Genomic DNA, 72,089 nt, shown 5'->3' on the forward strand with positions numbered 1-72,089 from the left:
AACGCCCCTTGTGTGTGACCCACAAGTAATGGGTTTGCTGAGTAATAAATCTCAAGTGAGTGGGGTATCGTATCCACAGGGAGTAGGGAGTAAAAATACTTAAATTGCTACTTAACCACATAAAAGTGAACAATGACAGTGTCGATAAAATATAACATAAACAAAGATAAAAGAAGCAAGAATGAGAGGCACAAGTAAGTGAGAGATAAGGCAATCGATAGAAATGGGGTACTCAGACAATGCTCCCCCTAGGATTAAAGTTGCATGGAGTTTTAGGGAATCCATGTGATAAACCCTATTCCTATGTATAGAGCTAATCTATTGGTCCAAGCAAAAGGGCCCTAGGCACATTTAAGTCCCAGACACTAGAGTCACTTCAACGCTTCACTTTGTTGCTCGCGCAACTAAGCCCCAGCGGAGTTCATCCTCTAAAACTTCACTCTATTGTGCCTATAAAGAACTCAAGGAAATGGAGGTAGGATAAATCACACTAGTGGCGAAAGGGAACGCTCCGCTACCTCTTGACTCACCCTCTCAACCCTCTCTAATCAAACAATGTTTAACCCTCGTAGTGTGTCACTCATCTACAATGGTTACCAAGATAGACTCTTAACCCTAGTATCACTCTAAGGGAGAAATCATTCAACAATCATTCAATATTGGAACTCAATTGAAACATCAATTAAAGAAATCATAATAATAGTTCAATGAAATAATAACATCCTAGGGTTTACAAAATCCAAGTACCCATTAGCGAATTTAGCTCTCTGACACGTCCAAATATGCGTGTAAACCACAAGTGCACGGGTGTCGAAGTAATAATTACCCCGGTGAGTGGGTAGTCGAATACACAGGGAACATGGCTACTAGTACTAACTTCTTCTCTGCTTTCTAGCCTAATGATAAATGGAAAGGTGTGGTGATCTAATGTGCGAAGAAATGAATACCGGAGACGAATATACAAGGGTGAAATGGATGGAGATCTCAATCAATAAAAATGGGGTATTCGGGCAATGCTCCCCCTAGGATTCAGGTATTAGGTACCGGATAAGCAAAGTGTTTCTATGAAGAGTAAGTTAAGTCATGGAAATCCAAATATAATCAGATCTGGCCTCCCGATCACCGATACTAGTCGCCTACGAGGTCCCGTTGGAGAAATCTCTCAATCTCATGCCTCACACCAAATATGGTTGCATAGAGCTTAGGGAAAGGAGATAGAATACACCAATTGGAGGGGAAAGGGGATGCTCACTATCTCATGACTCGCCCTCTCAACCCTCTTCAATCTTGAGGTTCTAACCCTAATGGAGACCTCTCTCTCACCAAGGTAACAAATCATGCAAACCAAATAACCAAAAGATCAATAAGGCAAGCAAGCATTAGACAATCAAGATTAAAACTTAATCAAACGCGGATTAAATGGAAACACTAAGAAAATCCACAAAAGATGAGAATCCCAGGGTTCACAAGCCCAAATACCCTTTAGGGTTTTGGCTCTCCATGGAGCAACATACAAAACACACCATCAATGAATGAAAGTACATTAAAACCAAAGAAATAAACACCCTTATATATGAACTGATGGCCTTGATGGAGATCTTCGACGTCTTAAAGGACCCACTCTGAAGCTAGGTTCACCGGTGGGTTCCTTGATGCTATGACGGAGGAGGAATCGATCAAAGTTGGTGATGAAGTGCCTCCAAAGCCGCAAAGACCTCCTCTCCAAACCCTAGCCGTCTCACCCCTCAAGAGCAGCACAAAAGATGAGAAAGAAAAGGGCAAAATGGCTATTTATAGGCCTTAGACCGCGTCTGTCACGTGTCCCCACGAGCTCGTGTGGATTTTCCACGTGGCCGCATGGGCTGCAGAAATTTTCACACGGGCCCGTGGAATATCCACGCGGGGGTGTGAATAGTAAATTACTACAGTAAAATTGCTGCAGTACTTTTCACAAAACGCGGTCCAAACACTCTTCTCTTAATGCCACATGTCCGGGCACACGTCAATGTGGTAGGCTATAAAACCTTTTTTAATCGACGTATCTTTGAGAGGTCTTGCAATCTTCACAAATAGAAGGAACATGAAGATGTGGCTGCCTTTGTCCCCTTCCAACTCGTATATTGACTTGAATCTTCTTGGAAGTTGGCACACATCTCCACGTTTATGAACTCCTCTCGTGTCTTGGTCCTTGAATTGAATAAGAACTCCCAACATTGTGTCTTTATAGCCCATCTTTGCTTCCTATTTACTCTTCAAGGCATTCACAACCTATATGCATAAAAGAACACCAAATACACAATATGAGACATAAACCATGGTAAAAATGATGCTCAATGCATGTAAAACATATATAAAAATATGTCTACTCAAGTACTTATCACTCTCCATGGAATCAAAAGTAAAAACAAGTGTTCCATAAGAAAACCCCCTTGGTAGTTGTGTCGATGGTCTTGCTGAGTAGCAAAGTCTTCTCCAAAAGTCCCCTTGTCCGGCCTAGGCCACATCTCGCCTCATCGGTGCCAATGAAAGCTCCCCCAATAACCTTCTTCCAAGTGAAGCGTGGTGTTGAATCCTTAGAACTACTCCAAAGGCATGCCAAAAGCCCCTCTTAACACTAGCCGAAGGCCTCCCGAAAGATGGATGAAAGTTGGAGAAAAGTGGAAAAGAAGATCCCAAAAATCGAGCTGAATCATGGCTTTAATAGGGCTGGAATCGGGAATCCACACACCCCTGTGGATTTTTCCCACGGGCTTGTGGAATTTCCTCTAGGGCGTGGGGAATTTCCACACACCCGTGTGGATTCTCTAGAAATCCTATTTTTGGCCGGTTGTGAACAGTAACTGCTACATTATTTGCTATAGTGTTTGCTACATTAACTTGCTACAATTCTCGACTAAAACACTCCCAATTCCACGCTTTTAATTGAGGCAATATAAACACATACACATTTATGCCGTAGATCGCACGTCTTCTTCAATCAAAAGCTTCATTTTCGAAGGTCTTGTTATCAATTCACAAGTTGGGATACGCAAATGTGATTGCCTTTGTGCCCCTCCAACTCATTGTAGTGACTTGAATTCATGAAGGTTGGCACACATTCACGTATCTTGGAGTCCCACTAGTGTCTTCGAGTTTGTTCCTTCCAAGATTCCACCGAATAATGCATTTATGATCTACTTTTTACTTCTTTTCTCAATACTTAGCTTCATAATACTGCATGCGTAAAAGAGCACAAATACACATGTATTAGATCTTAAACATGCTAAAAGTAATGCCCAAAATAAGGAAAGAATAATTCGCATTCTTATCACACAAGCACTTATCAAACTCCCCACACTTAAGCTTTTGCTTGTCCTCAAGAATCAATAACACATTGAAGCATAATTGATGTAAATATTGAAAGAGCTCAGCCTTAGGTTCACCAAAGCATGCAAGGATAGCATTCTACAAGTAAGGGAAATTTCAACACTAAATATGAAAAATCAATGCCCTAGCTAAAAAACTCGAATCAAAAAGGACAACAAACCCAAAATCGTGTAAGTGTGTGTAAACTCACTCAATTCAACCCAAAGTATACTCCTCAAAGTTCTAAGTATAAGGGACTAATTTTTCTACAAAACATAACAATAAAAAAGATAGTAGCAGCTTCACACATCCTCTAAGGTAGCCCTTTCTCAAGCGGCCGCTAAGGTGGCTTTCACACTTTCGAGTTGGTAGCTCTTTCTACCGGGGCGGTAGCCTTCACTCATCCCTTGAGATAGCTCTTTCTCTCATTAGGGCATAACTAGTATCCGACTTATGAGAGTAGCTTCATACTTCATAGGTGGTAGCTCTTTCCACCCAAAATGCATAACCAAACAATAAATTTATTTTATTTTATTTTATTTTATTTTTCTTTTTTCCATTTTTTTATGAAAATAACACAAGAAACAAAACTAATTAGTCCCTCAAACAACGAACTTGAGTGTCCAAAATTGTTTAAAGAGTGAGTATTGCAAAAAGTATCAATCGGGCAAAAATTCCTAAAAATTCAAGAACAAACTAGAGCATGAAAAGATTCAATGTTAAAATTCTACTAAACTCAAGAATACAATCATTGTAACTAAGGTGAACCACCATTGGCTATGTGAACATGTATGTTAATCAAAATTTATATAAAGGACATGTGCAATGTGAACTCCCCCACATACTTAAGATGTACATTGCCCTCAATGTACACATGGAAGCACAATAGAAAGTAAATCAATCAAGTATATATGTGGGAGTGGCAATTGAAACAAGACTCCCTTGACTCCTAGTGTTGCGTTTGATGGAGCTAAATCATTGAGGGTAAAGTTCCAATGGGTTGTGAAGCTCACACGGCCCACATTGGCTCTGTCCATGATTAGTCCTCATTTCCCGTACTAATAAGACCATCTATACGCATACACAAGGGGTTTCAGTGAAGTTCAATAAAAAAAACAACTCAAGTATATAAAAGATAAGGCAATGAATTACAACTTGAAACAAAATAAAAGATAAACTCAGAAGGAAGATCATTTCTGAGTGTACAAGTACAAAATAGAATGCAGAAAGTAAAGAAGAAAAATAAAAGCACAAAGTAAAGTAAAGTAAAGACGCATCAAGCTTCAGTGTCATCGGAGGTTGGCTCTATTACTTGTGCCGGTGGTGGAATAGGTGGATCGATTGGTGCATGAATTGGTGATGATGGTGTTAGAGGAGCTGGAGGGGTCCGGGGTCTCATCACAAACTGTGATGCCTCATTTCGCTCTAATAACAGCTGTACAATATCGTGACGGGACATCACCTCTGCATGGTTCGCCACATGTAGCGCATGAACCTAGGCCAGATCACTCTAGAGCACCCTCACGGCACTCTCATGCATATCAAATCAATCATGGGCTCGAGGTGGAGAGAAAATGAGCACCAAAGGTGGCTCCTATGCTGGGGGAGTTGCCTTTGTATCCATCTGCACAGGCTGAGGCTCGGGGATCGGCAGAGGACCCTCTCTATCATCATCTCCTCCCTCTGCTACCTCTAGAATGGGTGTAACTAGTATATACATCCCTGTACTATATCTGTGCACCAATCCCATCAATCGCAATGTGTCCAGACCTAACGGTGAAGGCATAGTCATCTTCTCAGCCCTTCATATGGCCTCTAACAAACCCATGCCCATAACGAGTCTGGTGATGTATGGGCCTGAGAATATGACACCAAATCTGAAGTACTGGCCTTGGTGGCACCGATACTCAGCTAGTATGTGGGCCAAATGGATCAGCTATTTCGGAACCATAGAGTAAACGTACAAAAGTTCCTGTCGGCTTAAGACACTAGTACTGTCACCATGGCCATTCGCCGATTTACTTAGAATGGTGTGAAGATAGTGGTACGCACGTCAGGAAAGGCTGTGGCCTTGGACACGCCTGGCTCATACTTTCAGTGGCCGCCTAGACTGCTATATGCTCATTGAGGAGTCAAAGAACCATGATAATAAGTCAAAAGTCGGTCATACTCCTCAGTGGCTGTAAAGGTCTAATCATAGAGGCCCAACAGGATCAAAAACTGTGAGACGCTCATAATATGGTACTGCCAAAGTTCTCTAAACTGTATAGCATTGACACTGTCAAATATGGCATAGGACCTGTCGAACTCGAACAAGGATAAAACCTCAAGTGTAAGCATACGGATGACAGCCTCTCTAAATGTCAGTAATTGTCTCCAACCTCCCACTGAGATGAGATCCTCTACCTTATCTGCCAACTCATCTTCTTGTTGTATATCTCACAATACACTCATATCTAAGAAGTGAGTATGTCCGAACCTAAGTCTCAATAATCTCTCAAAATTAACTTGGTGCTTAAGAACATCAAATCCCATATTCTCTAGCTCAGGGGATGACTCACGCGGATGCTTTTCAGCTTGCTTCTTCGATCAAGGTGCCATATCTCCAAAATAAAAACATAGGTTCGATCAAAAACATTCAAAAATAGATTCTGAAGATTTCCACACGGTCATGTGGAATTTCCACAAACCAATGTGGGTCCACAGGGCATGAAAACCGCACGGCCATGCCTCAAAAAACCAAAAATACACCTTAATGTTGTTTCTAACTTCTTTCTAAGCATGTGTAAACCTTATAAACATAGAAACAAAGCAACATTCATCATTTAAATTGACTAAAATAAGGTTATGGTAAAGAAAAGAGGAATTGGGGGTTTACCAAAAGCTGAAAATAAAAACTATCAAATTCGGTCCAAAATTCAAGTAAAACACCTCTAAATCAACGATGCTAGATCGGGAGAGTATAGGAAAGTGTTTTTTGAATGCCTGGCAGTGTGAAGATAAAGAAACTAGAAAAGATTCTAAAGAAAACCCACGATTCTAGACTTTCAATACACCCACACGGGCGTGTGGAAATTACCCACGCCGGTGTGACTCTACAGGGGAGACCCACAGGGACCGACACATGCCCTTGTGTGCTCTCAGGCTAACACTCAATGCTTCTAACCCAACCACATGGGCATGCGGAAATTACCCATGCCCATGCGCCCGGTCCATAAGGGTAGACTCATGCCCCTGTGGCTTCTCTGTCCAACCCGAGAAACTCTAAATGTTTCACACGCCCGTGTGAAAGTTCCTTACAAGCGTGGATTTTTACAGGGCCAGCTCAAAGGGGCACTTGCATGCCCCTATTTCTTCTCGGTATGATAGAGAGCTCCTCTATAGAGATCCACACGGGCGTGCGAAAATTACCCAAACCAGTGTGTTTATCACAGGGTTATCCACAGGGGCGAGTCTACATGAAGACACGCCCTTGTGGAAATTACCCACGGGCATGTGAATCTCACAAGGTCGTTCACAAAGGTAAATCCACACCCCTATACCTTCTCTGGATGAGCTCGATGTAGAGACCTGCAGGCGTGTGGAAATTCCACACGCCTGTGTGGTTTCTCTAAATGCCTTAGGAGAACTGCAGGCTCTGCAAAAAATACCTGAACATATTAAAACACTCAGATCCTGCATTCATCAAGAAAATATACAAGAGAAAAACACACAACATGCTTAACCGACCAAAAACTTCACCATACTCATTTAAACACGCTTGTGCACCAAAGATCCATGAGAAAATCACAGCAATAGCATCTCAAAATCAGGACACCAACACTAAAAATCTTATTCATGGAGACACTAAACTAAAAACTAGAAAAATAGTAAAAACTTGGGTTGCATCCCAAGAAGTGCTTATTTAACGTCACTAAGCTTGACGTACCTCGTCTTAACTCACGGGGTTCATAGATGAAGGTTTTCCTCTTACCCATGACTTGGAAGCATGATGAACATAACCTCTTGAAGGTAGAAGGGGAGTTGTTGAGTTGTTTCCAGTTGAGGGCTTGTCACCCTTATTCCTTTCATGCACATCCCCAACAGCCTTGGGGCGTTTCTTGTGGCATCTTCTCGCTCGCTTCATCTTCCGGAGCATATTTTTCACGATCCCCAGAGTAAGTGGTACTTTCTCCTCATGAACAAGCATCATCAACTCCTCATTTTCCTCGTCTTGGTCTATCAACACCTCGTATGGGTTCGGATTCAACATTTCTTGCACATATTCATCGATTAGTTCATTAGTAGTGTCAAGAAATATAAAGTATCATCAAAGTCAAGAGAATGTTGCATGGCTTCAGCAAGACGGTATGTGAGCTTGTCATCTCTAATCCTCAGTGTCAACTCCCCACCATCCATGTCGATCAATGCTTGGAAGTACGTAAGAATGACCTCCCAAGTATCAAAGGAATATCTGCACCCTCATCGACATCCAACACTACAAAGTCTACAGGAAATATGTACTTGTCTATCTTAACAAGCACGTCTTCAATGATACCCCTCGGATGTCTCATCGTTCGGTCCGCCAATTATAATGTCATCCGAGTGGGCCTAGGCTCTCCTAAGCCTAGCTTTTGAAAGAAAGAGTATGTCATGACAATGATATTGTCCCTTGAGTCCGCCAATGCCATCTCTTCACCCAAATTGCCAATGTTGCACGGGATAATGAAGCTTTCTGCGTCTTTCTTCTTGTTCGTCATATTCTTTTACAAAACTGGGGAGCAAGATACATCTAAGATCACTAATCCACTCTCTTCCAATTTCCTCTTATTGGTCAAAGATCTTTCAAGAGCTTAGCATACCGAGGCATTTGAGACAATGTCTCTAAAAAAAGGAATATTGATGTGTAATTGCTTAAATAGACCCAAGAACATCTTGTATTGCTCATCATTTTCTTCGTTCTTCAATATTGAAGGATAAGGGATTCTTGGGTTGTAAGGTGGGGGTGCCACCTCTTTTTCTTTGTTAACTCTTTCCTTAATCTCCACGACCTCCAATGCCTTAACTTTGGTCTTCTCACTAGGAAGTTTGCCTTCCACCTCACAATCACTTTTCAAAGTGATCGCCTTCACATGTTCACAAGGGTTGATTTTAGAATTACTAGGCAAACTACCTTCTAGTTTCTCCGATAGAGACTTCACGATTTGCCCCACTTGATTCTCTAGGTTGTGCAATGAAACGGTGTGGTTGCGAATGGTAGGCTCGACCGATTGGAACCATGTATCCGATGATTGTATAAATCTAGTCAAGGCTTTCTCCAAGCCTGAAACTCTATTCTCCATATTCGGGGCTTGTTGTTGTTGGAAACCCGGTGGTGCAGTGGCCATTTGTTGCTCTTAGTTATTCCATGAGAAATTAGGTTGGTTCCTCCAACCCGAATTGTAGGTATTGCCATAAGGATTGCCTTGGTTTCTCATTGCATTACCCACATAGTTACCTTGCTCAACGGAGGATGTACCACCAACAACTATTGGGCAATCGGATGGGCCATGACCCCCTCCACATCCATCAAAACTCGTTATGGTTGCCACCAACGATGTAACCGCATCGATCTCACGGATGCCGGCCATTTTCTTCTTCTCCCTAGCATTCCATTGGTACCTATTCAGCCCTATTTCTTCAATTAATTGTCGGGCTTCTCTGGGGGTCTTGCTACCTAAGGTATCTTCCACTGCTGCATCAAGTAACTGCCTTGTACTTAGGTTTAAACCATTGTAAAAAGTCTGAATGATCATTTACTATAGAAACCCTTATTGAGGACATTTTCATAGGAGTTTCTTCAACCTTTCCCATGTCTCGAACAAATACTCCAATTCCATTTGCACAAAGGATGAGATCTCTGATAACGCCCCTTGCGTATGTCCCGCAAGTGCACGGGTTTGTCAAAATAATAAAATCCCAAATGAGTGGGGTATCGTATCCACAGGGAGCAAGGAATAAAAACACTTAAATTGTTTCTTAACTAAGTGAAAGATGAATAGTGATATGTGTGACAAGATGTGAAATAACAAAAGTAAAAGAACAAGAAAGACAGCACATGTAAAGGAGAAGGTAAGGCAATCGATATAAATGGGGTACCCGTATATTGTTCCGTCTAGGACAATCGTTTCATGTGCAAGAACCCTTTGTTATACTTTCTAACTGATGCAATAATGGGTCGTGGAGATCCTTAAATACATGGTCCCAAATCTAAGGTCAACCATGCCGAACTCTATACATGTCCCAAAGGAGAAATTGAATAACCTCTCAACCTCGCACTCGTATAGAATTGCAATGAGTTCTAGGGATTCCAAGTGATAAATCCTCTTCCTAGATGTAGACCTAACCCTTTGGTCTAGGTGGAAGGTCCCTAGCCACAAATAAGCCCTAGGTGCTAAAATCACTTCAACGCTTCACTCCGTTGCACCCGCAACTAAGCCCCAATGGGAGGTCATCCTTTAGCCCATTCACTCTACTATGACCACAAATAACTTGGTAAATGGAAGTGGAATAAATCACACCAGAGGGGAAAGAGGATGCTCCGCTACCTCTAGACTCACCCTCTCAACCTTTCCAATCTAGCTTTGTCTAACTCCCGTGGTATGTCACTCACTCACAAGGGTTACCAACAAGGACTCTCAACCCCAGTGTCACTCTAAGGGAGTATTCATACAATCAAGCATTCAAAATTGGAACTCAAATAAAACATCAATTAATTGAAAGCATAATAAAGACGTTCAATGAAACAAATACATCCTAAGGTTCACAAATACCCAAGTATCTAGTAAGGGGTTTAGCTCTCCGTGGAGCTAATTACAATCAATGAAATCAAATGTAAAAGCAAAGAATCCATAGAAAATCCCCTCGATAGTCATGGTGATGCTCTTGTGGAGAGTCCTCTACTCATCCAAGGGTCCCTTTGTCCGGCCTAGGATACACCTCGCCGGATCAGTGCCGACGAAAGCTCTCGCACTAACCTTCTTCTAAACGGAGCGGAATGTCGGAACTGTAGAACCTCTCTAAATTCCTAACCAATACCTCTCAAAACCCTAGTTGAAGCCCTCTCTCAAGTTGGGTAAAAGACTGAGAAAAGTCTCCTGAAATCGGGGCTGAAATCGGCCTTAAATAGGGCTGGAATCGGGAATTCACACGCCCATGTGGGCGCCCCTGTGGATTTTGAGCACGGGTGTGTGGAATTTCCACACGACTGTATGAATTCTCTATTTTACTCCTTCTTCGGCCGACTGTGAACAGTACTTGCTACAATGTTTACTACAGTATCTTGCTATAGTACTGACCCGAAACATTCCCGAATCCATGTTTTCATCTTAGTAACGTAAATAGGCACACGTTTACACCGTAGATCGCTTTGCGTCTTCAATAAATGGACACGTTGGTGGAGACCTTGCTATACATGCACAAGCTAGAATGCTTGAATGTGACTGCCCTTTTGCCCCTCCAAATCGTTGTGCTAACTTGAATACGAGGAGGTTGGCACACATTCCCGTATTTCGAACCTGACTTCTGTCGTCACATTTAAGCCTTCTCAAGATTTCCTCTAAATGGTGCATTTACGATCCACATTGGCTTTTTTATCTAATATTTGGCTTCACAACCCTATCTACATGAAAGTAACATAAATATAGACATATTAGCATTAAAACCTGATAAAAGTAATGCTCATCATAAGGAAAGAATACTTCGCATTCTTATCGCACAAGCACTTATCAAACTCCCCCACACTTAAGCTTTTGCTTGTTCTCAAACAAAAATTAAAACTTTATGTGCATAGATGACAGAAATATTGGAAGTTCTTGGCCTTAGGTTCACCAAAGCATACAAAGAGAGCATTCTACAAGTAAGGGAAATTTCAACACTAAATACGAAAAATCAATGCCCTACCTAAAAACTTGAATAAAAAAAGGACAACAAACCCGAAATCGTGTAAGTATGTGAACTCACTCAAAACAACCCAAAATATACTCTCGAAGTTCTAAGTACAAGGGACTTATTTATCTTCAAAAAGTAACAAAATTTCAAAGATGGTAGTAGCTTCACACATCCTCTAAGGTAGCCCTTTCCAAAGCGGCCGCTAAGGTTTCACACTTTCGAGGTGGTAGCTCTTTCTACCGGAGTGGTAGCTTTCACTCATCCTATGGGATAGCTCTTTCTCTCATTAGTGCATAACTAGTATATGACTTATGAGAGTAGCTTCATACTTCATAGGTGGTAGTTCTTTCCACCCAACAAGCACAAATAAACAATAAAACTATTTTGTTCTTTCTTTTCATTTCACCAATTTTTTCCCACAAAGAACAAAATAAACAACAATAACTAGTCCCTTTAACATTGAACATTAGTTTCTAAAAGAGTTTAAAGAGTGAGTAGTGCAATAAGTGTCAATCGGGCAAGAATTCCTACGAATTCAAGCAAAAACTTGAGCTTGAAGACATTCAATGTTAAAAATTCTCCTAAACTCAAGAATACAATCATTGTAACTAAGGTGAACCGCCATTGGCGATGTGAGCATGTATATCAATCAAAACTAATAAAAAAAAATATGTGCACTATGAACTCCCCCCCACACTTAAGTTGTACATTGTCCCCAATGTACACATGTAAGCTCACTCATAATGTATATCAATCAAGAACAAATGTGTGAGAAGCAATCAAAACAATACTCACCTGATTCCTAGTGTTGTATTTGATGGAGCCAAATCCTTGGGAGTGATGTTCCAACGGGTTGTGAAGCACACAAGGCCAAGTGCCGAAGCACTGTTGGCCGTGCCCATGACAAAGTCTCAATTACCATGATGACAAGACCATCTGCATGCATACACGAGGGGGTTCAGTGAAGCTCAATAAAAAAAACAACTCCATTATATAAAAGATAAGGTAATGAATACAACTCGAGAACACGAAATTCCTTTATGAGTATACAAGTCCAGAATAAAAATGGAAAAGTAAAGAAAACGACATAAACAAAGTCAAGTGTCTATGTTATCCGCTGTCGGCACTGCTGGTGCTGCGGGTGCTAAATCAAATGGCACCGGTGGAAATAGTGGTGGTGATGCCGAAGGGATCCTTGGTCTCTTGATAAAGAGTGAGGACTCTAATAGCTGCAGAACGATGTCAAGACGCGCCATCATCCCTGCGTACTATGCAACTTGTAAAGTCCGGACCTCCGCAAGCTCAGACCGAAGCTCACCCACAACACTCTTGAGCCTCTCAAAACGATCATGAGCTTGAGGCAGTAAAAATGAGTACTGAATGCCAAAGTGTCTCCTGCGCTGCAACGGGTTCTCCGGTCCCTGGCAAGGTCCCATTGTGTATATCCCGCAACTGCACGAGTTTGTCGAAGTAATAATCCCGGATGAGCGGGTATCGAATCCATAAGGAGTAGGGAATAAAAACACTTAATTTGCTTCTTAGCTATGTGAAAGATCAATAGTGATAAGTGTGACAATGATTCAATTCTCAAAGGTAAACGCAACAAGTAAGAGAGCACAAGTAGAGGAGAAGGTAAGGCAATCGATAAAGATGAGGTACTCGGATAATGCTCCGCTTAGGACGATTGCTTCAAGTGCAAGAACCCTCTATTATGCTTTCTAATCAATGCAATAGTGAGTCGTGGAAATCCTTCATTACATAGTCCCAAATCTAAGGTCAACAATGCCTAACCCCATACATGTCCCGGAGGAGAAATCAAACAATCTCAACACCTCGCACTCGCATAGAGTTGTAATAAGCTCTAAGGATTCCAAGTGATAAATCTCTTCCTGATTATAGACCCTTTGGTCCAGGTGGAAGGTCCCTGACCACGATTAAGCCCTAGATACTAAGATCACCTCAACGCTTCACTCTGTTGCACTCGCAACTAAACCCCAGCGGAGGGTCATCCCGTAGACCATTCACTCTATTGTGGCTGCAAAGAACTCGAGGAACAAAGGTAGAATCTACCACGTCAGAGGGGAAAGGGGATGCTCCTGTACCTCTCGGCTCACCCTCTCAACCCTCTCCAAACTAGCTTTGTCTAACACTCGTGGTGTGTCACTCACTCACAAGGTTACCAACAAGAACTCTCAACCCTAGTGTCACTCTAGGGGAAATGTTCATACAATCAAGCATTCAAGGTTGGAACTCACAATAAACATCAATTAATTGAAAGCATAATAAAGAGATTCAATGAACGAATACATGCTAGGATTCACAAATACCCAAGTACCCACTAGGGGTTCAGCTCTCCATGGAGCTAAGTACAATCAAAGAAATAGAATGTAAAATCAATGAATCCATAGAAAAACCCCCTCGAAGGTCGTGTCAATGGTCTTGTGGAGAGTCCTCTACTCGTCGTCCAGAGATTCCCTCGTCCGGTATGGGATACGCCTCGACGGAAGCTCCCCTAACAACCTTCTTTTTAAGGAATGACGATGTCGGAGCCATAGAACCTCTTCAAAACCCTAGCCAATACTCCTCAAAACCCTAGCCGAAGCCCTCTCTCAAGTTGGGGAAAAGATGGAGAAGAGAATGCTGAAATCGGGGTTGAATCATCTTTAAATAGGGCTGGAGTCGGGCGACTACACGGGCTTGTGGATTTTTCACTCGCCCATGTGGAATTTCCACACGGGAGTGGATAATTTCCACAAGCCCGTGTGGATTCTCTAAATTCCTATTTTCTCGGCCGGCTGTGAACAATGCTTATGGGGTAACGCAAATGGGGTAACGCAAATGCAAACGAATAGACAATTTGGTGGATCACTTGCTTCTTCAAGGATAGACAAGTTGGTGGAGCTCTTGTTCTATGTGTATAAGTCGGAATGCTTGAGTGTGACTGCCCTTGTGCCCCTCCAAATGGATGTTCCAACTAGAATACGAGGAGGTTGGCACATACTCTAGCGTCTCATACCCGACCTATGTCTTCGCGTTTGAACCTTAGCAAGATTTCCTCCAAAATCGGTGCATTGTGTTCCACATTGGCTTATTTCCTTCATAATCGGCCTCACAACCCCACCTGCATGAAAGTAACATAAAAACACAAATATTAGTGTAAAAACCCGAGAAAAGTAATGCTCAACATAAGGAATGAACACTTCGCATTCATATCGCACAAGCACTTATCAAACTCCCTCACACTTAAGGTTTTGCTTGTCCTTAAGCAAATATTAGACATTCTGTGCATAGATGAAGGAAATATTGGAAGTGCTTGGCCTTAGGTTCAGCAAGGTGTACAGAGAGAGCATTCTACAAGTAAGGGAAATTTCAACATTAAATACAAAAAAATCAAAGCTCTAGCTAAAAACTTGAATAAAAATGGACAACAAACCCGAAATCGTGTACGTTTGTGAACTCACTCAAAACAACCCAAGGTATACTCCTCAAAGTTCTAAGTACAAGGGACTTATTTATCTACAAAAGTGACAACAATTTCAAAGATGGTAGTAGCTTTACACATCTTCTAAGGTAGCCCTTTCCAAAGCGGCCGCTACGGTGGCTTTCACACTTTCAAGGTGGTAGCTCTTTCTACCGGAGTGGTAGCTTTCACTCATCCCATGAGATAGCTCTTTCTCTCATTAGGGCATAGCTAGTATCCGACTTATGAGAGTAGCTTCATACTTCATAGGTGGTAGCTCTTTCCATCCAACAAGCAGAAATAAACAATAAAACTATTTTGTTCTTTCTTTTCATTTTTTTTAGAATTTAACACAAGAAACAACTATAACTAGTCCCTTTAACATCAAACATGAGTTTCCAATAGAGTTTAAAGAATGAGTAGTGCACTGAGTGTAAATCGGGTAAAAATCCCTAGAAATTCAAGCAAGAACTAGAGCTTGAAAACATTCAATGTTAAAATTTTCTCCTAAACTCAAGAATACAATCATTGTAACTAAGGTGAACCGCCATTGGCTATGTGAGCATGTATATCGATCAAGAACAATAAAAAGGATGTGTGCACTATGAAACTCCCCCCCACACTTAAGTTGTACATTGTCCCCAATGTACACATGCAAGCTCACTCAAAATATATAAATGAAGTGCAAATGTAGGAGAAGCAATCAAAACAAGACTCCCTTGACTCTTAGTGTCATGTTTGATGGAGCTAAGTCCTTGGGAGTAATGTTCTGACGAGTCGTGAAGCTCAAACGGCCAAGTGCCAAAGCACTTTGGCCGTGCCCATGACTAAGACTCAATTCCCATGATGAGAAGACCATCTGCACGCATACACGAGAAGGTTCAGTGAAGCTCAATAAAAGCAAAATATCTCTGAGTATATATAAAAGATAGACAATGAATACAACCCGAAATGCAAAATGAAAATAAACTCAGAAGGAGAATCCTTTCTGAGTGAAGAAGTCTAGAAATAAAATGCATAAATAAAGAAAATGCAGAAAAATCAAATCAAATGTCGATGTCACGCTCTGGCTCCGGTGCTGCTGCTGCTGGTGAAGATGCACATGATGGGCCCACCAGTTTCGGGGTAGGGGATAAGGGTGTAGTAGATGCCGAGGGGACCTGAGGAGTCCTCGAAAGCAAGACAAATGATGAAGGAACTTCTCGCTCTAAGATCTGTTGTAATACGTCGAAACATGCCATAAACTCTGTGTACTGAGCGGTTTGCATGGCCCTGATCTCAGAGACCTCTGTCCGCACCACTCCTAAAGCATTCTCGAGCCTCTCAAAGCTATCATGAGCTCAAGATGGTGAAAACATATGCATGGGGGGTGCTTCCTCTGCCACTGGGAGTGCCTCAGTCTCCATCGTTGCTGGCTGAGGCTCGGGAGCGGGCTGAGATACCCCTGCTTCATCACCTTTATCCTCGAATGGTATATTCGGCACATAAACACCATTTGGATATTTACTGACCAAACCCATGAGCCTCATTGTATTAGAGAAAGAAAATCAATCAATTTCATTCAAACTGCAGGAAAATAACAACGCACGGCCGTGCAGAAATTCCACACGCCCGTGCGCTTTCACGAGGCATGGAAAACGCACGGCCCTTTGTAGCCATTCTTCCAGCTACATCCCTATCTCACTTCCAGATCTTTTCAAAAACAAATCATAACCATTTCAGTAAGAAATTGATGCGAATTATCCAAAGGAAATTAGTGACGAGAGGAAACAAAGGCATACCGACGAGTTGAAACTAAACACCTCTACAATCTGCAAAATGCACAATCAATCGATTCAAAGATAACAATAGAAGGACAAGCGAATGTCGGAAAATGTTCTATGAGCGGCTTAGGGTTAGCTGAGGAACAAGGTGTGATCAATGTATTGAGAGACTAGATAGTCTTTTAATTCCTGGAGATCCACACGGGTGTGTGGGAATCACCCACGTTTGTGCATGACAGGATCCTCTTACGTATATCCCGCAAGTGCACGGGTTTGTCAAAATAATAATCTCGGGTGAGCGGGTATCGAATCCACAGGGAGTAGGGAGTAAAGAAACTTAATTCGATTCTTAGCTATGTGGAATATCAACAATGATAAGTGTGACAATGATTCAATTCTCAACAATTAAAAGCAACAAGTAAGAGAGCAAAAGTAAGGAGGAGGTAAGGCAATCGATAAAGATGGGGTACTCGGATGATGCTTCACCTAGAATAATCGCTTCAAGTGCAAGAACTCTCTATTATGCTTCCTAATCAATGCAATGGTGAGTCATGGAAATCCTTACATACATAGTCCCAAATCTAAGGTCAACTATGCCTAACTCTATTCATGTCCCAGAGGAGAGATTAAATAACCTCTCAACCTCGCACTCGAATAAAGTTGCAATGAGCTCTAGGGATTCCAGGTGATAAATCTCTTCCTAATTATAGACCTAACCCTTTGGTCCAGTCGGAAGGTCCCTAACCACGATTAAGCCCTAGATACTAAGAGGTGGTGTGGTTGTGAAGTGTAGACTCGACTGATTCAAACCTTGTATTTGCTGATTGTATAAATCTAGTCAAGTGCTTCTCTAGGTCACTCATTCGGGTTTCCACACCTTAGACTCTGTTTTCCACCTGAGGGGCTTGTTGTTGTTGGAAACCCGGTGGCCCCATGGCCTTTTGTGGACCCTGATTACTCCATGAGAAATTGGGATGATTCTTCCAACCTGGATTGTAGGTATTGCTATATGGGTTTCCTTGAGGTGTCATGCCATTACCTACAAAATCAACGTTCTCAACCGAAGAACCATCACCAATAGAGATCGGGCAATCGGAGGGAGCATGTTCTCCACCACACCTGGTGCAATTAGTCACGGCTACCACTCTGTTTGAAGTTAGAAGATCGAACTTCTTTCTCAGATTCTCCACTTGAGCCGCCAATGAAGTTACCGCATCTATTTCATGGAGACCGGCAACCTTTTTCTTCTCCGTATCATTCCATTGGTAGCTGTTTAACCTCATTTCCTCAATTAATTGACGGGCCTCATCGGGGGTCTTGCTACCTAAGGTACCTCCTGCTGGAGCATCCAAGAGTTGCCTTGTACTCGGGTTCAAACCATTGTAAAAGGTTTGAACAATCATCCACTCCGGGAATCCGTGTTGCGGGCACTTCCTCAGGAGCTCCTTGAACCTTTCCCATGTCTCGAATAGAGACTCCAATTCCAACTGAACAAAGGATGAGATCTCGTTCCTAAGCTTTGCTGATTTTTTGGGAGAAAAATAACGGGCTAGGAAAGCTTCTACCATCTCCTCCCACGTGGTAATTGACGCTCTAGGTAACGAGTGTAGCCACTGCTTCGTTCTTCCTTTTAGAGAAAATGGGAAGGCTCTCAACTTGATGGCATCATCCGTCACTCCGTTTATCTTCAGCATATCACACACCTCAAGAAAACTCTCTATATGACTGTTTGGATCCTCATCGCCAAAGCAGTTTGAAGCTGATCTTGATTCTTGTAACATGTGGATTAATGCCGGCTTCAACTCAAAGTTCTAAGCTGTAATCGGGGGACGCACAATACTTGATTGTGTCCCCAACACTGAAGGTCTGGCATAATCGGATAATGTTCGCTATTGCTCATTATGTTCTGCCATGTTTTCAGATTCTTCTGCTTCCAAATCAGCTAGATTAGACTGTTCTTGCATAGGCTCTTTCCCTTTCCTTCTAAGTGTATATTCAAGCTCGGGATCCCCTTCAATCAATATTGAGGGATTCCCTTGGGTCATAACCTGGAGCTGCACCCAAAAAGAAAGAAAAAGAAATCAGAACAATGATAGAATAAGAAGATTTGAAATAGAATGTATGGTGAAATAGCTAAGAAAACAAAGTGCAAAGTACCTCTAAACGCCTACTCCCCAGCAACGGCGCCAAAAACTTAACAAGGTCCCCTTGTGTATATCCCGCAAGTGCACGAGTTTGTCGAAGTAATAATCCCGGATGAGCGGGTATCGAATCCACAGGGAGTAGGGGATAAAAACACTTAATTCGATTTTTAGCTAAGTGGAAGATCAATAGTGATAAGTGTGACAATGATTCAATTCTCGACAATAAGAACAACAAGTAAGAGAGGAAAAGTAAAGTAGGAGGTAAGGCAATCGATAAAGATGGGGTATCCAGATAATGGTCCACCTAGGATAATCATTTCAAGTGCAAGAAGCCTCTATTATGCTTTCTAATCAATGCAATAGTGAGTCATGGAAATCGTTATAAACATAGTCCCAAATCTAAGGTCAACTATGCCTAACTCTATACATGTCGCGGAGGAGAGATTAGATGACCTCTCAACCTCGCACTCGTATAGAGTTGCAATGAGCTATAGGGATTCCATGTGATAAATCTCCTCCTAATTATAGACCGAACCCTTTGGTCCAGGCGGAAGGTTCCTAACCACAATTAAACCCTAGATACTAAGATCACCTCAACGCTTCACTTTGTTGCACGGGCAACTAAGCCCCAGCCGAAGTTCATCCCTTAGACCATTCACTCTATTATTGCCGCAAAGAACATAAGGAACGGAGATAGAATCTATCACGTCGGAGGGGAAAGGGGATGCTCCTGTACCTCTCGACTCATCCTCTCAACCCTCTCCACCCTAGCTTTGTCTAACGCTCGTGGTGTGTCACTCACTCACAAGGTTACCAACAAGAACTCTCAACCCTAGTGTCACTCTAGGGGAAACGTTCATACAATCAAGCATTCAAGGTTGGAACTCATAATAAACATCAATTAATTGAAAGCATAATAAAAAGATTCAATGAAATAAATTCATCCTAGGGTTCACAAATACCCAAGTACCCACTAGGGGTTTAGCTCTCCATGGAGCTAAGTACAATCAAAGAAATAGAATGTAAAAGCAATGAATCCATAGAAAAACCCCCTCGATGGTCGTGTTGGTGGTCTTGTGGAGAGTCCTCTACTCGTCGCAAGGGATCCTTTGTCGGGCCTAGGATACACCTCGTCGGATTAATGCCGGCGAAAGCTCTCCCAATAACCTTCTTCCAAACGACACGTGATGTCGGAGCCGTAGAACCTCTCCAAAACCCTAGCCAATACCCCTCCAAACCCTAGCCGAAGCCGTCTCTCAAGTTGGGCAAAAGATGGAGATAAGAATACTTAAATCGGGGCTGATTCGGCTTTAAATAGGGCTGGAATCGGGCAACTACATGGGTGTGGATGCTTCACGCTCCCTTGCGGAATTTCCACATGGGCGTGGATAATTTCCACACGCCCGTGTGGATTCTCTGAACTCCTGTTTTCTCGGCTGGCTGTGAACAGTACTGAACGCTTCGCATTCATATCGCACATAAAAACCCGAGAAAAGTAATGCTCAACATAAGGACTGAACGCTTCGCATTCATATCGCACAAGCACTTATCAGTTTACAAATACCTAAGTACACACTAGGGGGGTTAGCTCTCCATGGAGGTAATTATAGTCAACCAAATAAAATGTAAAAGTAAAAAATCCATACAAAACACACTTGATAGTCATGACGATGGTCTTGTGGAGAGTCCTCTACTCATCCAAGGGTCCCTTTTTTCCTCCAATGATACACCTCGCCGGATCGGTGCCGACGAAAGCTCTCCCACTAACCTTCTTCCAAATGGAGCGCGATGTTGGAGCCGTAGAACCTTTCCAAATCCCTAGCCAATACCTCTGAAAACCCTAGCCGAAGCACTTTCTCAAGTTGGGGAAAAGACGGAGAAAAACTACTGAAATCGTGGCTAAAATCGGCCTGAAATAGGGCTGGAATCCGGAATCCACACGCCCATGTGGGTGCCCTGTGGATTTTTCACACGGGCGTGTGGAATTTCCACACGCCTGTGTGAATTCTCTGTTTTACTCCTTCTTCGGCCGGTTGTAAACAGTACCTGGTACAATATTTGCTACATTATCTTGCTATAGTAACGGCCCGAAAAACTCCCTAATCCATGTTTTCATCGAGGTAACATAAACAGGCACACGTTTACGCTGCAGATCACTTTGATTCTTCAATAAATGGACACATTGGTAAAGATCTTGCTATACATGCATAAGCCGAAATGCTTGAATGTGACTGCCGTTATGTCCCTCCAAATTGTTGTGCTAACTTGAATACTAGGAGGTTGGCACACATTCCCACATTTCGAACCCGACTTATGTTTTCGTATTTGAACCTTCTCAAGATTTCCTCCAAATGGTGCATTTATGATCCAGATTGCCTTCTTTCTCTAATATTTGGCCTCACAACCCTATCTGCATGAAAGTAACATAAATACACACATATAAGCATTAAAACCTGATAAAGTAATTCTCATTATAAGGAAAAACACTTCGCATTCTTATCGCACAAGCACTTATCAATCTCATTCCTAAGATTTACAGATTTTCCGAGAGGAAAATAACGAGCAATGAAAGCTTCTACCATCTTCTCCCATGTAGTGATTGATGCTCTAGGTAATAAGTGTAGCCACTGCTTCGCTCTCTCTTTTAAGGAAAATAGAAAGGCTCTCAACTTGATGGCATTATCCGTAATACTATTGATCTTGAGAATATCACACCCTTCCAAAAAATTATCTATGTGACTATTTGGATCCTCATCGGCCAAACCATTGAACTGTGCGGACTTCTGTAACATGTGGATGAATGCCGGCTTTAGCTCAAAAGTATGACCTGTGATTGGGGGCCGCACAATGCTAGATTGTGTCCCCAATAGTAACGGTCTAGCATAATCAGAGAATGTTCTCTATTGTTCATTCTGTTCCGCCATGTTGTCAAATCCTTCAACTTCCACTTCAGTAAGATTCAACGGTTCTTATACAGGTTCTTTACACTTTCTTCTGAGTGTACGTTCAAGTTTAGGATCATCTTCAAGTAATATTAAAGGCTTCCCTTGGGTCAACCTGGAGTTGCACCAATATAAAGAAAACAAAATCAGAACGATGATAGAATAAAAAGATATGAAATAGAATGAATGAATAGCTAGATAGCAAAGTGCAAAGTATCTCTAAATGCCTACTCCCCGGTAACGGTGCCAAAAACTTGACAACGCCCTTTGCGTGTGACTCGCAAGTGCACGGGTTTGTCAAGTAACAAATCTGAGGTGAGTAGGGTATCATATCCACAGGGAGTAGGGAGTAAAAATACTTAAATTGCTACTTAACCACATGAAAGTTAACAATGATAGTGTCGATAAAATGTAATGTGAACAAAGATAAAAGAAGCAAGAATGAGAGGCACAAGTAAGTGAGAGGTAAGGCAATCGATAGAAATAAGGTACTCGGATAATGCTCCCCCTAGGATTAATGTTTCAAGTGTAAGACCAAGTATTATACTTCCTAATCAATGCTCAATGAGTCATGGAAATCCTTAAGCACACGGTCAAAAATCTAAGGTTAATCGTGACTAACTCTATACTATGACCCGGCGGAGAAATCGCTCAATCTCAACACCTCACATTGTGTAAAGTCGCATGGAGTTCTAGGGAATCCAAGTGATAAACAATCTTCCTTTGTATAGACCTGATAAGTGTCTAAATGTATGTATTTTAGTATATGTATTCTATACGGTTAGCATGTATTTTTATAACGATTGATGCCCGTTATGTGCTTAATCGTGTATTATTTGTTTCCCAGGGCACAGAAACGCCATGGAGGACACGAAGATACAATTTGGGTGAAAAAGAGAAGAAAACCAGGTCGCGGTACTGTAGCGGATACTGTAGCTGAACTACTGTAACAGGGTGTTGTAGAATCGGCATAGGAGAAAAATCACTGTAGCTATCACTGTAGCACCTGGAGTGTTTTTGAATAATGAATTGATCCAAGGCATACGGCCTCAATGCTACCCTGGATTGACCCCGGGATGAATACTGTAGCCAAAGAAGAGAGTAGTTTGCTTGAATGCATACTGGCTCAAAGAGGTGCTCATTGAGCCAATATGGATACTATTATGAATGTAAGAAAACACTTTTGCCTATCCTAAACGGCCTAAATGAGGTCCTCATTGATCCAGTATACCTCCTCAATGAGGACCCAATTAAGCCGGTATACCACCCGTATGGAGGCCATTTTGGGGGGTATAAATGCTCATTTGTTGGACAAATGAGGGAGACTTCTTCTTGGCCTCTTGGGCCGCTGCCAGCACACATTCTTGATGCCTTCCGGGCATCTTCCAGTGATGTTCCTTGTGGGAAACGAGGACACATCATCACCAAGAGGGAGAGGAGCATAGAAGAAAAAGTTGGAGTGAAGATCTAAACCACCATTGCATCACCATTCAAAGATTCATCCATTCAAGGAGATCATGACCTAGAGGGGGTTTTCATTACTTCTTTTATGTTTTAGTCTTCCTTGTACATTGTATAAGTGGCCCTTATCATGAGGGATTAACTTATTGTTGTGTTTGGATTTGGATGAACCCTAGGGTTAATCTTTTGTATGAACTTGGGATGTTGTTCTTCATTTAATTTGATGGTTGTTTAAGATTCAATCTTTCATGCTTTGATGCTTAGAATTACATGTATGGAGAAATCTATAATTCTATTATGAGTTATATGCGTAGAGGTGACCTACTCACGTGTACTAGATCTAGGAGAGATTGAAAGGGGATATTGTGCCTATACGCTAAGAGATAGGGTGTTGGTAGTCCTTCATTGCTAGCTGTAAGCAAAAGGATAGTAGGTTTCCTCCTATTATAGAACTCCTAATACTTAATACGATCATAGGTGTGTTGATCCAGAAGAGATTCTGATTGACATTCGTATGGGATCAGGGGTTAGTCGCCGAGAGATTGGTGCTAATCTACTCACGAGGTTACATTGTTTTCAACAGTAACTGCTATAGTACTTGTTACATTGTTTTCAACAGTAACCTACTAAAGTACTTGCTTTAGCGTTTTCCTGCAGTGCCTGCTACAACACTCAGCCAAAATACTCCCAATTCCACACTTTTCATCGAGGCAACATAACCAGGTACATATTTACACTGTAGATCGCATGACTTCTTCAATCAGAAGCTTCATTGGCGGAGGTCTTATTATCAAAGCACTAGTCGGGATACAAAAATATAACTGCCTTTGTACCCCTCCAACTCATTGTAGTGACTTGAATTCATGGAGGTTGGCACACATTCACATATTTTGGAGTCCCACTTGTGTCTTCGCGTTTGTTTCGTCCAAGATTCCACCAAATAATGTGTTTACGATCTACTTTTTGCTTATTTTCTTAATAATTAGCATCACAACCCTACATGCGTAAAAGAATACAAATACACATGTATTAGCTCTTAAACCTACTAAAAGTAATGCACAACATAAGGAAAGAGCACTTCGTATTCTTATCACACAAGAACTTATCACTCTCCAAAGTTGGGGAAAAGATGGAGAATGGATGGAAAAGAGGCTTCTGAAGTCGGGCTGAATCAAGGCTTTATGTAGGGCTAGAATCGGGACTCCATACAGACAGTTGGAATTTCCACACGCCCATGTAAATATGTCGAACTTGATTTTTCAGCGGCCTGTGAACAGTAATTGCTACAATACATTACTGCATTGATTTCCTGCAGTAACCTGCTACAATACTCGGCCAAAAACACTCCCGAATCCACACTTTTCATCAAGGCAACATAAATGGGCACACGTCTATGCCATAGATCACGTCACTTCTTCAATAAGGGATAACATTGACAAAGATTTTGCTATCATTGCACAAGTTAGAATACACAAAATGTGACTGCCTTTGTGCCCCTCCAAACCATGTAATTACTTTAGGGCATGGAGATTGGCACACATTCACATATCTTAGAGCACAACTTCTGTCTTCATGTTTGTTCACTCTAAGATTCCATCAACAAATTGCAATCACAATCTACTTTCGGTTTCTTCCTCTGTATTTGACTCCACAAAAGAACATGCACACAAGTAACACAAATACACATATATTAGTGCTAAAATCTCATAAAAGTAATACTCATCATAAGGAAAGAATACTTCATATTACTAATACATAAGCACTTATCACAAATCTTGTGGTTGCTAAAATCCTGGTGGTGCTGAAGGTCTAGGCTGCCCCTGATTGCTCCAAGAGAAGTTTGGGTCATTTTGCCACACCGGATTAAACATGTTGCTATAGGGATTGCCTTATCCTCTCATAGCATTCCCTACAAAATCTATCTGCTTAATAGTTGCTACACCACCAATGGAAATAGGACAGTCAGATGAGGTATGTCCACCTTCACACTCATCACAGTTCCTCACCACTACCACTCTTGGAGAAGTTTAAGTATCTAACGTCTTACTCAATACCTCCACATGGGCTGCTAAAGATGTGACTACATTAATCTCATAAAGACCAGCTACCTTTTTTCTTGTTACGAGGATTCCATTGATAACTATTAATACCCCTTACTACAATGCCTACGACAATGCCCTTGCGTGTGACCCGCAATTACACTGTTTTGTCGAAGTAATAAATCCCAGTTGAATGGGCATCGTATCCACACGGAGTAGGGAATAAAAATACCAAGATTGTTATCTAACTAAGCGGAGATGGAATAATTATTTTGTTGATAAAATAAAATGAAAGAAAGAATAAAAGAAACAAGAAAGGGAGAAGCACAAATAGATGAGAGGTAACGCAATCTGTAGAAGTGGGGTACTCAGATATTTTTCCACCTAGGACAATTGCTTCAAGTGTAAAATCAACTATTATATATCCTAATTGACCCTTAATGAGTCTTACAAATCCTTAAACACATGTTCCCAAACCTAAGGTCAACCGCGACTAACTGTACACTATGTCCCGGTGGAAAAATCGATCAATCTCAACACCTCACGCTGTGTAGAGTTGCAAGACATTCTAGGGATTCCAAGTGATAACCCTATTCCAATGTATAGATCTAACCCTTTGGTCCTGGCGAAAGATCCCTAGTCACAATTAAGCCCTAGGTGCTAAGTACTTCAATACTTCACTTCGTTGCTTATGCAAGTAAGGCCCAGCGGAGGTCATCCCTTAGCCCATTCACTCTACTATGACCACAAAGAACTCTTGGAATGTGGAGGTAGGATAAATAACATCGAAGGGGAAAGGGGACTCTCCGCTACCTCTCGACTCACCCTCTCGATTCTCTCCAATCTTTCAATGTCTAACCCTCAAGATGTGTCATTCACTCACAAAGGTTACCAATGTAGACTTTCAACCCTAGTGTCACTCTAAGGGAGAAATCATGTAACAAGTATTCAAGATTAAAACTTAATTAAAGACATCAATTAACGAAAACATAATATAAGATTAATGAAACAAATACATCCTAGTGTTCACAAATCCAAGTACCCATTAAGGGTTTAACTCTCCATGGAGCTAGTTACAATCAACAATGAAATCGAATGTAAAAACAATTAATCCATAGAAAAACCCACTCGGTATTCATGTCGATGGTCTTGTGGAGTGGCCTTGTCTTCTCCAAAGGTTCCCTTGTCCAGCTTAGGGCACACCTCACCGAATCGATGCCGACGAAAGCTCCCCCAATAACCTTCTTCCAAGAGGAGTGCGGTGACGAATCCTTAGAACCACTCTAAAGACTTGCCAGAAGCCTTTTAAAACCCTAGCCGACGGCCTCCCAAAAGATAGAGAAAATATGGAGAGAAGGGTGAAAGGGTCTCCAAAAATCAGGCTGAATCACAGCTTAAATAGGGCTAGAATAGGGCATCCACATGCCCCTGTGGATTCTCCACACGGGCGTGGTGAATTTCCACACACCTGTGTGGATTCTCTGGAAACCTGATTTTCAGCCAATTGTGAACAGTGATTTGCTACAGTACTTTGCTGCATTAAACTACTACATTGCTCCACCAAAACACTCCCAATTCCATACTTTTCATCGACGTAACATAAAAGGGCACACGTTTATGCCGTAGATCGCAACTTTTCCTCAATCAAAGGCTTCATTGGTGAAGATCTTTCTATCAATGCACAAGTCAGAAAACCCAAATGCGATTACCTTCGTGCCCCTCCAACTCATTGTAATGACTTGAATACATGGAGGTTGGCACACATTCACGTATCTTAGAGCCCCACTTGTATCTTCGCGTTTGTTCCTTCCAAGATTCCACCAAATAGTACATTCACAATCTACTTTTAGCTTCTTTTCTTAATACTTAGCTTCACAACCCTACATGCACAAAAGAACACAAATACAAATGTATTAGCGCTTAAACCTGATAAAAGTAATGGTCATCGTATGGAAAGAATACCTCACATTCTTAACACACAAACACTTAAGAGTCTTATAATTGTTTTGTTCTTGGATTCACCCAATTATAGAAAGTGTGGATAATCATCTACTCGGGGAACCCATGTTGAGGACATTTCCATAAGAGATCCTTGAACTTTCCCAATGTCTCAAAGAGAAACTCCAATTACATTTGCACAAAGGAAGATATCTTATTCCTATGCTTCACAGATTTTCCAGGAGAAAAGTAACAAGCAAGAAAAGCTTTCATCATCTCTTCCAATGTAGTGATCGATGCTCAAGGTAATGAATACAACCACTACTTTGCTCTCCCTTTCATGTAAAATGGGAAGGCCCTCAACAGTATGGCATCATCTGTGATCCCATTAATCTTAAGAATATCGTACACTTCTAAGAAATTCTCGAAGTTGTTATTTGGATCCTCGTAGGCTAAATCATTGAACTATGCCGACTGCTGTACCATTTTGATAAAGCTTGTCTTGAGCTCAAAACTCTTAGATATAATTGGTGGCCTAACGATACTGGACTACGTGCTATGAATTGTGATTCTTGCATAATCTGACAGTGTCCTCTGTTGCTCATTCTAATCAGCCATGTTGTCAAACCCTTCAACTTTTATCTAAGTTTGGTAGTTATGTTCTAGCACAGGTTCCTTACCCTATCTATGAATTCTTCACTTAATCTTTGGATCACCTTCAACTAATGTCGAAGGGTTTCCTCGGGTCATAGCCTACAGCTGAAACCAATAAAAGGAAAACAAATCAGAACGATGGAAGAATAAGAAAGTGTGAAATAGACTAAGTGATGAATAGCTAAAATTACAAAGTATAAATGTTTCTAAAATTCCTATTCCCTGGCAACGATGCAAAAAACTTGACACACCCTTGCGTGTGTGTACCACAAGTGTACCGCAAGTGTATGGGTGTTGAAGTAATAAAGTACCTAATGGGTGGGTAGTCAAATTGACAAGGAATAGACTCTAAAAACAAGTAGTTTTGCAAATTAGCTAAAGTGATAATCAATTAGTGATTGTGTTCAAGATGTCAATGGAATAAAACAACAAGAAACTAAGTGAAGGGTAAAAGGAATAGGCAATCAATGATAAAGCTGTGTTTTCGGACAATACTACCCCTAGGACTATTGTTTCAAGTGCGAGACTAACACTATGCTTCCCTAATAGAGATTTAAAGAGTCATAGAAATCCAAAAGCACATAATCCCAAATCTAAGGTCAACGGTGACTAGCCTGCACATATGCCCCGGCAGAAAGGAAGACTCTCAACACCTCATATTGCATAGGACTACTTGGGGTTCTAGGGACTCCAAGTGAAAAATACTATTCCCAAATCTAGATCAAACCCTTTGGTCCAAGTGAAAGATCCCTAATCACAACTAAGCCCCAGCGGAAAGGATAACCCCCTTGATGTCTGTGATAATGGTCTTCAAGAACTGATTCTCCTTCTCCAAAGACTCCTCCATCGAGCCTAGGTCACGCCTCGCCGAAACGATGCTATCGAAAGCTCACCCAATAACTCTCCTTCAAAGGAAGATGATGTTAAGCTAGCTAGAAATGCTCCAAAACCTAGCAAAAACTTCCTCCAAACCCTAGCTACACTCTCTCCCAAAGATATGAAAAAAGATCCCCGACAACTCTCTTCAGTCGGCCTTTTAAAACATAAAAGTCGGGATTTCACATGCCCATGTTTAAGTTTGACACGAGCGTGTGGATTCTCTATTTTTTGGATTTTCACACTGCATGAACAAACTTGCACACTCTTGGAAGTTGGCACAACCCTCATGCGTATGATCATAGCTCGTGTCTTGACTCTTCTTCCACACAAGAGAATCCTCAAAACCTGCATTCATGACCTATTTTTGCTTCCTCTATTTTTATACTACCTCCAAACCATTGAATACACAAAAGAACACAAAAACACACGAATGAGCCATAAAACCTAATAAAATTAATGCTCATTGTAAGCAAAACATATTCAATAATGTGCATACACAAGCACTTATCATGAAGTCATGTTTTGGTTAACTCGGTATATTAAAGACAATAAATTTCATCTTTATGGGCATGAAGAGATGATGATAAATACCAATGCCACCATGAGGAATCTAGAGCATCATATGACTCAGATGTCAAAGCTAATAAAGGAAAGATTTTTGGGGTCTCTCTCCCTAGTAACATAGAAGTCATTCCCAAGGAATCTCTCAAGGCAGTGACTTTAAGGAGTGGCAAGCAGCTTCCAAGCCCTATCGAGATTGAACCAAAGGTTGAGATTGTTGAGGCTTCGCCAAGAGTAGGGTAGACAGTGGAAAGTGATTCTAAAGCTCCAGTTGACAATAAGGATAAAAGACACGAACATGGTAATCGAAAAAACTGAATTGCCTATGAAGTAGGGTTTGATGAATGTTCAGGCCTTATTTGGACAAGTTTGTCATTGTGTTCATAGACGACATTTTGGTCTATTAACCTTCAAATGAGGAGCATGCTTAAAATTTGAGAGTTGTTTTACAAACTCTCTGAGAAAAGCAGTTGTATGCTAAATTTTCCAAGTGTGATTTTTGGCTCTATGAAGTAGGGTTTCTTGGGCATGTGGTGTCAGGAGAAGAAATCTTTGTGGATTAAAAGAATATGGAAGCCATTGTAAAGTGGGAAAGGCCAAAGAAGTAGCTCAAGTTCAAAGCCTTCCTAGACATGCGGGATATTATAGGAGATTTGTAGAATGGTTTTCTTTGATTGTTGTACCATTGTTGAAGTTAACTCACAAGGAAGCAAAGTTCTCTTATAATGACGAGTGTTAAAAGAGATTTCATACATTGAAAGATCATTTCACATCAACCCCAGTGCTTACTTTTACAGAAAATGGGAAAGAGTTTGTATTCTTCAGTAATGCTTCTAAGCAAGGTTTAGGTTGTGTGTTGATGCAAGAAGGGAATGTGGTGACCTATACTTCTAGGCAGTTGAAACAGCATGAGTTGAATTATCACACCCATGATTCGGAGTTTGCAGTGGTGGTCTTTGCTGTGAAGATTTTGAGGTATTATTTCTTTAGAGAAAGTTGTCAGATTTTTACATACAATTAAAGCTTGAAGTATCTCTTAACTCAGAAGGAATTGAATTTGAGATAGCGGCGATGGTTGGAATTGATAAAGGACTGTGATATGATCATAGATTATCATCCAGGAAAAGTAATGTGGTAGTTGATGCTTTAAATTCGAAGTGTACTTCAAAGTATACTTTGAGGATGTCCTATCGGCAACTACTCTCTATTATGCTTCCTAATCAATGAAATGGTGAGTCGTGGAAATCCTTACATACATAGTCCCAAATCTAAGGTCAACTATGCCTAACTCTATTCATGTCCCGGAGGAGAGATTAAATAACCTCTCAACCTCGAACTCGAATAAAGTTGCAATGAGCTCTAGGGATTCCAGGTGATAAATCTCTTGCTAGTTATAGACCTAACCCTTTCGTCCAGGTGGAAGGTCCCTAACCACAATTAAGCCCTAGATACTAAGATCCCCTCAACGCTTCAGTCTATTATGGCTGCAAAGAACTCGAGGAACAGAGGTAGAATCTATCACGTCGGAGGGGAAAGCGGACGCTCCTGTACCTCTTGACTCACCCTCTCAACCCTCTCCAACCTAGCTTTGTCTAATGCTCATGCCGTGTCACTCACTCACAAGGTTACCAACAAGAACTCTCAACTCTAGTGTCACTCTAGGGGAAATGTTCATACAATCAAGCATTCAAGGTTGGAACTCGCAATAAACATCAATTTATTAAAAGCATAATAAAGAAGTTCAATGAAACGAATACATCCTAGGGTTCACAATCACCCAAGTACCCACTAGGGGTTTAGCTCTCCATGGAGCTAAGTACAATCAAAGAAATTGAATGTAAAAGCAATGAATCCATAAAGAAAGCCCCTCGATGGTCGTGTCGATGGTCTTGTGGAGAGTCCTCTACTCGTCGCAAGGGATCCTTTGTCCGCCTAGGATACACCTCGCCGGATCGATGCCAACGAAAGCTCTCCCAATAACCTTCTTCCAAACAATGCACGATGTCGGAGCCATTGAACCTCTCCAAAACCCTAGCCAATACCCCTCAAAACCCTAGCCGAAGCCCTCTCTCAAGTTGGGGAAAAGATGGAGAAAAGAATACCAAAATCGGGACTGAATCGGCTTTAAATAGAGCTGGAATCGGGTGACTCCACAGGCGTGGACGGTACACACGCCCATGCGGAATTTCCACACGGCCGTGGATAATTTCCACACGCCCGTATGGATTCTGATTTCTCTGCCGTCTGTGAACAGTGCTGCTACAGTACATGCTACAATACTCTGCTGCAGTCTTCGACCTGAATAACTTCCCAATTCCATATTTTCATCGGGGTAACGCTAACGGGCAAACGTTTATATCGTGAATCACTTGCTTCTTCAATGATATACATGTTGGTAGATCTCTCTTTCTTATGTGCATAAATCGGAATGCTCAAGTGTGACTGCCTTTGTGCCCTTCAAATGGATGTGCTCACTCGAATGCGAGGAAATTGATACACACTCTAACATCTCACACCTGACCTATGTCTTCGCGTTTGAACCTTGGCAAGATTTCCTCCAAAATAGGTGCATTATGATCTACATTGGCCTATTTTCTTCATACTCGGCCTCACAACCCTACCTGCATAAAAGTAACATAAAAACACACATATTAGTGTAAAAACCTGAGAAAAGTAATGCTCAACATAAGGAATGAACACTTCGCATTCATATCGCACAAGCACTTATCATTCATACTAAGTATTCTTTGGAGAAATTGGAAAAGTTGTACATTGATGAGATAGTGAAGTTACATCGGGTGCCAGTTTCAATAGTTTCAAATCGAGACCCCAGATTCACTTCTTGTTTTTGGCCAAGGTTTCAGGAGTCGCTAGGTACAACTTTGAAGTTCAGCACTGCTTACTATCCTCAGACAGATGGTCAGTTAGAAAGGACCATTCAGACCCTTAAGGAAATGTTGAGAGCTTGTGTAATACATTTCCAAGGAAGTTGGGATCAACATCTAGCATTGGTGGAGTTTACCTACAATAATAGCTTTCAAGCAAGCTTTTGTATGGCTCCATATGAAGCTTTGTATGGAAGGAAATGTAGAGCTCCCCTTTGTTAGGATGAAGTGGGAGAAAGGAAGCTTTAAAGTGTGGAATTGATTGATTAAACTATTGAGAAAGTGAAAGTGATTAACGATAGATTAAAAGCAGCTCAAGAAAAGCAAAAGAGCTATGCTGATAATCATAGTAGATTTTTGGAGTTTGAGGTTGGCGATAAATTATTCTTGAAAATATATCCATGGAAAGAAGTAATTCGGTTTCGAGGCAAGGGAATGTTGAATCCAAGATATATAGGTCCATTTTTTATTCTAGAGAGAATTGGGCCGTTAGCGTATCGATTAGAGTTACTGCCTGAGTTGGAGAAGATTCATAATGTGTTCCATGTTTCCATGTTAAAGAAGTACATCCTCAATCCTTCTCATTGTCTGAAAGCACTACCAGTGGAGTTAAGAGAAGATTTGAATTTTGGAGTGCAACCGGTAATAATTCTTGATCATCAAGTGAAAACTCTTCGACAAAAGATCATTCCTATGGTTAAAGTGCTTTGGAGGAATGATGTTGCAGTACATGTAACTTGGGAAGAAGAAGAAATGATGAAGAGTACATATCCCCTTTTGTTTAAAACTAGAGGTATGCTAAAAATTTGGAGGCTGAAATTTATTTAAGGGGTAGGATGTGGAAGTTCAACTTTTTCTACTTCTCTTATGCTTTGTTTCTTGAGTAAAATTAGTGTGTTTATGTCTTTTGAGTGTTCTCTTGTGTTAGGATCTTAGCTAAGGTCTTTTGGGAGGTTAAAAAGGTGGTGGAAAGCTTTTAAAAGGAGCAAAACATGGCCCGAACCTTGAGAGCACTTAGAATGCCCCCAAGGGGCAGATTTGGTGGCCTCATGGGCTCTCTTGCGGCCTCAAGTGAGCCTATGAGCCATCTAGAGAGGCCATCGGCCCTTCCTTGCGACTGCAATGGAGCTCGTATGGAATTCAAAGAGGTCTCATGGCCTCACTTGCGCCCGTAAGGCAGCTCGTGAGCCTCGCCTATATAAGGCCTTCTTGGAAATTCTAGGGCTTTATTGATGTCTCTTTTCTCTCCTTCTTCCTCCTCCTCTTGAGTCATCATTTCCCCTCTCTAAAATCATCATCTATGGCCTCCAAGAAAGAAAATAAATAAAGATCTTTGATAAGTGCTTGTGTATAAGTAATGCAAAGTATACTTTTTCTTACATTGAGCATTAATTTTTATCAGATTTTAACACTCATTCATGTCTATTTGTGTTCTTTTATGCATTTAGGGTTGTGGAGACATGTTTTGAAGAAAGGAAGAAAAAGTAGATCATGGACACAATTATTGATGAAGTTCTTGGATTGAGCAAATGTGAAGACACAAGTTGTGCTCAAAGACATGTGGGTGTGTGCCAACCTCCATTATGCTCAAGTGAATACACATAGTGGATGGGCACAAAGGCAGTCACACTCATATTTTCCGACTTGTGCAACATTGTCAAGAGCTTAGTCAATATGGTTTCATTGAAGATGCGACATGATCTACCGCATGAATGTGTGGCCAGTCATGTAGCCTCGAAGAAAAGAGTGGATTCGGGAGCATTCCGGCTAAGTATTGTAGAAGGTTCCTATAGTAAGATCGTTGTAGCAGTTACTGTTCATAGCACGCATGAAATGAAGTTCTAGAAATGCACACGACCATGTGGAAATTCTACACTCCAATGTGGATGCCTAATTCTAGCCCTATAAATACCGCTTTGAGATTTTTATTTGGGGGATCTTTTTCCTATCTTTTGCCCATCTTCTTTGGAGAGGCGGTTAGGCTTTGGAGAGGCTTTTCCTAGATTTTTGGAGTGGTTCTACAGCATTTGACAATGAGTTAGGGTTAGAAGTTGTACCCTAAGTTTGACAAGGTAACCTTTGGGAAAGACGAGGCTGCTCCACAAGACCATCGATACCAACTATAAGAGGGTTTTCTCTATAGATTGCTTGCACTTATCCCTGATTTCATATTTGCTTTTGTATTGCTCCATGGAGAGCTAAACCCCTAGTGGGTGCTTGGACTTGTGAACACAAGAATGATTATGTTTCATTGGCTCTTATTATGCTTCTTTAATTGATACTTTATGTAAGTTTCAACTTTGAATGCTTGTTGATTTGATTTTCCCTTAGAGTGACAGTAAGGTTGAGAATCTATCTTAGTAATCCTTATGAATGAGTGACACTTCATTAGGATTCCACAAAGCAACGTTGAAAAGCGTCAAGAGGATGAGTCAAGAGGACGAGGCTGCTCCACAAGACCATCGATACCACCACATTCTAAGAGTTCTTTGCGGTCATTATAGAGTTAAGTGCTAAGAGGCAAACTCCATTGGGGCTTAGTTGCACAAGCAATAGAGTGAAGTGTTTAAGTTATCCTTAGTGATGAGGCTTAATTATGACTAGGGGTCTATCACCTGGACCAAAAGGTTAGATCTATATTAGGTTATAGTATTTATCACTTGGAATCCCTAGAGCTTCAAGCAACCTTACACAGTGTGAGATGTCGAGAGTATCCTTTTTTGCCAGGGCATAGTGTACGGGTTAGTCATAGTTGACCTTAGGTTTGGAACGATGTGTCTTTGGATTTCCACGACGCATTAAACTTCAATTAGGAGGTATAATACTAGTCTTGCACTTAAAACAATAATCCTAGGGTGAGCATTGTTTGGGTACCCCATTTTACAATCGATTGACTCTCCTTATTCCTTTTGCTTGTTCTCTTTTCTATTTACTTTTATTTGCATTGACATTTTGAATCAACATCACAACTTGGTTTTCACTATAGTTATGTAGCAATACTTGTATTTCCGAGCAACTATTCCCTGTGGATTTGACTACCCACTCACCGGGGTATTTTATTACTTCGATGACCTGTGTACTTGCGGTATACACATGCAAGGGATGTGTCAATATTTTCCTCCTCTTTCGATAAAGAGCTTCTCTAGGGTTTAGTGAATCTTGGAGGTGAGTTCTCTAGTCTTCTTCTTCTCCTTGCTCTTGTTACCAAATTCTTTTTGGTTTATGGTGGAAAATCTTTGGTTTTGTGAGGATTTAAAGTTTATAAGAAGTTTAGAGTTGTAAAACCATGTTTTGGTGAAGAAATGAGAAAGATCTTTCACCTTTAAGTTTAGAGGTACTGTAGCACTAACCCAAGTTGAGCCTCTTTTGTTTTTCTTGTGGGTTTTGAGGGTTGTGAGAGTTCCATTTTTGTTAGCTCTTCTTGGTAGAGTTCTTAGAAAATAATAGAAGCAATTTATTCCCATTTTGAGCACTTTTTACTTCTTTCTACTTGGTTGTGTTATTGTTACCAGTTATTGCTTTTATTGGTTGTTTAATTGCTTCTAGGAGGTGAAACTTCAAGCAAAGGAAAAGAGCTGGTAGACAAGTAACCCTTGTGGGTTTTAGCTCGCCAAGTTTGTGAGTGGGAGGATTTACTAAATTATGGGCTATAAATCATGCATGCTTCAAATATTTAAAATTGTTTGCCTTCGAATGATAAACTTCTTGTTATTAAAAAGATTCTTGAAATGTTTTCCATGGGATTTAGAAACCATGATAATTTATGATTTGGCTTATTTTATTATTATTGGTAAATATTATATATATTACTCGTGGTCGGGAAACCTATGTTTTGAAATATATGTTTTCAAGTTATGTATATTTGACAACGCCCCTTGCGTATGTCCCGCTAGAGCACGGGTTTGTCAAAGTCATAAATCCTAGGTGAGTGGGTATAGTATCCACAAAGAGTAGATAATAAAAACACTTAATTTTTTTCTTAACTAAACGAAAAGTGAATATTGATTTGTGTGATAAAATGTGGTGTAATAAAATAAAAGAAACTAGAGAAAGAGTGCAAGCAAAGGGAAGGTAAGGTAATCGATATAAGTGTGGTACCCGGATATTGTTCTGCCTAGGACAATCGTTTCAAGTGTAAAAACCCTCTATTATGTTTTCTAACTAATCCATTAATGAGTTGTGGAGATCCTTAAATACATTGTCCCAAATCTAAGGTCAACCATGCCTAACTCTATACATGTCCCGGAGGAGTAACTGAATAATCTCTCAACCTCGCACTCGTATAGAATTGCAATGAGTTCTAAGGATTCAAATTAATAAATCCTCTTCCTCGATGTAGACCTAACCTTTTGGTCGAGGTGGGAGGTCCCTAGCCACAATTAAGCCCTAGGTGCTAAAATCACTTCAACGGTTCACTCTGTTGACCCTGCAACTAAGCCCAAGCGAAGGTCATCCCTTAGCCCATTCACTCTACTATGACCGCAAAGAGCTCGAGGAAATGGAGATAGAATAAATCACACCTGGGAGGGGAAAGGGGATGCTCCACTACCTTTCGAGTCACCCTCTCAACCCTCTCCAATCTAGCTTTGTCTAACTCTCGTGGTGTATCACTCACTCACAAGAGTTACCAACAAGAACTCTCAACCCTAGTGTCACTCTAAGGGAGAATTCACACAATCAAGCATACAAGATTGAAACTCGAATAAAACATCAATTAATTGAAAGCATAATAAAAAGGTTCAATGAAATAAATACATCCCAGTGTTCACAAACATCCAAGTATCCACTAGGGAATTTAGCTCTCAATGATCTCAAATGTAAAAGCAAAGAATCTATAGAAAATCCCCTCAATAGTCGTGGTAATGGTCTTATGAAGAGTCCTCTACTCATCCACAAGTCCCTTTGTTCGTCCTACGATACACCTCGCCAGATCGGTGCCGACGAAAGCTCTCCCACTAACCTTCTTCCAAATGGTGCATGATGTCAGAGCCATAGAACCTCTCCAAATCCCTTGCCAATATCTCTCAAAACTCTAGTCGCAGCCCTTTCTCAAGTTGAGGAAAAGATGGAGAAAAAATTCCGAAATCGAGGCTGAAAAAGGCCTTAGATAGGACAGGAATCGGGAATCCACATGCCCATGCGGGCCCCACTGTGGATTTTTCGCACGGGCGTATGGAATTTCCACACGGCAGTGTGGATTCTCGATTTTACTCATTCTTCGGCCGGCTATGGATAGGACCTGCTATAGGTTTTACTACAGTATTGGCCTAAAACACTCCCGAATCCATGCTTTCATCGAGGTAACGTAAACGAGCACACGTTTACGAAATAGATCACTTTCCTTCTTCAATAAATGAACACATTGGTGGAGATCTTGCGATACATGCACAAGCCGGAATGCTTGAATATAACTGCCCTTGTGCCCCTCCAAATCATTGTGCTAACTTGAATACATGGAGGTTGGCACACATTCTCGCATCTTGAACCTGACTTATGTCTTCGCATTTGAACTCTCAAGATTTCCTACAAATGGTGCATTCACAATCTACATTGGCTTCTTTCTCTAACATTCGGCTTCACAACCCTATATTCATGAAAGTAACATAAATGCACACATATTAGCATTAAAACCTGAGAAACGAAATGCTCATCATAAGGAAAGAACACTTCGTATTCTTATCACACAAGCACTTATCAAACTCACCCACACTTAAGTTTTTTCTTGTCATCAAGCAAAAATTTAAATATTAATGCATAGAAGAAGGAAATATTGGAAGTGCTTGGCCTTAGGTTTACCAAAGCATACAAAGAGAGCATTCTACAAGTAAGGAAAATTTCAACACTAAATACAAAAAAATCAATGCTCTAGCTAAAAACTTGAATAAAAAAGGACACAAACCCAAAATCATATAAGTGTGTGAACTCAATCAAGTCAACCCAAGGTATACTCCTCAAAGTTCTAAGTATAGGAGACTTTTATCTGCAAAAAGTAACAACAATTTCAATGATGGTAGTAGCTTCACACATCCTCTAAGGTAGCCCTTTCCAAAATCGTCGCTAAGGTGGCTTTCACACTTTTGAGGTGGTAGCTCTTTCTACCGGAGTGGTAGCTTTCACTCATAATATGAGATAGCTCTTTCTCTCATTAGGGCATAACTAGTATCTGACTTATGAGAGTAGCTTCATACTTTATATGCGGTAGCTCTTTCCACCCAACAAGCTCAACTAAACAATAAAACAATTTTTGATCAGTTTTCTTCTTTTTTTTCAGAATTAACAAAAGAAACAACTATAGCTAGTCCCTTTTACATCAAACTTGAGTTTCCAAAAGAGTTTAAAGAGTGAGTAGTGCAACAAGTGTTAATCGGGCAAAAATTCCTAGAAATTCAAGCAAAAATTAGAGCATGAGAACATTCAGTGTTAAAAATTCAACTAAACTCAAGAATACAATTATTGCAACTAAGGTGAACCGCCATTAGCTATGTGAGCATGCATATTAAGCAAAACTAGTATAAAAGATATGTGCACTATGAAACTCCCCCTCACACTTAAGTTGTACATTGTCCCCAATGTACACATGCAAGCTCACACATAATGTATATAAATCAAGAACAAATGTGGAAGAAACAATCAAAACAATACTCCGTTGACTCCTAGTGTTGCATTTGATGGAGCTAAATCCTTGGGAGTAATGTTCCAACGGGTTGTGAAGCTCACATGGCCAAATGCCGAAGCACCTTGGCCGTATCCATGACAAGTTCTCAATTCCAATGTTGACAAGACCATATGCACGCATACACGAGGGGGTTCAGTGAAGCTCAACAAAACAAAAAAACAAGTCGAGTATATAAAAGATAAAGGAATGAATGCAACTCAAGCCAACAAAACAAACATAAACTCAGAAAGAAAGTCCTTTCGGAGTATACAAGTCCGAAATAAAATACAAAAGTAAAGAAATGAAAAGCGAAATCAAGTGTTGGTGTCATCAGGTCTCTGCTCCACTGCTAATGTTGGTGCTAGATCAAAGGGTGCCGGTGGAGGTGGTGATGGTGATGTTGGAGGGGCCGGAGGTCTGGCAATTAGTAACTGATGTAACACGTCGAAACTGGCCACCATCTCGATATACTGTGCTGACTGTATTACTTGAATCTCGATAATCACAGACCACAATACACTCACAGTGCTCTCAAGCTTCTCAATACGATCATAGGCTCCTAAAAGGGTACTCAGGCGCCCTGAGGTCTCGGTTGCCGTCAGTGCGGAATCACCCGCTGCATCACCTCTGCCATCGGCACTCTCAGTCGTGGATATGGCCAAAATATAAATTGCAGGCCCATGTTTGTGCACTAATCCCATTATCCTGAGAGTATCGAGCACAAGTGAAGAAGGAATAACTGTCTTGTCGGCATCCCGAATGGCTTCCACGAGGCCCATCCCCCGAATAAGTCTAGTAATGTAGGGACAAGAAAATAATGCTTCCACTTTCCCATGCTAGACCTAGTGTCACAGAAAGTCAGCCACAACGTGCCCCAGGTGAATCGGTATGGTCCGGACCATGGAAAACAAATAAAGTGACCCCTGCTAGCTCAGAACTCCTGTGTGGTAGCCTCGACCATCCACAGATTTACTAAGGACGGCGAATAAATACCTGTAGCTCTACTGGGACAAACATGTGGCTTTCGACACTTCCGGTTCATGCTGCCCCTGTCCGCACAAAGCTTGATAAGCTTGCAGTGGGGCCAAGGTGTCAGGGTAATATGTCGGCAAGTCTCCATACTCCTCGGTACTTGTTGATAAGTGCTTGTGCGATATGAATGCGAAGCGTTCATTCCTTATGTTGAGCATTACTTTCCTCAGTTTTCTACATTAATATGTGTGTTTTTATGTTACTTTTACGCAGGTAGGGTTGTGAGGCCGAGTATGAAGGAAATGGGCCAATGTGGATCATAATGCACCTATTTTGGAGGAGATCTTGTTAAGGTTCAAACGCGAAGACATAGGTTAGGTGTGAGATGCTAGAGTGTGTGTCAACCTTCTCGCATTCGAGTGAGCACATCTATTTGGAGGGGCACAAACGCAGTCACGCTCGAGCATTCCGACTTATGCATATAAGAACAAGAGCCCCGCCAACATGTACATCATTGAAGAAGCAAGTGATTCACGACGTGAACGTGTGCCCGTTTGCGTTACCATGATGAAAGTATGGAATTGGGAAGTTAATCATGTCGAAGCTGTAGCAGAGCACCGTAGCAACAATGTAGTAATTACTGTAGCAACACTGTTCACAGCCGGCCGCGAAATCAGAGAAACAGAGAATCCACACGGGCATGTGGAAATTATCCACGCCCATGTGGAAATTCCGCACGGGCGCGTGTATCATCCACGCCCGTGGAGTTGCCCGATTCCAGCCCTATTTAAAGCCGATTCAGCCCCGATTTTGGTATTCTTTTCTCCATCTTTTCCCCAACTTGTTAGAGAGCTTCGGCTAGGGTTTCGAGGGGTATTGGCCAAGGTTTTGGAGAGGTTCTACGGCTCCGACATCGTGATTCTATTAGGAAGAAGGTTGGTAGGGGAGCTTCCATCGAGGCGTATCCTATACCGGACGAAGGAATCCTTGGATGACGAGTAGAGGACTTTCCACAAGACCATCGACACGACCATCGAGGGGGTTTCTTTATGGATTCATTGCTTTTACATTCGATTTCTTTGATTGTACTAAGCTCCATGGAGAGCTAAACCCCTAGTGGGTACTTGGATGATTGTGAACCCTAGGATGTATTCGTTTCATTGAACATCTTTATTATGCTTTCAATAAATTGATGTTTATTGTGAGTTCCAACCTTGAATGCTTGATTGTATGAACATTTCCCCTAGAGTGACACAAGGGTTGAGAGTTCTTGTTGTTAACCTTGTGAGTGAGTGACACACCACTAGCGTTAGACAAAGCTAGGTTGGAGAGGGTTGAGAGAGTGAGTCGAGAGGTACAGGAGCGTCCCCTTTCCCTTCTGACGTGATAGATTCTACCTCCGTTCCTTGAGTTCTTTACGGCCATAATGGAGTGAATGGTCTAAGGGATGAACCTCCGCTGGGGTCTAGTTGCACGTACAATGGAGTGAAGCGTTGAGAGGATCTTAGTATCTAGGGCTTAATTGTGGCTAGGGACCTTCCACCTGGACCAAAGGGGTAGGTCTATATTTAGGAAGAGATTTATCACTTGGAATCCCTAGAGCTCATTGCAACTCTATGCGAGTGCGAGGTGTTGAGATTGTTCGATTTCTCCTCCAGGACATGTATAGAGTTAGGCATAGTTGACCTTAGATTTTGGACTATGTATGTAAGGATTTCCACGACTCACCATTGCATTGATTAGGAAGCATAATAGAGAGTTCTTGCACTTGAAGCGATCATCCTAGCTGAAGCATTATCCGAGTACCCCATTCTTTATCGATTGCCTTACCCTCTGCTTTCTTTTGCCCTTTCACTTGTTGTTTTTATTGTTGAGAATTGAATCAATTTCACACTTATCACTATTGATATTCCACATAGCTATGAATCAAATTAAGTATTTTCACTCCCTACTCCTTGTGGATTCGACCCCGCTCACCCGGGATTATTACTTCGACAAGCCCGTGCACTTGCGGGATATAAGCAAGGGGATCTTGTCACTTGTGTATATCTCGTCATACAAGCCCATACGAACTGAAACTCAGTAATACTCATGGTAAAATGACGTCCGAATGCTCTGAACTGTATGACATCTCTCCCATATGGCTACCCGAACTGAAAAGATGCTAGTACTTCCAGTGTCAATGTGCGAATAACTGGCTCTCGTATGAACAATAGTCTTCTCCAACTTCCCATGTCCATCAGCGCGTCAATCCCCCTAGCCAACTCATCACCTCACAGGACCTCACACAGCACACTCACGTCCACAAATCAGGATTGTCCAAACCTAAGTCTCGATAGCCACTGGAATCGAGCCTGATGCTCGGGGTTCGAGAATTCAATATGCACCAATTCAGGTAAAGTCTCTCAAGGGCGCTTACCCTCTTGCTTCTTCGAGCGTGGTGCCATACCTGCAATAAATGATGAAGAAAATGATCAGAGAACCTCCAAAAATAATTATACTGTAGAATTCCACACGGGCTTGTTTTAATTACCCACGCCTGCGTCGATCTGCGGGGCATGAAAACTGCACGGTTGCGCATCAATTCTCCAAAAATATAACTTAAAAACACGGCTAAACGCTCTCTAAACATGCATAAAACATTAAAAAGTGAAAATTGGTGCATTCAAGACTTTTAATCCACTAATAACAAGAAACGGCGAATAGAAGAGAGATTAAAGGATTTATCGATGAAATGGGTATGAAAACTTCGACTTCTGCGTGAAAATTGACTGGGAATCCATCTAAATCAGCAGTGAGAGGTCGGGAAATTGATCAAGAGTGATTTTTGAGTGTCTGGAAGGGTAATGGATGAAAATTTCAATGAGATTTTTAAAGGAAAATCGCGTCTCTTGGAATTCCATACAACCGCACGGGCGTGTGGAAATTACCCACGCCCGTGCGCCTCCACAGGAAAGAGCCACAGGGGCAGACGCATGCCCCTGTGTGCTCTCGCGAAAACATTCCTTATGTCTCTGAATACAACTTCACGGGCGTGCGGAAAATACCCACGCCCATGCGCCCAACCTACAAGGCCAGCCGAACGTCCCTATGGCTTCTTTGTCTAACCAAGAGATTCATCTAAGTGTTCCACACCCCCGAGTGAAAATTACACATGGGCGTTGACATTCACAAACCAAACTCACAGGGGCAGCCGAATGCCCCTGTGTCTTCTCAGGATGGAGAGAGCTCTTCTACAAAGATCCACACGGGCATGCGGAAAATACCCACGCCCGAGCGTTTGTCACAGGTTCGCCCCCAAGGGCGGGTCTACGCCCCTGTGAGCTCTCAGAATAATTTGCTAAGTCTCTGTAGGAAAATGCAGACCCATGCGAAAATTACCCACGACCGTGAGGAAATCTCAAGGTTGCTCATAAGGGCATGTCCACGCCCTTATGTCTTCTCTGGATGAGCTCGCAGGACAAATCCATGGGCGTGCGGAAATTCCACATGCACGTGTATTTTCTCTTGATGCCTTTAAAACTCTACAGGATCTACAGTAAATTCCTGAACATGTTTACACACTCAGAGCCTGCCCTATTATGCAAACTATACCAGTTAAAAACATGAGAAACTAGCTCAAGCGACCAAAACTTTGCCAAATCCACATGAAAACACATGATGACATTAAACACCCACAATAAAAACAACAAAAGCATCTAAAAATTAAGACACCAACACTCAATACTTTATTCATGCTAACACTAAACTACTCAACTAAGAAAACAGTAAACACTTGGGTTGCCTCCCAAGAAGCACTTGTTTAATGTCACTAAGCTTGACGTACCTTGTCTTGCCTCATGAGGGTTCATAGATGAAGGTTGCCCTCTTACCCATGATTTGAAAGCAGGATGAGCAAAGTCTCTTGAAGGTGGATGGTAAATTATTGGGCTTCGGACCACCTAGCAAAGGTTCATCCAATTTGTTCGGTTAACGCCCATCTCCAACAGCCTTGGAGCGTTTCTGGTGGTATGTCCTTGCCCTCTTCATCTTATTTAGCACCTTCTTCATGATTCTCGGAGTAGATGATACTTCTTCTATTGGACCAAGCATTATTAATTCTTCATCGTCCATCTCCTTGTCGAACAAACCCTCGTATGGATCCGTGTTGAAAATTTCATGCATGTATTTATCAACAATCTCATTAGTAGTGTTTAGAAAATACAAAATATCATCAAAATCGAAAGAATGACGCATGGCTTCGGTGAGGCGGTATGTGAGCTTATCATCTCCAATCCTCAGTGTCAGCTCCCCACCGTCCATATCAATTAATGCCTTAGAAGTACACAAGAACATCCTCCCAAGTATCAAAGGTACATCCGCATCCTCATTGACATCTAACACTACAAAGTCAACCGGAAAAATGTACGCATCCACCTTGACAAGCACGTCTTCAATGATGCCCCTTGGATGTCTCACCATTCTGTCTGCCAATTACAATGTCATCGAAGTGGGCCTAGGATCTCCCAAGCCTAGCTTCTGAAAGAAGATGAATGGCATGACATTAATAATGGCCCTTGACTCTGCCAATGTCATTTCTTAACCCTAATTCCCAATGTTACATAGAATGATGAAGCTTCCCTGGTTTTTCTTCTTGTTCGGCATATTCTTTTGCAACACCGCCGAGCAAGAAGCATCTAAGATCACTGAAGCACTCTCGTCCAACTTCCTCTTATTAGTCAACATGTCCTTCAAGAATTCTGCATATTTAGGCATTTGAGCAATTGCCTCAACAAAAGGAATATTGATGTGGAGTTGCTTGAACAAACTCAGAAACTTCTTGTATTGTTCATCCCCTTGGTCATTCTTCAATCTAGACTGATAAGGGATTCTTGGCTTGAAAGGTGGGAGTGCCACCTTCTTCTCTTTACTTGTTTCCTCCTCAACCTCTATGATCTCGGGTTCATGTTCATTGGGCTTCTCACTCGGAAGCCTACCTTTTACCTCACGACCATATCTCAAAGTGATCACCTTCACATGCTCTCTAGGATTGGTCTCGGTATTACTCGACAAACTCCCTTGTGGTCTCTCCGATAGAGACTTCGCAATTTGTCCCACTTGATTTTCAAGATTGTGTAAAGAAGTGATGTGGTTGCGAAGTGTAGCCTCGACTGATTGAAACCTTGTATCCGATAATTGCACAAACCTAGCCAAGGCCTTCTCCAAATCATTCATTCAGGTCTCCAAACCTGAAACTTGGTTCTCCATGTTTTGGGCTTGTTGTTGTTGAAAACCCAGCGGTGTCATGGCCTTTTATGGACCTTGATTGCTCCACGAGAAATTGGGATGACTCTTCCAACCCAGATTGTAGGTGTTACTATATGAATTCCCTTGGTTCCTCATTGCATTACCCACAAAATCAATTTTCTCAACCAAAGATGCATCACTAATGGAAATTGGGCAATCGGAGGGAGCATGTCCTCCACCACACCATGTGCAAGTAGTCATAACCACCACCCCATTCAAAGTTAGAAGATCTAACTTCTTACTCAACGATTCCACTTGAGCCGCCAATGAAGTTACTGCATCTATTTCATGAAACCCGGGCACCTTTTTCCTTTCCTGTTCATTCCACTGATAACTATTCATGGCCATGTCTTCCACTAACTGTCAGACTTCTTCCGGGGTTTTACTCCCCATTGTACCTCCTGCGGCGACATCTAACAATTGCCTTGTACTTGGATTCAACCCACTGTAGAAAGTCTGAATAATCATCCATTCGGGAAATCCATGATGTGGGCACCTCCGCAGAAGATCCTTGAAGCGCTCCCATGTCTCAAACCATGATTCCAACTCCATCTATACAAACGAAGAAATCTCATTGCGAAGCTTGGCCGACTTCCTAAGAGGAAAGTATCTAGTAAGAAAAACTTCGACCATCTCATTCCACATCGTGATGGAGGCCTTGGGCAAAGAATATAGCCATTGCTTGGCTATTCCCTTGAGAGAGAATGGGATAACCATTAATTTGATAGCATCATCCGATACACCATTAACCTTTAACATATCACAAACATCCAAGAAGTTCTCTATATCATTGTTTGGATCCTCATCGGCCAAACCATTAAACTACGCTGTTTGCTGAATCATTTGGATGAATGCCTGCTTTAGCTCAAAGTTTGTAGCTGTAATCAGGGGTCGCACAATACTCGATTGTGTGCCCAAAACTAAGGGTCTAGCATAATTAGAAAGTGTACTCTATTGCTCATTTTGTTCTGCCATATTATCTGACCCTTCCACTTCTATCTCAGCATGATTAGACGATTTTTGTACAGGTTCATTTCCCCTACTTCTGAGTGTACGTTCAAGTTCATAATCTTCTTCAATCAATATCGAAGGGTTCCCTCGGGTCATAACCTGGAGCTGCACCAAAAGAAAAAAAACAAAATTAGAACAATGATAGAAAAGAAGATGTGAAATACAATGAATAAATGAATATCTAAGAAAACAAAGTACAAAGTATCTCTAAATGCATACTCCCCAACAACATCGCCTAAAACTTGACAACGCCCCTTGCGTATGTCCCGCAAGTGCACGGGTTTGTCGAAGTAATAAATCCCAGATGAGTGGGTATCGTATCCACAGAGAGTAGGCAATAAAAACACTTAAATTGTTTCTTAACTAAACAAAAAGTAAATAGTGATTTGTTTCACAAAATGTGATGTAATAAAAATAAAATAAACAAGAGAAAGAGTGCAAGCAAAGGGAAGGTAAAGCAATCGATATAAGTGGTGTACCCGGATATTGTTCCGGCTAGGACAATCGTTTCAAGTGCAAAAACCCTCTCTTATGCTTTCTAACTAATGCATTAATGAGTCGTGGAGATCCTCAAATACATTGTCCCAAATCTAAGGTCAACCATGCCTAACTCTATACATGTCCCGGAGAAATAATTGAATAATCTCTCAACCTCGCACTCGTATAGAAATGCAAGGAGTTCTAGGGATGCCAAATGATAAATCCACTTCCTAGATGTAAACCTAACCCTTTGATCCAAGTGAAGGTCCATGTCCACAATTAAACCCTAGGTGCTAAAATCACTTCAACGCTTCACTCCGCTGCCCCTGTAACTAAGCCACAGCGGAAGGTCATCCCTTAGCCCATTCACTCTACTATGTCCGTAAATAGCTCGAGGAAATAGAGATAGAATAAACCACACTGGAGGGGAAAGGGGATGCTCCACTAACTCTCGACTCACCCTCTCAACCCTCTCCAATGTAGCTTTGTCTAACTCTCGTGGTGTATCACTCATTCACAAGAGTTACCAACAAGAAGTCTCAACCCTAGTGTCACTCTAAGGGAGAATTCACACAATCAAGCATACAAGATTGGAACTTAAATAAAGCATCAATTAATTGAAAGCATAATAAAAAGGTTCAATGAAATGAATACATCCTAGGGTTCACAAGCATCTAAGTACCCACTAGGAAGTTTAGCTCTCTATGGAGCTAATTACAATCAATGATCTCAAATGTAAAAGCAAGGAATCCATAGAAAACCCACTCAATAGTCATGGCGATGGTCTTATGGAGAGTCCTCTACTCAACCAAGGGTCCCTTTGCCCGGCCTTGGATACACCTCGACGGATCGGTGCCGACGAAAGCTCTCCCACTAACCTTCATCCAAACGGAGCATGATGATGGAGCCATAAAACCTCTCCAAATCCCTGGCCAATACCTCTCAAAACCCAAGCCGCAACCCTCTCTCAAGTTGAGGAAAAGATGGAGAAAATAATTCCAAAATCAGGGTTGAAATCTTCCTTAAATAGGGCTCGAATCGGGAATCCACACGTCCATGTGGGCTCCCCTGTGGATTTTTCCACGGGTGTGTGGAATTTCCACACACTCGTGTGGATTCTCTGTTTTACTCCTTCTTTGACCGGCTTTGAATAGTACATGCTTCAGTGTTTGCTGTAGTACATGCTACAATATCTGCTATAGTACCGCCCCGAAAACACTCATAAATCCATGTTTTCATCGAGGTAACAAAAACGGGCATACGTTTACACCGTCGATCGCTTTGCTTCTTCAATAAACAGACACATTGGAGAAGATCTTGCTATACATGCACTATTTGTAATGATTGAATGTGACTGCCCTTGTGCCCCTCTAAATCATTGTGCTAACTTGAATACAAGGAGGTTGGCACACATTCTCGCATCTTGAACCCGACTTATGTCTTCGCGTTTGAACCTTCTCAAGATTTCCTCCAAATGGTGCATTCATGATCTATAATTGCTTCTTTCTCTAACATTTAGCTTCACAACCATATATGCATGAAAGTAACATAAATGCACACATATTAGCGTTAAAACCCAAGAAAAGTAATGCTCATCATAAAGAAAGAACACTTCATATTCTTATCACATAAGCACTTATCAATATTCAAGAGACTTGATATTTTTCTTATAATGACCAAAAAGGCATGTGTGAACCAAATTAAATTTCATTGTAATGATGCTATATTTGAAGTATATTTTCAAGGAATATGGACAACACCCTTTGAGTGTGACCCGCAAGTGTACAGATTTGTCAAAGTAATGAATTCCCAGGTGAGTGGGTATCGTATCCACAGGGAATAGTGATTAAAAATACCAAGATTGCTATTTAACTATGATGAAGATGTACCAATGATAGTGTGAATAAAAGTTATGTAAATAGAACTAAAAGAAATAAGAAAGAAAGGCACAATAAAATGAGAGGAAAAGCAATCAATAGAAAGTGGGGTACTCGGACATTGCTCCCCCTAAACTTATTCCTTCAAGTGCAAGACCGACTATTATGTCTCCTAAATGATGCTTAATGAGTCATGGAAAGCCTAAAATACACGGTCCCTGACAACGCCCATTTCCGTGTGACCTGTAAGTGCATGGGTTTGTCAAAGTAATAAATTCCCAGGTGAGTGGGGTATCATATCAACAGGGAGTAGAGAATAAAAATACTTCAGTTGCTACTTAACCAAGCAAAGACAAAATAATGATTGTTTTGATAAAATATAATTTAAGCAATAATAAAAGAAACAAGAAAGAGATAAGCACAAATAGATGAGAGGTAAGGCAATCGATAGAAGTGGGGTACTCAGATATTGTTCCACCTAGGACAATTGCTTCAAGTGCAAAATTAACTATTATATCTCCTAATTGAAGTTTAATGAGTCGTGAAAATCCTTAAACACACTGTCCTAAACCTAAGGTTAACCGTGACTAACTCTACACTATATCCCGGCGGAGAAATCAAACAATCTCAACACCTGAAACTGTGTAAAGTTGCAAGACACTATAGGGATTCCAAGTGATAAACCCTATTCCATTGTATAGCTCTAACCCTTTGGTCCAGGCGAATGACCCCTAGGTGCTAAAGTCTCTTCAATGCTTCACTCCGTTGCCTGTGCAACAAAGCCCCAGCATAGGTCACCCCTTAGCCCATTCACTCTACTATGATCACAAAAAACTCCTGGAACATGGAGGTGGGATAAATCACATCGGAGGAGAAAGGGGACGCTCCGCTACCTCTTGACTCACCCTCTCGAACCTCTCCAATCTTGCAATATCTAACCCTCATGGTGTGTCACACACTCACAAAGGTTACCAATGTAGACTCTCAATCCTAGTGTCACTCTAAGGGAGAAATCATACAACAAGCATTCAAGATTGAAATTCAAATAAAGACATCAATAAAGGAAAATATAATAGACGATTAATGAAACAAATACATCCTAGGATTTACAAATCCAAGTACCCATTAGGGGTTTAGCTCTTCAAGGAGCTAGTTACAATCAACAATGAAATTGAAGGTAAAAACACGTAATCCATAGAGAAACCACCTCGGTATTCATGCCGATTTTCTTGTGGAGTAGCCTCGTCCTCTCCAAAGGTCCCCTTGTCCGGCCTAGGGCACACCTCACCGGATCGATGCCAATGAAAGCTCCCCTAAAAACCTTCTTCCAAGTAGAGCGCAGTGTTAATGTCACGCCCCGAACCTGGTGCGCTGACAAACGGCCGCAGACCCACAGGGCGGGGCCCAGTGAACCTGCAAGGCCTCAAAACCTAACACAGACTAGGAGTGGAAAATAAACTGACAGAATACCAAGTAAGAGTACAACTTAAGGTTTACAACCAACTCGAATACAAGGTAAATGAAAATACAGCATGACTTACAAGGAGGTTCTTAAACAATAATACAACTGATACAAAGACATAAGTCTTAAGGCATAAATCTCAAGGAAGACATCTACTGGAAGCCTTCTAAGATCCCTGGGTCTACTGCTCCTGATCTGAAAAGGATTTAAAAGTAAATCCATGAGCTCACTAGCCCGATGAAGTAATCCAAAAACAAAGCTGAAAGCAAAAAGTTCGGTCCGAAATTTGCACATAATGCAATTGCACAAAAATAGTGTAAACAAAATCAAAGGTAAAACAATAAATACAATATCCAAAGTATGACTCCAAATTCATCGAAAGTGCCAAAGGTCATTTGTTTACCCTCGGGTGACGGACTCGAGTCGAAATAATCGAAATTATTTATTTACCCTCTGTGACTCGAGGCCCGAATAACGGTGGTCGTTGATTATTTCACCGAATGGACACGGTCTAGACTGTAGTCTCATTTTTTTCAAAATTACTTGTCGACAAGGTCGGGGTTTAACCCCCTAGCGATGGGGTTGCATATTGTTCATTTGGAGACCAAAAAAATTCGAGATACATTTCCAAGCCAAGAATACTGAGAATATACACAAGTATTTTTCCAAAAAAATTCATCTAATAAAATAAAGTAGATAAATAAATAATGTAAAAGAAAAATACTCACTTTTCCAAGCCTAAGCATGGTTCTCATTTTTGGAGAAATAATAATAACATTTTCACAAATATTTTTCCCAAAATTTAAGAAAATAAAAGATTTACCAACAAAATAAAATACCACAAGTATAAATAATAGTGAAACCAATAAATAATTATCCAACCAAACTCAAGGATGAAATGCATGATTATTAATACAATAAAATACTAAAATTTGTAAAAAAATTCAAGGTCTAATGTATCTCATCAATTGAAGAAAAAAATGATCCACCTAATTCCAAGATAACTAGAAAAAAATAATTTCAAGGGAAATATTGACTAAAAACAAGGATGCTAAAAAAATTTTTAGGAAGAAGATAGGCAAGGACATAAAGGTAAGTGGATATTTAAAGGGATAAATGTATAACCAAATAATAGATAGGTAATCCAAATTGATGTTAGGTGGACCAAGGATTCAAGCACTTAATAAATCTTAAGTTTTTTTGTTATTGGGAATAAACAAGGTTACAAAAAGGATAATTACTTTGCCAAATATTTGGAAGTAACAAGGAAATAACATGTATAAATTTTTGGCAAATAAAAAGCACTATGGTTCCAACTAAGTATAGAAACTTCTCTTCCTCTAAAAAAACACAAGACATAAATAGATGGCATTCTCACAATAATTTTTTTAAAGAATAAATGCAAAATAAAATTTCAGAAATTCTACATGAAAATAAATCAAAACCACAAAATTTAAATACAAGAGCTTAAGGGATTACTTACTTGGTGATCTCCTAAATTTAAAAGAAGCTCAAGGTGATCCAATAATCCAAGGAAAACCAACCAAAATACATGAATACATGTACACATGGAAACATACACAATATCATGGTTTTTTAAATAGCATGCTAGTTCTACCCTCAAATATGGTCCAAAAAAAAAAAATCTCCACCATGCTTGGGTGAGCAAGAACTAAGCAACTTGACATTCATTAAACTAATGCCAAGGCCAAACCTTTCTCCAAACAAGGATGGTAAGCACAACCCTTTGAGCTAACACTAAGCTCCAAGGGTTTCAACAACAATTTGAAAGTATCTACAAGTAGATCTAACATAACACTAATACTAGTGGTAATAACAATGATGTGGGAAGGGAACATAGAATGATTAAGAGGAACAAGGACAATAGGTGAGAGAAACAAGGATGGAAATAAATCTCCTAGCACAAGTAGTCGATCAATGCATGCATGCATGCATGTATATATATATATATAATCACAAGGGTGCAAAAATATATAAGGTCCAACACACATGCCAAAACTACAAAACTAAACATTCATTAGGCATGCAAAAACTTGGGTTTTTGGCTTGGGTTTCAAGCAAAATGGTATAAACACATAGATGGTTCCATGAATAAAACTTTATGTAACATGGAGACCAAGAACTAAAGATACTCAAGAGGCACAAGGGTGGGTTTCAACATGTATAAGGTGAGGTTTTTTTCATGCAAGGATAAGCACCAAAAATTTTAAACAACAACCCATGCAAACATAAGCAACAAGACAACCACCATCAACAAGAGGAGGAGAGAGCCTACCTTGCCTTTTGGAGGACGCCGGCGGCTACTTGCTCTTCTTCTCCTCACCTTCGGATGCCAAGACCACCAGTGGAGATTCGAACTCCGGTGATGGATGGCCTTCTTCTTCAACTTCCAAGGAGTAAACAAGTGGAAGAGTGGAGAGAAAGAAGAGAGATAGAGGAATGAAGAAAGGAGATGACCATGGGGGTGAAAATATTCGGCCAAGGAGGGGGCCATGACAAGATGGCTTCCGGGAATTCCTCCGGGAATTCTTCTCTCTAGAAAGACTCCCCGTATGGTGACAAGAAGAAGAAGAAAGGATTAAGGGGTAAGGTAAACAACGTTAGCACTTAACTAAGTTTTAATTTTTCTTTTAGGAGACAAATGAAATGTGTAGGGACCAGGTTGGCGGGGTCCACAATCCTCCCCTCCTTAAAAGGAGTTTAGTCCTCTAAACTCGCTCTTGGCCCGAGAAACAAAAAAGGATACTTCTCCCTCATCTCAGACTCCAATTCCCAAGTTGCCTCATGCTCAGAATGATTTCTCCATTGGACTTTGACATGAGGAATGACTCGCTTCCTCAGCTCTTGCTTCTTGAAGTCTACAATCTTTACCGGCTGCTCTTCGAAGGACAAATCACTGTTTAACTCAAAATCCGAGAACTGGATCACATGATCAGGGTTGGAAACATATTTCCTCAGCATTGAGACATGGAACACATTATGTACTCGAGAGAGAGCAGGTGGAAGGGCAAGCCTATAAGCCACCTCACCAATACATTCCAAGATTTCAAAAGGGCCAATGAAACGAGGACTAAGTTTACCTTTCACACCAAAGCGAACAATTCCTTTAGCAGGGGCAACTTTCAAGAACACGTGATCTCCCACTTTTAATTCCAAGCTTCTTCTTCTGTTGTCTGCATAACTCTTCTGTCGGCTCTGTGCTGCTTGAATTCGATCTCTAATTTGGTGAACTTTCTCAACTATTATCTGCACAATCTCTGGCCCCAAAAGTTTTCTTTTCTCCTACATCGTCCCCAACGAGATAGGGTGACTGCGACCGCCTCCCGTATAAAGCCCTCATAGGGGGCCATTTGGATACTTGCACGGTAGTCAGTTGTTATAAGAAAATTCTATCAAGGGTAGATGTCGATCCCACGCACCTCCAAAATCTAGCATACATGCTCGCAACATGTCTTCCAAAATTTGAATAGTTCGTTCTGATTGCCCATCAGTTTGAGGATGAAAAGCCGTACTGAAAGTGAGTTTCGTCCCTAAAGCTTTATGTAGACTCCTCCAGAAATGAGCTACGAACCCCGAGTCCCGATCAGAGACGATGGTTACTGGAACACCATGTAGCTTCACAATCTGGTCAATATATAACTCAGCAAGTTTTTCCAAAGACAAACCAGTCTTAACAGCTAAGAAGTAAGCAGATTTAGTTAACCTATCAACTACTACCCACACACTGTCAAAACCTTTATTGGTCTTAGGAAAACCAGACACAAAGTCCATAGCTATATTCTCCCATTTCCACTCAGGAATAGGAAGAGGTTGGAGAAGTCCTGCAGGTCTTTGATGCTCGACTTTTACTTGTTGACAAGTCAAATATTGCGCCACAAACTGAGCAATCTCTCGCTTCATGTTGTTCCACCAAAAGTTGAGCTTCAAGTCCTTGTACATTTTTGTGCTGCCAGGATGTACTGAGTAACTAGAGAAGTGGGCTTCTTCCAAAATCTCCTTCTTTAAATCTAGAACATTTGGTACACAGATCCGATCACCAAATCTGATTGAGCCATCCTCATGGATTCTAAATTGACCTTGGGAACCATCTATTGCTTCCTGACGGATCTTCTGTATGCAATCATCTTTTTCTTGAGCTATCTTGATCCTTTCCAGCAGAGTAGGTCGTAAAACCATGTTTGCTAGAGAAGCACTGGCACTCGGCAGAACTATCTGAAGTTCCATTCTTCTTATATCCTCCAAAATAGACCTTTGAGAAGTGATCAATGCCGCCACACTGCCAAAAGACTTTCTACTAAGCGCATCGGCCACAACATTAGCCTTGCCAGGGTGATAACTGATAGTCAGATCATAATCTTTCATCAATTCTAACCATCTTCTCTGTCTCAAATTCAACTCTTTCTGGGTAAAAATATACTTGAGGCTCTTGTGATCGGTAAATACTTCACATGATTCTCCATAAAGGTAGTGTCTCCAGATCTTCAAAGCAAAAATTACTGCAGCAAGCTCCAAGTCATGGGTGGGATAGTTCTCCTTAAAAAGGTTTAAGTTGCCTAGAGGCATAGGCAACTACTCGGCCATTTTGCATCAAGACACAGCCCAACCCCGTCTTACAAGCATCACTATAAATAGTGAAACCGTCTCCAGGAGAAGGGAGTGTGAGCACAGGTGCTGACACCAAACGACGCTTTAACTCATGGAAGCTCTGTTCACACTTATCGGACCACTGAAAGTTTGTCCCTTTCCTTGTAAGTCTCGTCAATGGTGCTGCCAACACTGAGAATCCTTCAACAAATCTTCTATAGTAACCAGCCAATCCCAAAAAGCTACGAATTTCTGTCACACTTATCGGCCTTTTCCACTCTACGACTGCTTCAATCTTGGTAGGATCCACAGAGATGCCGTCTTTGGTTATGACATGGCCAAGGAAAGCCACTCGATCTAGCCAAAATTCACACTTGGAGAATTTGGCGAAAAGTTTCCTCTCTCTGAGTGTCCCCAATACGATCCTCAAGTGTTCTTCATGCTCCTCCTGATTTCTAGAATACACCAATATGTCGTCGATGAACACCACAACAAATTTGTCCAGGAAAGGTTTGAAAGTTCTGTTCATCAAATCCATGAAAGCAACTGGTGCATTAGTCAACCCGAAAGGCATTACTAGGAATTCATAATGACCATAACGAGTTTGAAATGCAGAAATTGGCACATCCTCTTGCTTGATCTTCAGTTGGTGGTATCCTGTTCTGAGGTCAATCTTCGAGAAAACTTGTGAACCTTGCAGTTGATCAAATAGGTCATCAATCCTAGGTAACGGATATCTGTTCTTCACCGTCACTTTATTTAGCTCCCGATAGTCGATGCATAATCTCAAGCTGCCATCTTTCTTTTTCACAAAAAGTACAGGAGCTCCCCAAGGAGAAACACTCGGACGGATGAAACCTTTATCGAGAAGTTCTTCAAGCTGCTTCTTCAATTCAACTAACTCAGCAGGGGCCATCCTATAAGGGGCCTTAGAGATGCAATTAGTGCCTGGGACTAGGTTAATAGAAAATTCTATCTCCCTGTCCGGAGGCAACCCCGAAAGATCTTCAGGAAACACATCTAGAAATTCCCTCACTACTGGGATATCTTCAAGCACCTGACCTCCATTCTTGACTTCTATCACAGTGGCGATGACTCCTGTGCACCCACTCAAAAGTAATTTCCTAGCTTGCAGGGCAGAAATTACTCGAGCTGGTGATACGGAAGCACTCCCAAGGAAGGAAAACTCTGGTTCTCCAGGGATTCTAAAGTCAACTCTTTTCCTATGGCAATCTACCACGGCATGGGTGGAGGATAACCAGTACATCCCCAAAATAACATCAAAGTCCTTCATGCTCATGACATGGAGATCAGCTAGCAACACATGATTATCAATTACCACGGGAGACGGTTTACACAAACTGTGCTGATTACTAAGGTATCACCAACAGGTGTAGCAACACTCAAATCATAATCCAACACAACAGCAGGCAAAGCATGCTTCCGAATAAATGCGTAAAGAAATAAAGGAATGCGTAGCTCCGTAATCGAACAAAAACACATGCATAAGCGGAATATACTTTGGTAAAGTACCGACACCTGACAAAGATTAGAGGCATGAGCATCCTCCCCGAGTCAATGCATAGACTCGCCCTTGATTCTTAGGGTCCGCCCTGCCTTCGATGGGTTGAGGAAGATGGTTGTCCACTCATCGCCTTTTTCCCCGCACGCTGTCCCGAAGGAGCCTCGGGGTTTCTCGTGGCCGGTACCACCCGGAACTCGCCCACTAAAAAGTCCGTTGAGGCTTAGAAAGCATTTATGACATCGAGCAATGCGGTGACCTTGATCGCCACACCTATAACAAGCTCCCGGAAGCTCGCTCGCAATCAGTAGTCTCGTGAGCTCCACCACAAGTAGCACAACTTGGCTGGTTAGTCCGGGAGGAGGGATAGGGGCAACTTGCAGGTCGCTGTCGGGTGGTCCATTGATCTGCTTGTGACTCGACTTGAACTCTATTGCCGGAGTTGTTCCCCTGCCTCCCGCCTCCAAAGAGGGTCGGGTACTTTGGTTGTCAAAATTCCTGCCTCTCTTCTTCTGGAAGCTTTTCTTCTGCTCTTGAGTATCCTTCCAAACAGAATCTAGGGACTTAGCGCGTCCCACCACTTCAGCATAAGTACTCAAATGCAGAGGTGCTAGTCTCCTACAAATATGAGGGTGTAACCCTTCCTCGAATCGATTCGCCCGACTCTGATCATCTTCCACTAGCTTTGAAGCATACTTGGATAGTCGATCAAACTCCACTTCGTATTCATCTACTGACCTATTTCCCTGTGTCAAACGGATGAACTGTCGCTCTAGTTACCTCTGCTTGTCCCTGGTAAAGTACTTCCCGAAGAGTGCCTTCCTCAGTTCTGCCCATGATTCAAACTCTTTTCCTTGTCTGATCCTAATTTCCCAATTATACCAATCGTTTACAGGTCCTTGAATCATGTAGATGCCGAACCTGAGCTTCTCTTCTAGAGTACAGTTCATTACGGCAAAAGCTTTTTCCATCTTTGCTACATACTGGTCTACTTCATCTGGATTGGTGGTTCCTTCAAATGGCGGGGGTCCTGTACTCCTAAATTCCATAACTGTCCTTTGTTTGGGCTCCTTAGGGGGAGGAGGAGGTGGCGGTGTTGGTTGTTGAGATAAACGCTGCTCCCGCACCAACCCCACTACTTCACGCAAAAGCTCCAGCATCACCCCTGGATTGTTAGCAGAATCTGTTTGGTTTCCACCTTGGGCTTCCTGAGTAGCTGCTGGTTGCCCAAGCAAATCATTCATGCTCCTGTTAGCTGCTCTACGAGGCATTCTGCAAAAACCCTAACCCAAATTGAAATTAGGGTGCGAGGACAACAAAGGTTTATTGAAAGCAGGCTTCAAAATCAAGCAGAACCATTACTTTAATACAACAAGGCTTAACCACAATTTAAACAGGTATCCCTGGGAAGATAATAAGAACACCACCAAAAGAGAACATAATCGAGGAAAAGCAGATAATCAAGCAAACACTTAGGTACTACTAGTCTTAGAGAATAACAACAAAGCATACAAGGAGAAAGGTTTAGCAATCAAACACCAAAGATAAGTCTAAGAAAGGGAAAAGATGCACTAGCAGCTTCCACAACTCTCCTGGGCCAAACTCTCATCAAGAACCACGGTGGAGTGAGCAGGAGAAGTAACTGGACCCTCCACCAAAATCCTTCTAGCCAGTTTCGCAGCCCTTCTTTTTTCCCGCTCTTCCCTACGTATGAAATACTCACGGCCTTGCACTGTTCTTGGTGATAATACAGCTAGATCAGTATTATCACGGAGGGGATCTACAGGACCAAGACGGCGGAGAATAGCCAAGGAATAGTCATAAGCGGTAGCTGTTTCTTCAGAAAGTCCGTCCTTACGCATCCACCTTCCAATATCCCACTGCATCATGCGAATATCAGTCTCTTCTTCATATAGCTCTCTCATGGTCTTTGCTATCAGCGAGCTGAAATCACGGGTGTTCATGCTTATCACCATAGAAGATGATGGCATGAGAGGATGAACTACTTCTCCACTGGACGGTTCATAGCCTTCCAGCTTCTTCAATCGTTTTTTCTCTCCTTTCTTCCCTGTCCTGATAAGTTGTTCGACTGTTTCCTTGTTTTATCCCAAGGTCCGCTGTCATTGCCTTGCTTAAGTCCTCAAGTCATCTTCTTCCTAACAAAACATAAGAATCAATGCACAAGAATACAAGCAATATTATAATTTGAACATATCCTCTACCAAAATCATCAATCATCCTAAGAATTTCACACTAAAGACTCTATCTAGACTACTAGGATCGTTAGACAAGAGGTTTATCTAAATATTCTCTCGATACCATCGAATTTGTCACGCCCCCGAACCCGGTAAGGCCGACAAACGGTCGCAGACTCCACGTAGCGGGGCCCAAAGTGAACTCGCAAGGCCTCAAAACCCTAACACGGACTAGGAGTGGAAAAATAAACCGATGTAATACCAAGTAAGAGTACAACTTAAGGTTTACAACCAACTCGAATACAAGGTAAATGAAAAATACAAAGATGACTTACAAGGAGGTTCTTAAACAATAATACAACTGATACAAAGACATAAGTCTTAAGGCATAAATCTCAAGGAAGACATCTACTGGAAGCCTTCTAAGATCCCTCGGGTCTCATCGCTCCCTCGATCCGAAAAAGGATTTAAAGTAAATCCATGAGCTCACTAGCCCAGTAAGTAATCCAAAACAAACTGAAAGCAAAAGTTCAGGTCTGAAATTTGCACAAAAAAATAATGCAATTGCACAAAATAGTGTAAACAAAATCAAAGGTAAAACAATAAATACAATATCCAAAGTATGACTCCAAATTCACTGAAAGTGCCAAAGGTCATTTGTTTACCCTCGTGATGCACTCGAGTCGAAATAATCGAAATCATTTATTTACCCTCGTGACCCGAGACTCGAATAACAGTGGTCGTTGATTATTTCACCGAACGGACACGGTGCGAAACTGTAGTCTCATTTTTCCAAAAATTACTTGTCGACAAGGTCGTGGTTTAACCCCCAATCGACTGTGATTGCATATTGTTCATTTGGAGACCAAAAATTCAGATACATTTCCAAGCCAAGAATACAGAATATACACAAGTATTTTCCAAAAATTCATCTAATAAAAATAAAGTAGATAAATAAATAATGTAAAAAGAAAATACTCACTTTTTCCAAGCCTAAGCATGGTTCTCATTTTGGATAAATAATAATAACATTTCACAAATATTTTTCCCAAAATTTAAGAAAAATAAAAGATTTACCAACAAAATAAAAATACCACAAGTATAAATAATAGTGAAACCAATAAATAATTATCCAACCAAACTCAAGGATGAAATGCATGATTATTAATACAATAAAATACTAAAATTTGTAAAAATTAAAGGTCTAATGTATCTCATCAATTGAAGAAAAAAATGATCCACCTAATTCCAAGATAACTAGAAAAAAATAATTTCAAGGGAAATATTGACTAAAAACAAGGATGCTAAAAAAATTTTTAGGAAGAAGATAGGCAAGGACATAAAGGTAAGTGGATATTTAAGGGATAAATGTATAACCAAATAATAGATAGGTAATCCAAATTGATGTTAGGTGGACCAAGGATTCAAGCACTTAATAAATCTTAAGTTTTTTTGTTATTGGGAATAAACAAGGTTACAAAAAAAGGATAATTACTTTTGCCAAATATTTGGAAGTAACAAGGAAATAACATTTATAAATTTTGGCAAATAAAAGCACTATGGTTCCAACTAAGTATAGAAACTTCTCTTCCTCTAAAAACACAAGGCATAAATAGATGGCATTCTCACAATAATTTTTTAAAGAATAAATGCAAATAAAATTTCAGAAATTCTACATGAAAAATAAATCAAAACCACAAAAATTTAAATACAAGAGCTTAAGGGATTACTTACTTGGTGATCTCCTAAATTAAAAGAAATCCAAGATTATAGCTCAAGGTGATCCTATAATCCAAGGAAAAACCAACCAAAATACATGAATACATGTACACATGGAAACATACACAATATCATGGTTTTTTAAATAGCATGCTAGTTCTACCCTCAAATATGGTCCAAAAAAAAATCTCCACCATGCTTGGGTGAGCAAGAACTAAGCAACTTAACATTCATTAAACTAATGCCAAGGCCAAACCTTTCTCCAAACAAGGATGGTAAGCACAAGCCTTTGAGCTAACACTAAGCTCCAAGGGTTTCAACAACAATTTGAAAGTATCTACAAGTAGATCTAACATAACACTAATACTAGTGGTAATAACAATGATGTGGGAAGGGAACATAGAATGATTAAGAGGAACAAGGACAATAGGTGAGAGAAACAAGGATGGAAATAAATCTCCTAGCACAAGTAGTAGATCAATGCATGCATGCATGCATGCATGTATATATATACATAATCACAAGGGTGCAAAAATATATAAGGTCCAACACACATGCCAAAACTACAAAACTAAACATTCATTAGGCATGCAAAAACTTGGGTTTTTGGCTTGGGTTTCAAGCAAAATGGTATAAACACATAGATGGTTCCATGAATAAAACTTTATGTAACATGGAGACCAAGAACTAAAGATACTCAAGAGGCACAAGGGTGGGTTTCAACATGTATAAGGTGAGGTTTTTCATGAAAGGATAAGCACCAAAAATTTTAAACAACAACCCATGCAAACATAAGCAACAAGACAACCACCATCAAGAAGAGGAGGAGAGAGCCTACCTTGCCTTTGGAGGACGCCGGCGGCTACTTGCTCTTCTTCTCCTCACCTTCGGATGCCAAGACCACCAGTGGAGACTCGAACTCCGGTGATGGATGGCCTTCTTCTTCAACTTCCAAGGAGTAAACAAGTGGGAGAGTGGAGAGAAAGAAGAGAGATGGAGGAATGAAGAAAGGAGATGACCATGGGGGGGTGAAAACATTCGGCCAAGGAGGGGCCATGACAAGATGGCTTCCGGGAATTCCTCCCGGAATTCTTCTCTCTAGAAAAGACTCCCATGATGGTGACAAGAAGAAGAAGAAAGGATTAAGGGGTAAGGTAAACAAGGTTAGCACTTAACTAAGTTTTAATTTTTCTTTTAGGAGACAAATGAAATGTGTAGGGACCAGGTTGGCGGGGTCCACAGTTAAAGCCATAGAACCTCCCCAAAAGCCTTGCCAATGACTCTCTAAACCCTAGCCACAAGCCTCTCAAAAGTTGGAGAAAAGATGGAAAAGAAGATGCTGAAATCAGCCTGAATCGCGGTTTTAAAAAGGGTTGGAATCGGGCATCCACATGGGTGTGGGGAATTTCCGCACGCCCATGTGGATTCTTTGGAAATCTCATTTTCAGTCGGCAGTGAACACTACTGCTACAGTAAATTGCTACAATTTTTACTACATTAGCCTACTACAGTATCGGCCAGAAACACTCCTGAATCCATATTTTTCAATGAGGTAACATAAACGGGCACACGTTTTGCACACGTTTCTTCAATAAGCGGCCTCATTGGTGAAGATCTTGCTATCAATGCACAAATCGGGATATTCGAATGTTATTACCTCTGTGTCCCTCCACATCATTGTACTTGCTTGAATACTTGGAGGTTGGTACACATCATCATATCTTGAGCCCGACTTATATATTCGCATTTGTTCATTCCCTAGATTTCATCAAAGAGTGCATTCATAATCTACATTGGCTTCTTTTCTCAATATTTAGCTTCGTAACCCTACATGTGCAAAAGAACACAAATACACATGTATTACCGCTTTAACCTGATAAAAGTAATACTCATCATAAGGAAAGAATAATCCACATTCTTATCTCACAAGCACTTATCAGTCCCAAACCTAAGGTCAACCGCGACTAACTCTACACTATGCCTTGGCAGAGAAATCCCTCAATCTCAACACCTCACATGGTGTACAGTTCCAAGAAGCTCTAGTTATTCCAAGTGATAAATCCTATTCCTATGTATAGATCTAACCCATTGATCCGGGCGAAAGACCCCTAGTCACAATTAAGTCCAGATGCTAAAGTCATTTCAACGCTTCACTCTGTTGCTCGTGCAACTAAACCCCAGTGGAGTTCATCATTTAGCCCTTCACTCTAATGTGACCGCAAAGAACTCTTAGAACATGGACGTAGGATAAATCACACCGGAAGGGAAAGGGGACGCTCTGCTACATCTCGACTCACCCTCTCAACCCTCTCTAATCTAGCATTATCTAACCCTCATGGTGTGTCACTCATCCACAAAGGCTACCAAGATGGATTCTCAACCCTAGTGTCATTCAAAGGGAGAAATCATTCAACAAGTATTCAAGAATGGAACTCAATTAAAGACATCAATTAATGAAAACATAATTAAAGGTCAATGAAACAATAACATCCTAGGGTTTACACATCCAAGTACCCACTACGGTGTTTAGCAATCCATGAAGCAAGATACAACCAATAATGAAATCGAAAGTAAAAACATGAAATCCATGAGAAAACCCCCTTGGTATTTGTGTCCATGATCTTGTGGAGTAGCTTCGTCCTCTCCAAAGGTCCCCTTGTTAAGCCTAGGGCACACCTCGCCGGATCGGTGCCAACGAAAGCTCCTCCAATAACTATCTTCCAAGAGAAACATGGTCGCAAAGCCGTAGAACCACTCCAAAATCCTTGTCAAAACCCCTCTAAAACCTAGCCGCAAGCCTCTCAAAAGATGGAGAAAAGATGGAAAGAAGGATCTTTAAATCGGGCTTTAAATAGGGCTAGAATCAGGAATCCACATGGGCGTGTGGAATTTCCACACACCCATATGAATCTACAGGAATCTAAATTTTGGCGGTCTGTGAACAATAACTGTTACAGAAAATTATTGCAGTAATTTGCTACAGTACTTCACCAAAAAACTCCCGAATTCATAGTTTTCATCGAGGCAACACAAACGGGCAGACGTATATGACGTAGATCGCATCGCTTCTTTAAGTAAAAGCATATTTTATAGGAATCTTGCTAACTTTGCACAAGTCGGAATACATGAGTGTGACTGCCTTTCTGCCCCTCCAATTTACATAATCCATTGATCACAATGGATTTTGGCACACACTCATATGTCTTCGAGCACAACTTGCGTCTTCTCATATGTTCACTTCAAGATTCATTCAACCTGATACATTCGGAATCTACTTTGGCTCCAAACAACGGCCCTTGCGTGTGACCCATAAGTGCACGGGTTTATTGAAGTAATAAATCCCAAGTAAGTGGGGTATCGTATCCAGTTGGAGAAGGGAATAAAAATACTAAAATTGCTACTTAACCAGATGAAAATGAATAACGACTGTGTTGATAAGATATGATGTAAATAGAAATAAAAGAAACAAGGATGAGAGGCACAAGTAAGTGAGAGAAAAGACAATCAATAGAAGTGGGGTACTTGAACAATGCTCCCCCTAGGACATATGTTTCAAGTGCAAGACCAGCTATTATACTTCCTAAATAATGTTTAATGAGTCATGGAAATCCTAAAGCACACGGTCCCAAACCTAAGGTCTACCATTACTAAATCTACACTATGTCCCGGCAGAGAAATTGTTTAGTCTCAATACCTCACACAGTGTAAGTTGCGCAAAGTTCTAGAGATTCCAAGTGATAAACCCTATTTCTATGTATAGATCTAACCCTTAGGTGAAGGCGAAAGACACCTAGTCACAATTAAGTTCTAGATACTAAAATCACTTCAATGCTTCACTCTATTGCTCGTGCAACTAAGCCCCAGCAGAGTTCATCTTTTACTATTTCAATCTATTATGACAGCAAAGAACTCTAGCAAATGGAGGTAGGATAAATCACACAGAAGGGGAAAGGGGATGCTCCCCTACCTCTCGACTCACCCTCCCAACCCTCTCTAATCTAGCATTGTCTAATACTCATGGTGTGTCACTCATTAATAAAAGCTACCAAGATGGACTCTCAACACTAGTGTCACTCTAAGGAAGAAATCATTCAACAAGCATTCAAGATTTTAGCTCAATTAAAAAATCAATTAAGGAAAGCATATTAAAAGGTCATTGAAACACTAACATCCTTGAGTTGGCAAAATCTAAGTACCCACTAGTGGGTTAGCTATCCATGGGGCAAGATACGATCAATAATGAAATCAAAAGTAGGAACAAGTAATCTATAGGAAAACCCCCTCCATATTCGTGTTGATGGTCTTTTGGAGTAGCCTCTTGTTCTCCAAAGGTCCCCTTGTCCGGCCTAGGGTACACCTCGCCGGATCGGTGCCGACGAAAGCTCCCCCAATAACCTTCTTCCAAAAGAAGGGTTGTGTCGAATCCATATAACCACTCTAAAGACTTTCCAAAAGCCTCTCAAAACCCTAGTTGACGGCTTCTCAAAAGATGGAGAAAAGTTGAAGAGAAGGGTGGAAGATTCTCCTAAAAATCAGGCTGAATCGAGGCTTAAATACGGCTAAAATCGGGCATCCGCACGCCCCTATGTAATTTTGACACAAGCGTGAGGAATTTCCACACGGCCGTGTGGATTCTCTGGAAACCTAATTTTCGGCTGGCTGTAAACAGTAACTACTACAATATATTACTATAGTGATTTTGACAACGCCCCTTCCGTGTGACCCACAAGTGCACGGGTTTGTCAAAGTAATAAATCCCAGGTGAGTGGACATCGTATCCACATGCTTAATGAGTTATAGAAATAATTAAACACACTGTCCTAAACCTAAGGTTAACCGTGACTAACTCTATACTTTGTCCCGACAGAGAAATCAATCAATCTCAACACCTCACACTTTATAGAGTTACAAGACACTCTAGGGATTCCATGTGATAAACCCTATTCCAATGTATCGATCTAACCCTTTGGTCCAGGCAAAAGACCTTTAGTCGCAATTAAGCACTAGGTGCTAAAGTCACTTCAATGCTTCACTCCATTACCTGTGCAACTAAGCCCAAGCGAAGGTCATCCCTTAGCCCATTCACTCTACTGTAACCTCAAAGAACTTTTGGAACATGGAGATAGGATAAATCACATCAGAGGAGAAAGACGATGATCCGCTACTTCTCGACTCACACTCTTGACCATCTCCAATCTTGCAATGTCTAACCATCATGGTGTGTCACTCACTCACAAAGGTTAGCAATGTAGACTCTCAACCCTAGTGTCAGTCTAAGGGAGAAATCATGCAACAAGCAATCAAGATTGAAACTCAATTAAATACATCAATTAAAAAAACATAATAGAAGATTAATGAAACAAATATATCCTAGGTTTCACAAATCCAAGTACGCACTAGGTGTTTAGCTTTCCAAGGAGCTAGTTACAATCAACAATGAAATCGAATGTAAAAACAAGTAATCCATAGAAAAACCCCCCTTTGTATTCATGTCGATAGCCTTATGGAGTAGCCTCGTCTTCTCCAAAGGGCCCTTTGTCCTGCCAAGGGCACACCTTAACAAATCGGTGCCGATGAAAGCTCCCCAATAACCTTCTTCCAAGCGGAACGCGGTATTGAATATATAGAACCACTCCAAAGACTTGCCAAAACCCACTCAAAACCCTAGCCAACCACCTCTCAAAAGATAGGAAAAAGTTGGAGAGAAGGATGAAAGATGGATCCCAAAATCAGGCTAAATCACGGCTTAAATAGGGCTGGAATCGGGCATTTACATGTTCCTGTGGATTCTCCACACGGGCCTATGGAATTTCCACACGCCCGTGTGAATTCCCTAGAAACCTTATTTTTGGCCGGCTATGAACAGTGATTTCTATTGTGATTTTCTGCGGTAACCTGCTACAGTACTCCGCCAAAACACTCCCAATTCCACACTTCTCATCGAGGCAACATTGGTGAAGATCTTGCTATCAATGCATAAGTCGGGATATGCAAATGTAACTGCCTTCATGCCCCTCCAACTCATTGTAATGGCTTGAATCCATGGAGGTTGGCATACATTCACATATCTTAGAGCCCCACTTGTGTCTTCGCGCTTGTTACTTCCAAGATTCCACCAAATAATGCATTCACGATCTACTTTTGGCTTCTTTTCTTAATACTTATCTACACAATCCTACACGTGCAAAAGAACACAAATACACATGTATTAGTGCTTAAACATAATAAATGAAATGCTCATCGTAAGAAAAGAATACATCACATTCTTAACACACAAGCACTTATCAAACTCCCCGATACTTAAGCTTTTGCTTGTCCTCAAGCAAAGAAATAAAACATTGAAGCATAGCAGAAAGAGATATTGAAAGTACTTGGTCGTAGGTTCACCAAAGCATGCAAGAAAAGCATTCTACGAGTAAGGGCAATTTCAACACTAAATACGAAAAATCGATGCTCTAGCTAAAAACATGAATCAAAAAGGACAACAAACCCAACATCTTGCAAGTGTGTGTTAAATTACTCAAGTAAACCCAAAGTATACTCCTCAATGTTCCAAGTATAAGGGACTTATTTAACTACAAAATGTAACAAAACAAAAAGATGGTACTAGCTTCACATATCCTCTAAGGTAGCCCTTTCCCATGTGGCCGCTAAGGTGGCTTTCACATTTTCGACGTGGTAGCTCTTTCTACCGGGGTGGTATCTTTTACTCATCCCATAAGATAATTCTTTCTCTCATTATGGCATAACTAGTATCCGACTTATGAGAGTAGCTTCATACTTCATAGGTGGTAGCTCTTTCCACCCAAAATGCACAACTTAACAATATAGCTTTTTTTTTTTTGCAAAATAGAACAAGAAACAAAACTAATTAGTCCCTTAAGCATCAAACTTGATTTTCCAAAAGAGTTTCATGAGTGAGTAGTGCAACAAGCGACAATCGGGAAAAAATTCCAAGAAATTCAAGTAAGATTTAGAGCATGAAAACATTCAATGTTAAAATTCTTCTAAACTCAGGAATACACTCATTGCAACTAAAGTGAACCACCATTGGCTATGTGAGCATGTATGTCAATCAAAATTTATGGAAAGGACATGTGCAATGTGAACTCCATTATACACATTAGATGTACATTACCCTCAATGTACACATGTAAGCACAATAAAAGTAATGCAATTTAAAACACATGTGGAAGTGGACAATGGAAACAATACTCCCCTGACTCTTAGTGTTGCGTTTGGTGGAGCTAAATCCTCATGATTAAAGTTCCAACGGGTTATGAAGTATACACGGCCGAACATTAGCCGTGTCCATGACTAGTTCTCAATTCAAAAACTGACAAGACCATCTGCACGCATACACAAGGTGGTTTAGTGAAGCTCAATAAACAAAAACAATTCAAGTATATAAAAGATAAAGCAATGAATACAACTCTGGACAAAACAAGAGATAAACTTAGAAGGAAGATCCTTTCTAAGTGTACAAGTCCAAAATATAAGCAGAAGTAAAGAAAAATAAAAGATGCATCAAGTGTCGGTGTCATCGGCAGTCGGCTCTACTTATGCTACTGTCGGTGGTGGAACAGGTGGATCGATCGGTGCATGAGCCGTTGATGATGGTGCTGGAGGAGCTGGAGGGGTCCGCGGTCTCATGATGAAGCGTGAAGACGTGTCATACTCGAATAACTACTGTAGCATATCAAAGCGTGCCATCACCTGTGCATGTTGTGCAACCTGTAGCGCATGAACCTCTGCCAAATTAGTCTGGAGTACTCCCACAGCACTCTTGAGCCTATCAAATTGATCCTAGGCTCGAGGTGGGAAGGAAATGCACATTGGGGGCAGCGCCTGTGCTGGGTGAGGTACATCTGTATCCATCTACATAGGCTGAGGCTCAGGGACCGGCTGAGGATCCTCTGTCATGTCATCTGATCCCCCAGCTACCTCTAGAGTAGGTGTAACCAATATATACACCTTGGGACTGTGTCTACACACCAATCTCCTCAATCTTAGTGTCTCAATACTCAGGGAGGCATGTACACTGGCTTTCTCTGCCCCCAAATCGTGTCCAGTAGACCTATCCCCAAGATGAGTCTCATGATGTACAGGCTTGCAAAAAGCGCTCCTACCCTGGTGTACTACTACTGATGCCTTATGTACTAGACTACAATGTGTCCGAGATGAATCGCTGTGCTCTGAACCATCGAATAAAGGTAAAAGAGCTCCTGCTAACTCAGGACTCCGGTACTATCACCACGGCCATTCCCCGACCTGCTCATAATAGCGTGCAAGTATCGATATGCAGGTCGAGGAAGGCACGTGGCCTTGGACACCCCTAGCTTATACTGGCACTAACCACACAACACTCCATACGCTCTAAGTGGGGTCAAGGTGCCAGGATAATTTGTCGGCAACTGAGCATACTGACAATGCCCCTTGCATATGTCACACAAGTGCACGGGTTTGTCGAAGTAATAAAATCCCATGTGAGTGGGTATCGTATCCACTGGGAGTATGGAGTAAAAATACTTAAATTGTTTCTTGACTAAGCGTTTCAAGTGCAAAAAAACCCTTTATTATGCTTCCTAACTAATGCATTAATGAGTTGTGGAGATCCTTTAATACAGGGTCCCAAATCCAAGGTCAACCATGCCTAACACTATACATGTCCCGGAAGAGAAATTGAACAATCTCTCAACCTCGCACTCGTATAGAATTGCAATGAGTTCTAGGGATTCCAAGTGATAAATCCTCTTCCTATATGTAGACCTAACCATTTAGTCCAGGCGAAAGGTCCCTAGCCACAATTAAACACTAGATACTAAAATCACTTCAATGCTTAACTCCATTACACTCACAACTAAGGCCCAGCGGAAGGTCATCCCTTAGCTTATTCACTCTATTATAACCGCAAAAAACTCGAGAAATTGGAGGTAGAATAAATCACACTAGAGAAGAAAGGGGATGCTCCGCTAGCTCTCGACTCACCCTTTCAACCCTCTCCAATCTAGGTTTCTCTAACTCTCGTGGTGTGTCACTCACTCACAAGGGTTACCAACAAGAACTCTCAACCCTAGTGTCACTCTAAGGTAGTATTCATACAATCAACGCATTCAAGATTGGAATTCAATAAAAACATCAATTAATGAAAGCATAATAACAAGGTTCAATGAAACGAATACACCCTAGGGTTCACAATCCAAGTACCCACTTGGGGGTTTAGCTCTCCATGGAGCTAATTACAATCAATGAAATCGAATGTAAAAGCAATAAATCCATAGAAAACCCCCTCGATAGTCATGACGATGGTCTTGTGGAGACTCATCTACTCGTCCAAAGGTCCCTTTGTTTGGAATAGGATACACCTTTCCGGATCGGTGCCGATGAAAGCTCTCCCACTAACCTTCTTCCAAATAGAGCGCGATGTTAGAACCATAGAATCTCTCCCAATCCCTAGCCAATGCCTCTCAAAATCCTATCCGCAGCCCTCTCTCAAGTTGGGTGACAAGGTCCCCTTGCTTATATCCCGCAAGTGCATGGGTTTGTCAAAGTAATAATCCCGGGTGAGCGGGTATCGAATCCATAGGGAGTAGGGAATAAAAATACTTAATTCGATTCTTAGCTATGTAAAAGATCAATGATAATGAGTGTGATAATAATTCAATTCTCAACAGTAAAAGCAACAAGTAAAAGAGCAAAAGTAAAGAAGGGGGTAAGGCAATCGATAAAGATGGGGTACCCGGATAATGCTCCACCTAGGATAATTGCTTCAAGTGCAAGAACACTCTATTATGTTTCCTAATCAATGCAATGGTGAATCGTGGAAATCGTTAATTACATAGTCCCAAATCTAAGGTCAACTATGCCTAACTCTAGGCATGTCTCGGAGGAGAAATCGAACAATCTCAACACCTTGCACTCGCATAGAGTTGCAATTTGTTCTAGGGATTCCAAGTGATAAATCTCTTCCTAATTACAGACCTAACCCTTTGGTCCAGGTGGAAGGTCCCTAACCACAATTGAGCCCTAGATACTAAGATCACCTCAACGCTTCACTCCGTTGCACGCGCAACTAAGCCCCAGTGGAAGTTCATCCCTTAGACCATTCACTCTATTATGGTCTCAAAGAACTCGAGGAATGGAGGTAGAATCTATCACGTCGGAAGGGAAAGGGGACGCTCTTGTACCTCTCGACTGACCCTCTCAACCCTCTCCAACCTAGCTTTGTCTAACGCTCGTGGTGTGTCACTTACTCACAAGGTTACCAACAAGAACTCTCAACCCTAGTGTCACTCTAGGGGAAATGTTCATATAATCAAGCATTCAAGGTTGGAACTCACAATAAACATCAATTTATTGAAAGCATAACAAAGAGGTTCAAAGAAACAAATACATCCTAGGATTTACAATACCTGAGTACCCACTAGGTGTTTAGCTCTCCATTGAGCTAAGTACAATCAAAGAAATAGAATGTAAAAGCAATGAATTAATAAAGAAACCCCCTCGATAGTCATGTCGATGGTCTTGCGGAAAGTCCTCTACTCATCGTCCAAGGATTTCCTCATCCGGTATAGGATACGCCTCGACAAAAGCTCCTCTACCAACCTTCTTCCTAAGGAATGCCGATGTCGGAGCCGTAGAACCTCTCCAAAACCTTGGGCAATAGCCCTCAAAACCCTAGCCGAAGCCCTCTCTCAAGTTGGGGAAAAGATAGAGAAAAAAATACCAAAATCGGGGCTAAATCCTCATTAAATAGGCCTGGAATCGGGTGACTACACAGGCGTGGATGCTTTATCCGCCCTTGCGGAATTTCCACACGGCCATGGATAATTTCCACACGCCCGTGTGGATTCTCTGTTTCTCTGATTTCTCGGCCGGCTGTGAGCAGTGTTGCTACAATATATGCTACAGTGTTGCTGCAGTGGACTGCTATAGTATTTAACCTGAATAGCTTCCCAATTCCATACTTCCATCGGGGTAATGCAAACGGGCACACATTCACGTCGTGGATCACTTGCTTCTTCAATGGTGTACATGTTGGTGGAGCTCTTGTTCTATGTGCATAAGTCGAAATGCTCGAATGTGACTACCTTTGTGCCCCTCTAAATCGATGTGCCCACTCGAATACGAGGAGGTTGGCACACACTCTAGCATCTCACACTTGACCTATGTCTTCGCATTTGAACCTTAGCAAGATTTCCTCCAAAATTGGTGCATTATGATCCACATTGGCTTATTTCCTTCATACTCAGCCTCACAACCCTACCTGCATAAAAGTAACATAAAAACACACATATTAGTGTAAAACCCGAGAAAAGTAATGCTCAACATAAGGAATGAACGCTTCGCATTCGTATAACACAAGCACTTATGAAACTCCCCCACACTTAAGCTTTTGCTTGTCCTCAAGCAAACATTAAAACATTCTGTGCATTAATGAAGAAAATATTAAAAGTGCTTGGCCTTAGGTTCACCAAGGTATACAACAAAAGTATTCTACAATTAAGGAAATTTTCAACACTAAATACAAAAAAATCAATGCTCTAGCTAAAAACTTGAATCAAAAAGGACAACAAACCCAAATTTTGTGTATGTGTGTGAACTCCCTCAAAACAACCCAAGGTGTACTCCTCAAAGTTCTAAGTGCAAGGGACTTATTTATCTACAAAAGTGACAACAATTTCAAAGATGGTAGTAGCTTCACACATCCTCTAAGGTAGCCCTTTCCAAAGCGGCCGCTAAGGTGGCTTTCACACTTTCGAGGTGGTAGCTCTTTCTACCCCAGTGGTAGCTTTCACTCATCCTATGAGATAGCTCTTTCTCTCATTAGGGCATAACTAGTATCCGACTTATGAGAGTAGCTTCATACTTCATAGGTGGTAGCTCTTTCCAACCAACAAACATAAATAAACAATAAAACTATTTTGTCTCTTCTTTTCATTTTCATCATTTATTTTTTAGAATTTAGCACAAGAAAATAAACCTAACTAGTCCCTTTAACATCGAACATGAGTTTCCAATAGAGTTCAAAGAGTGAGTAGTGCACTAAGTGTAAATCGGGCAAAAATTCCTAAAAATTTCATCAAGAACTAGAGCATGAAAACATTCAATGTTAACAATTCTCCTAGACTTAAGAATATAATCATTGCAACTAAGGTGAACCGCCATTGGCTATGTGAGTATATATCAATCAAGAATAATAGAAAAGATGTGAGCATTATGAAACTCCCCCACACTTAAATTGTTGACAAGATCCCCTTGCGTATATCCCGCAAGTGCACGGGTTTGTCGAAGTAATAATCCCGGGTGAGCGAGGTCGAATCCAT

At 41.2% G+C, this 72,089-nt stretch overlaps 3 non-coding genes across 3 annotated transcripts; all 3 read left to right on the top strand.

Moving 5' to 3' along the window:
* The first annotated feature begins 17,889 nt into the window (after positions 1-17,889).
* Positions 17,890-17,996, top strand: LOC120257461. Its single transcript, XR_005535686.1, has one exon. It is a non-coding gene; the product is annotated as a small nucleolar RNA R71 (small nucleolar RNA).
* A 9,125-nt stretch (positions 17,997-27,121) lies between these two features.
* LOC120257463 lies at positions 27,122-27,228 on the top strand. Its single transcript, XR_005535688.1, has one exon. It is a non-coding gene; the product is annotated as a small nucleolar RNA R71 (small nucleolar RNA).
* An 18,142-nt stretch (positions 27,229-45,370) lies between these two features.
* LOC120257460 lies at positions 45,371-45,477 on the top strand. Its single transcript, XR_005535685.1, has one exon. It is a non-coding gene; the product is annotated as a small nucleolar RNA R71 (small nucleolar RNA).
* The last annotated feature ends 26,612 nt before the right edge of the window (positions 45,478-72,089 follow it).

This window comes from Dioscorea cayenensis, unplaced genomic scaffold, assembly GCF_009730915.1.
Source record: "Dioscorea cayenensis subsp. rotundata cultivar TDr96_F1 unplaced genomic scaffold, TDr96_F1_v2_PseudoChromosome.rev07_lg8_w22 25.fasta BLBR01002143.1, whole genome shotgun sequence".
NCBI classification, from domain to species: Eukaryota; Viridiplantae; Streptophyta; class Magnoliopsida; order Dioscoreales; family Dioscoreaceae; genus Dioscorea; species Dioscorea cayenensis.